This window comes from Enhydra lutris, unplaced genomic scaffold, assembly GCF_002288905.1.
Source record: "Enhydra lutris kenyoni isolate GAN:26980312 unplaced genomic scaffold, ASM228890v2 scaffoldscaffold28, whole genome shotgun sequence".
Classification (NCBI taxonomy): domain Eukaryota; kingdom Metazoa; phylum Chordata; class Mammalia; order Carnivora; family Mustelidae; genus Enhydra; species Enhydra lutris.
In genome coordinates this window covers 1,280,605-1,345,946 of record NW_019154112.1, presented here as the reverse complement: position 1 = coordinate 1,345,946, position 65,342 = coordinate 1,280,605, and the positions used below count along the sequence as shown (strand labels likewise).

General features: G+C 46.8%; 7 protein-coding genes across 15 annotated transcripts in view; 3 read left to right on the top strand and 4 right to left on the bottom strand.

Moving 5' to 3' along the window:
- The window catches only part of LOC111152234 (lymphotoxin beta), a 2,570-nt gene extending 1,281 nt beyond the window's left edge, over window positions 1-1,289 (top strand). The window contains exons 3-4 of one of the 2 annotated variants that reach the window (XM_022510663.1): window positions 175-246; window positions 646-1,289. In XM_022510663.1, the coding sequence (XP_022366371.1) occupies window positions 175-246; window positions 646-1,118 (545 nt within the window). In that variant the 3' untranslated portion in view covers window positions 1,119-1,289. The remainder of the gene's footprint in view (window positions 1-174; window positions 247-645) is intronic. The other variant, XM_022510664.1, reaches the window with a different exon arrangement.
- A 2,169-nt stretch (window positions 1,290-3,458) lies between these two features.
- LOC111152248 (tumor necrosis factor) lies at window positions 3,459-6,219 on the bottom strand. Of its 2 annotated transcripts, none has more exons than XM_022510692.1 (4): window positions 5,774-6,219; window positions 5,205-5,250; window positions 4,970-5,017; window positions 3,459-4,684 (listed from the first exon to the last, which is right to left on the bottom strand). In XM_022510692.1, the coding sequence occupies exons 1-4, from the start codon at window positions 5,957-5,959 to the stop codon at window positions 4,263-4,265; spliced, it is 702 nt and encodes a 233-aa protein (XP_022366400.1). In that variant the 5' UTR covers window positions 5,960-6,219; the 3' UTR covers window positions 3,459-4,262. The 2 variants fall into 2 exon arrangements, with proteins under 2 accessions (XP_022366400.1, XP_022366399.1); XM_022510691.1 differs by having other exon boundaries at window positions 5,205-5,253; window positions 5,774-6,120.
- Window positions 6,220-7,448: 1,229 nt separating this feature from the next.
- Window positions 7,449-9,580, bottom strand: LOC111152291 (lymphotoxin alpha). Of its 2 annotated transcripts, XM_022510767.1 has the most exons (4): window positions 9,449-9,580; window positions 8,928-9,032; window positions 8,735-8,840; window positions 7,449-8,492 (listed from the first exon to the last, which is right to left on the bottom strand). In XM_022510767.1, exons 2-4 carry the CDS (start codon window positions 9,021-9,023, stop codon window positions 8,080-8,082), a joined length of 615 nt encoding a protein of 204 aa, XP_022366475.1. In that variant the 5' UTR covers window positions 9,024-9,032; window positions 9,449-9,580; the 3' UTR covers window positions 7,449-8,079. The 2 variants fall into 2 exon arrangements, with proteins under 2 accessions (XP_022366475.1, XP_022366474.1); XM_022510766.1 differs by lacking the exon at window positions 9,449-9,580 and having other exon boundaries at window positions 8,928-9,315.
- A 12,259-nt stretch (window positions 9,581-21,839) lies between these two features.
- Window positions 21,840-30,756, bottom strand: LOC111152276 (NFKB inhibitor like 1). 2 transcript variants are annotated; one of them, XM_022510743.1, is made up of 5 exons: window positions 30,699-30,756; window positions 29,985-30,311; window positions 29,320-29,596; window positions 22,828-23,046; window positions 21,840-22,652 (listed from the first exon to the last, which is right to left on the bottom strand). In XM_022510743.1, the coding sequence occupies exons 2-5, from the start codon at window positions 30,039-30,041 to the stop codon at window positions 22,063-22,065; spliced, it is 1,143 nt and encodes a 380-aa protein (XP_022366451.1). In that variant the 5' UTR covers window positions 30,042-30,311; window positions 30,699-30,756; the 3' UTR covers window positions 21,840-22,062. The 2 variants fall into 2 exon arrangements, with proteins under 2 accessions (XP_022366451.1, XP_022366450.1); XM_022510742.1 differs by having other exon boundaries at window positions 30,204-30,740.
- LOC111152277 (ATPase H+ transporting V1 subunit G2) lies at window positions 29,338-33,201 on the top strand. Of its 4 annotated transcripts, none has more exons than XM_022510747.1 (3): window positions 29,338-29,533; window positions 31,451-31,551; window positions 32,062-33,201. In XM_022510747.1, the coding sequence occupies exons 2-3, from the start codon at window positions 31,492-31,494 to the stop codon at window positions 32,233-32,235; spliced, it is 234 nt and encodes a 77-aa protein (XP_022366455.1). In that variant the 5' UTR covers window positions 29,338-29,533; window positions 31,451-31,491; the 3' UTR covers window positions 32,236-33,201. The 4 variants fall into 4 exon arrangements, with proteins under 4 accessions (XP_022366455.1, XP_022366454.1, XP_022366453.1 ...); XM_022510746.1 differs by lacking the exon at window positions 29,338-29,533 and adding an exon at window positions 30,866-31,002; XM_022510745.1 differs by lacking the exon at window positions 29,338-29,533 and adding an exon at window positions 31,004-31,179 and having other exon boundaries at window positions 31,451-31,473; window positions 32,104-33,201.
- A 1,606-nt stretch (window positions 33,202-34,807) lies between these two features.
- Window positions 34,808-46,970, top strand: LOC111152256 (DExD-box helicase 39B). 2 transcript variants are annotated; one of them, XR_002640913.1, is made up of 10 exons: window positions 34,808-34,905; window positions 36,139-36,494; window positions 37,291-37,418; window positions 37,701-37,793; window positions 41,061-41,244; window positions 42,340-42,458; window positions 44,720-44,851; window positions 45,770-45,879; window positions 45,978-46,412; window positions 46,730-46,970. XR_002640913.1 is itself a non-coding variant. In XM_022510705.1 (10 exons), exons 1-10 carry the CDS (start codon window positions 36,284-36,286, stop codon window positions 46,744-46,746), a joined length of 1,287 nt encoding a protein of 428 aa, XP_022366413.1. In that variant the 5' UTR covers window positions 36,282-36,283; the 3' UTR covers window positions 46,747-46,970. The 2 variants fall into 2 exon arrangements, 1 of the variants encoding a protein (XP_022366413.1); XM_022510705.1 differs by lacking the exon at window positions 34,808-34,905 and having other exon boundaries at window positions 36,282-36,494; window positions 45,978-46,122; window positions 46,265-46,412.
- A 272-nt stretch (window positions 46,971-47,242) lies between these two features.
- On the bottom strand, window positions 47,243-48,157 carry LOC111152139 (mitochondrial coiled-coil domain 1). Its single transcript, XM_022510443.1, has 2 exons — window positions 47,965-48,157; window positions 47,243-47,462 (listed from the first exon to the last, which is right to left on the bottom strand). The coding sequence occupies exons 1-2, from the start codon at window positions 48,130-48,132 to the stop codon at window positions 47,277-47,279; spliced, it is 354 nt and encodes a 117-aa protein (XP_022366151.1). The 5' UTR covers window positions 48,133-48,157; the 3' UTR covers window positions 47,243-47,276.
- Between the last annotated feature and the right edge of the window lie 17,185 nt (window positions 48,158-65,342).

Sequence of the window (65,342 nt, the reverse complement as noted above, 5' to 3'; positions counted from 1 at the left end):
CCATCTCCTCTTCCCCTACTCCGGCCCTTCAGGGATGCCCAGCTCCCATCCAGCTGCATCCCTCGGTGAACTCATCCTTCCCAGAATCCCGTCCTGCTGCCCTTTCCTCTCGGGGGGTACCGTGCATGGAAGGCCGCCCTGGCCCGCAATCGTGGACTCTTTCCCCCCTTCCAGGGTCACAGGAGCTGCCAGAGGAAGAGGCAGAAACAGATTTCAGCTCCAGGCTCCCCGCCGCCCACCTCATAGGTAAGGATCTCACAGGTAGTCCAAGGATGCTAGCGCTGCTGCCCACAGTCCCTTTGCTCTGTCATTGCAGGGTTCGCTTTCCGACCTGCTTCACCACCTCTGGTCCCTAAAGCGCCCACCTTCCTCTCCTCCCGCATTCCATCTCCTTGCTTCCCTTCTGGAGCTGTCAAAACCCCTCCTAGATCTCTCCACTACCCCACCACCGGGCTCCACACCCCACACTCTGGTGCCCTCAGTCCCCTCCCCCAAATCACTGCAGAGGTGGCGCGCGCGCCCTCGCCCCGCCCCCGGGCTCGGATCCTGCTGGGGGTTAACAGCCCCGACTCTCCCACCTGCTCACCCTCCCAGAAGTCCCGGGCCGGGATCCTTCCTCCAGAATCCGCACCCGAGCGCCGACAGGCCCCGGTTTCTCCGCAGGCGCCTGGACGAAGGGGCAGGGGTTGGGCTGGGAGGCGAAGAAAGAAGAGGCGTTCCTGAGGAGCGGGACGCAGTTCTCCGGCGCCGAGGGGCTGGCTCTGCCGCAGGACGGCCTCTATTACCTCTACTGTCACGTCGGCTACCGGGGCCGGGCGCCCCCTGCCGGCGGGGGCCTGCTGGACCATTCAGTCACGCTGCGCAGCCGGCTGTTCCGGGCGGGGGGCGCCTACGGGCCGGGGACTCCCGAGCTGCTTCTCGAGGGCGCAGAGACCGTCACCCCGGTCCTGGACCCGACCCGGACGCGCGAGTACGGGCCCCTCTGGTACACGAGTGTGGGCTTCGGCGGCCTGGTGCAGCTCCGGAGGGGCGAGAGGGTGTACGTCAACATCAGTCACCCCGATATGGTGGACTACAGGAGGGGGAAGACCTTCTTTGGGGCGGTGATGGTGGGGTGAGGGCGGAGGAAACGACTGCCTGGTAGGGACTTGTGACTCAGCCCAGGTATTGGGGACCCAGACCCCAGGGACCCCGTGGCGGTGGGGAAAATGCAGGAGACTGTCCTGAAACTGATGGCAAACCTGAAGAAAATAAAGAATGTAAAGCTTTAGTGCTGCGGAGCACGGGTGCCCAGGTCTCTCATGTCTTGATTCAGGGTGGGTACTGCAAGGGGCGGTTACCTAGTCTTTTCTTCTGGTTGCTTGAAACAATTCATATCACTTCCTGTGGCTTCTGCCCTCTAAGAAGGCGATCGGCTGATTTCCCACCCACCTCCTGTCTCTGAATGAACTTGCCCAGCATTAGCCCAGTGGGAAGATGGAAGAAGGGGATCTCCTTAAGCCCCAAAGCATCTCCAAGCCTCCTTCTTCTCAGATCCCCGGAGCCCTCACCAGACTACACCTGTATTCCTTTCTTTGGGGTCCCTTCTGTCAGTGAGAGGGATCCTGACAAGGGAAGGCAGCCCTGTTTGGAGGAACCAGGCTGGGAAGAAGGAATAAAGCCCTGGGCGCCTAGCTTCTTCCCTGCTGCCTGCCTGGCTGCCTGAAGCCCACTTTAGCCACTACCCCACAGTCCACTGTCCTCCAAGGGAAAATACACAGCTCATTGGGTGTGAGGGAAGAGGTGGAAAGATAGGGCCTGGGACATCAGGGCGAAGCTGGGGGGAAGAAGAAGAAAGGAAATCTGGGGCCATTGGCCCTATCCAGGGTGAGATGGAAAGTCCTCACCCCTTGTTTACACCTCAGGTCTGCTTTCCATACGTCGGCAAGTGTGGGGGCCCCAGGGTGAGTAACAGCAGCCCCCTCACCCCAAGCACCCCATGACCGACTTTCAGCTCCGGGTTGAGGGAGGCAGAGAGGGACCCAAGGCCCTATCTAGGTCACCCCAGTGGGTCATCCCACCCCTGCGGCATACCACACAATTTTCCCCTCCCAGCAGCCTGTCAGGAAGGAAAGCCCAACTTCCGAACCCAGTGGGGACTCCCACTCTCTGGGTCTTCACTTCTGACTCCATATTTGCGTGTGACTCTGTGTCCAGAAGAACTTTCCTGAGGAGAGTTCTTTTTCTAGCCCATCTATCTCATGACCCTCCCCTCATTTTTCAACAAGAACATCTGGGAGAGCTGACATGTGAGTCCTTCACCCGCAGCCTATTCTGTTTTAAATTATCTTTTGTTTCTTCATTTCCACTCACTGAGGGACGGAAGCAGATAGAACAGCTGGTGGCTGGACAAAGAAGAAATTCAGAATTCTCAGGCTTACTCTGCCAAGTGCTATGCTGGGTGCTCTGATGTAGCTTAGGCCTTCTATTCTCTCATGGCCCTGTATGCAGGAGGTGTTCCTGTCTTCCTTGGGGAGATGAGGCTCAGTAACTGATTCAGGCTGTACAGTTAGGGCTTCTGGGGGATCTTGGGATCAGGCGATTTGGAGCCCGGATGCCTGAAGGTCTGGAAGTCCTTTGGCTGTGATTCAGGTGCCTGAGAATGTGGCCCTTCCCAGACTCTCTCTAGCAGGCTGCAACATCAGGAAATCTCACCTGAGCACTTGAGGTGCAGGACTTCCCCACTGGAATTCCCAGAGTCGGAAATTCCCATGCCCTGAGGGAGAGGTAATTAGGTTCAGGCTCCAGTTTCCTGGGGGAGGGGCTTATTTGCCCAGGCTTTGTTAAATGCAGGGCTCCTGAGCCCCAGTAGTCCCCTGGGTGGGGATGGTGTTCAGACATCTTTTTTTTTTTTTCTTTTGAACTTTTATTTGTATTTATTTTATGGGTTCAAGGATCTTTTTTTTTTTTTTAAAGATCTATTCATCTATTTGAGAGAGAGATTGCAAGCGCGCGTGCACGTGTGAGTGAGCAGAGGGAGGAGCAGAGAGAGAGGGAGAGAAGCAGACTCTCTGCTGAGAAGCGGGGCTCCATCCCACCAGCCTGAGATCAAGACCTGAGCCAAAATCAAGAGTTGGACACCCAACCCACTGAGCCACCCAGGTGCCTAGCTTCAGGGATCTTTTTTTTTTTTAATATTTTATTTATTTATTTGACAGAGATCACAAGTAGGCAGAGAGGTAGACAGAGAGAGAGAGATGGGGGGAAGCAGGCTCACTTCGGAGCAGAGAGCCCGATGTGGGGCTTGATCCCAGGACTCTGGGATCATGACCTGACCCAAAGGCAGAGGCTTTAACCCACTGAGCCACCCAGGCGCCCCCAGGTTCAGGGATCTTAAGGCTTGTAGAAAGAGGACTTCAGAGAGTGGCCTTCCACCCCCAAAGGAGAGGAAGATGCAGAATTAATTCGATGAGACCGTGTTTCTTTTCTAAGCACATTTTATTTCTCGCCACTGACCAGTAGGGCGGTTACAGACATCACTCCCCTGGGGAGCAGAGGTTCAGCGATGCAGTGACAGTCAGTCACCAAATCAGCATTATTTAGATAACTCGATCAGATAAATATTTTTGAAAAATGAAAGCAAGAGGAGGCATAGAGGCCAGGAGGCCGGGTGGGAACAGCCTAGAGTTCAGCTCCATTTTCACAGAAAACATGTCTGAGCCAAGGCAGCCCCTACATTTGGTCTCCCAGGACACCCCAGCCTCCCAATAAATACATTCATCAGTAAATAAATAAATAATAAATAAATAATAAATAATCACAAGTGCAAACATAAATAGAGAGAACTGGCCCCATTGTGGGAGGGGCTGGGCTTTCCTTCTCAGGAAGAATCTGGAGACATTTGAAGAAAGGGAGGCCTGAGGTCCATTCATGTCAGGTTCTAGGTGAGATCTTCTCAAGGAATGTTCTGAAGTGTTCTAGCCAAAACGAAAAGTTCCCTGACCCCCACATTCCAAGTGTTCCAGGTTGCATTCAGGGATCCAAACCTGCGATGTCCAGTGAGCGCTGGAAGCCCCAGTTTGCATTCTTGGTGGGGGCCAGTGCTCCGTTGTCTGGGTCACGCATCCCTGAATCTTAGGTTTCTAAGTGTTGTTGTTTAAAGTTCTAAGCTTGAGGCCCAGCTCTGAGCCCCTAATTCTCTTTCTAAGCCAGAAGGGGATGGGGGGTCAGGGGGAGTGGATAATAAAAGGTTTGAGGTGGGCAAGGATGGACGTCCTGCCCCCTCACAGGGCAATGATTCCAAAGTAGACCTGCCCGGATTCGGCAAAGTCAAGATAGTCAGGCAGGTTGATCTCAGCGCTGAGTCGATCCCCCTTCTCCAATTGGAAGACCCCTCCCAGGTAGATGGGCTCGTACCAGGGCTTGGCCTCAGTCCCCTCTGGGGTCTCCCTTTGGCAAGGGCTCTTGATGGCAGAGAGGAGGTTGACCTTGGTCTGGTAGGAGACAGCGAAGCGGCTGATGGTGTGGGTGAGGAGCACATTGGTGGAAGAACATCCTTGGCCCTTGAAGAGGACCTGGGAGTAGATGAGGTACAGCCCGTCTGATGGCACTATTAGCTGGTTGTCTGTCAGCTCCATACCATTGGCCAGGAGGGCATTGGCACGCCGGCTCAGCCATTGGAGTTGCCCCTCAGCTTCAGGGTTTGCTGGAGGGAAGGAGAGAAGGAGGGCGGGGTGACCCTGTCAGTTCCACTCTCCACATCCTGGCCCACAAGTTCTGCCCACCCCCCACATCCGGTTCCTGTCCCCTCTGTCTGTCTTCCCACATCCCATCTGGCCATGAGGTTCTGAGTATTCCTCTCAAGGCCAGTGAGTCCTTCTCATACCATCTCCAAGGTCTGTCTACCCTCAGCCTGGTTCAGCCCCCAAATCCTATCCCTCCACATCCTAGCTGCTTTACCGTTCCCCAGCCGAATCCTCCGAGCTCTTACCTACAACATGAGCTACGGGCTTGTCACTTGGAGTTCGAGAAGATGATTCTGAGGAGGAAAGAGGAAAGAAAAAGGTGAGACCCTTAAGCTTCCTGGAAAAGATCCCACTACTTTCACCTCCAAGCCTCCTCCCCTCAAACCGAAACCCTGAATTTCCCCCACTGTGGCTATCCCAGAACCAACCCCCACCCCCACCCAAGCCCAGAATCCGGAGAGGGGCTTTGGAGATACTTACTGACTGTCTGGGCCAGAGGTTTGATTAGTTGGAGGCCATCTGGGAGCTGCTGGGAAAAAGAAGGAGTTTTAGCATCAGAGCAAGTTACCCCAAATGAGAAACAGCTAGGCTGCTTCTGTAGCTCGTACTCTAGTTTCCTCTCACCATTCATCCATTCCCCAACACTTTCACTGAGTGTCTTCCACTAGCCGGACACACTCTTTCCTTATCTCTTTCCTCACATGTCTCCTTATCTCTCTCTCATATTGTCCACATCTTTCTGTCTCACCATCTTTATTCATATCACTTGTTCTGTTCCCATCTCTCTCCCCACACACCACATCTCTCCACACATCTCTCTTTACATATGTCTGCGGGCTCATTCATTCATTCAAGAAGCATTCAGTGAGCACCTTCTGTGGGTTCCCTCCCTCTCTCTCTTCCCCCATCTCTCTCCATGTCTCTTTCTGCCTCCACGTCTTTCTCCACATTTTCTCTCTCACTGGTCCCCATCAGCACACCTCTTTCCTCCACCCCGTCTCTCTCTCTCCCTGGGTGGGAGAATGAGAAGAGTCTGGTGAGGCACTCACCTCTTCCCTCTGGGGGCCGATCACTCCAAAGTGCAGCAGGCAGAAGAGTGTGGTGGCTCCTGCGACGAGGAGGAAGGAGAAGAGACTGAGGCACCAGCACCTTCGGGAGCCCTTGGGGGCCCCTGCCTTCTTGGGGAGTGCCTCCTCGCCCAGCTCCACGTCCCGGATCATGCTTTCAGTGCTCATGGCGTTCTTTCCAGAGGGGCTCAAGTCCAGCTGGGCGATGATAGAGCCCTGGGGCAGTGTGTATTAGAGGGAGAGAATCGCTCTGCGCTTGTTTGGGGGTGTGTCGTCTGAGAGGTTATTTCCAGGGGTTCTGGAGTTGCTTCTGTCTCTCCTGGCTGGTGCCCTGGTGTCCTCTCTGAGGGAGCTTCTGCTGGCTGGGTGTGCAAACAGCTGCATTTATATACCCGTGGGGCGAGAAGAGGGCGGGGAAAGGCTCTCATTCAACCAGCGGAAAACTTCCTTGGTGGAGAAACCCATGAGCTCATCTGGAGGAAGCGGTAGTGGGCCCTACACCTTCTGTCTCGGTTTCTTCTCCATTGTGGGGGCGGGGGTTTGGAAAGTTGGGGACACCCAGGCATCAAGGATACTTCCTATCCATCCCACTCGGATTCCGAGGGAGGCTTGCTGGACCAGTCACTGTGGTGTATGTAGGACCCTGGAGGCTGGACCCCAGTTTTCCTCTGCTGGGAACTGGACCCTCAGTTCCCATTCCCTCCATTTTTTGGGGGCTCAGGTCTGTGGCCTGTTTTCCTCTGATTTCCAGACTGGACTTAGGTAGGTGTAGAGCTAGACATGGGAAGGGGTTCAGAATGTCGACCCCTCGATGGGGAGAAAAATTGGGGGGGAAAGCTATGCTAGGTCCTGAGACATGGGTTGGGGTCCCTGGGGGGAAAAGGAGCTTGAGAGAAGGAAGCTTGAGGTGGGGGATGTGGATGGCGTATCTGAAAGGACTGGGGAGGGGTTGGTAATTGGCAGGGACATGCCTGGGACAGCCCCAGTGGGAGTGAAAGCAACCCTGGGAATTCACGAGCCCCATGAGAGCAGGCCTTCTCCTTTCATTCTGACAAGAGACTCAGCAGTGCTGGTTTCAGTCTTGGCTTCCAAGGGAATCTGAGGCCCTGAAGCCCCCATCCGTCAGAACCCTGTGTGTAACCATGTATCCCAAAGAACTCTAGCGCCCTCCGGATTTCTGGAGATAGCCCTAGCTCTCAGAGCCCCTCTGTGTAACCATGTCTCCTGAAACGTTTGCTGTACTCCCTCTCCCCCCAGTCTTGGGGGTCTCCCACTCTATTTTTCAGAGGGTACCCTTGTCCACCCCCATAGTCCTGAACACTTTTTGGTGTGGTCACTTCCCCCCAGAGGACTCCTGTAATCCCCATTCCTCAGAGCCTCAGAGTGGCCATATCTGCCAGTGGTCCCCTGACCTCCACTCCTCCAGACCTTGGACCCCCATTTTTCCTTTCTCTTCCCAGCTTATCCTTTGTTTTCCCTGCCATGGTCTGGCTGCCTCACTTCTGTGATTCCACCACATTTCCCCAGGGCTCCTAAGACCCCTTCATCTCCTTGTAGTCCACAGTTCCTGTCTCTTCTGAGGCCCCTGTTCTCCTTCCATTTTTTAGAGACCTGGGAAATTCTCCCCTTCCAGACAGACAAACATAGTCACACAGCATTTCAGAGAAAAGAGGTTTATTGGGCTTCACAGAAGGTGCAGATGTCTCTTCATGGGGTGTTTAGTCAATCAGTGACGATCTGAAGAGTCTTTTGATTCCTTCTAGAGTTCCCTGGTGTCTCAGGCCTGCTTGTCTTCTCTTTCACTGGATTATCCTTACACTGATGTTCTCTCGTTCTTCATCTCTTGAGCTTATTTCTCTCTCTGTCTCCTGGTGGCCCGCTATTATTCCCTTCCCTCTATCCTCCATAAATAAATAATTTAATTTTTTCCCTTCATAAATAATCCCTCCTCCCCTGCCTCCTGTCATCCTCCCTGCTTCTCCTGGTGTCTGCCCCCTCCATGTCCAGGGCTAGGTCCTCCTTCGACTGGCAGGACAGATGAAGAGCCCTGGGCAGGAATTTCTAGGCAGACTTGAAATCCTCAGCCTAGCGCTGGGGTTTGCTGAAGGGAGGTATGGTCCCTGGGGTGCCTAGAATTCCTTCTTTGGAAGCTCTAGGTAACACGAGCAGGGGAGACTTGAGGCTATTGGAAGGGTCAAAAGAGAGGCGCGGTGACCCTTGAAGTAGTTGGAATGGAGGTAAAATGGGGAGAAGGTCTTGAAACCAATTATTTTTCTTTCTGGATTTTTCTACAGAGCAAAGGCCCCAAAGAAGACACTACTAGGGCTGAGGAGTAGGTGGGAGACGCCATCTGTGTGAGTGGAGAGCTGATCTCCCTGGGTGAGCAGGAACACAGCTCCCTGGTACACAGAGCGCACCCAAGGTCCCTGTGGCCCTGGGCACACGGACTTCTGAGCGCTGAGGAGAGGCACGTGGAAAGGGTACTGGGAGGAGAAGAGCTGGACCTCATGGGCCAGGTAAAGAGGAGTGGGGGTGGCCTTGGGGAAGCAGCCTTCCCCAGAGAAGACCACCTGGGAGTAGACAAAGTAGAGGCCACTGGTGGGGACCAGGAGGGAATTGTTGCTCAAAGAGAAGCCATGGCGGAGGAAGGCACGATCTGTGTTGGCTCTCCAGCGCAGTGAGTTCTGGGTGCTGGGGTCTCCTAGGAAGAGCCAGAGGGGATGGAAGAGGTCAAGAACCTGGGAGTTAGCACTCTTAATTCCTGAGGAAGTAGGTGCTGGGGCAAGCTCCTGGGGGATGGCTGGGAGGACAGAGGGGAGTGGGATACCTCTGTTCTGAGGCATGGGGGACGTTTGGGGAGAGGTGCAGTAAATGCATGGTCGCTTGAAGGGGGTGTAGGAGAAGAGCTGGGGGGACATGTCCGGGGGGCCGGGTGATGTTTACCAATAAGATGAGCAGCAGGTTTGAGGGTGCCTGGCGCCAAGTGCTTCTGAGGGTTGTGGTAGGCAGTCCGGGCAGCTGAGGGTGAGATGCTGACACCAGGAAGCCCCTAGGGGACAAGAGGGTGGAGCATGGCTCTAGGGCCCAAAGTTTGGCGGCCCCCCCCCCTGCAGCCCCCATTCTCCTGCTGCCTCACCTGGGCCTCAGGCGGCAGGGCCAGCAGCAGCCCCAGAAGGAGGAGGAGGGGGGCGCTGCACACCCGCAGGAGGTAGAGTTGTCCAGGTGGTGTCATGGGGAGAACCTGCGGGGAGAGAGACAGTGAGCGGGGCGGGGCACGGGGCGGATGACGGGCCTCCTGCCAGCGGAGACAGCAGCGGGAGAGCCAGCGCCACGGCGAGAGAAGGGGACAAGATGCAGTCAGGAAAACCCCGGTGTGAGCAGGGGGGGCACAGAAAGAGAAACAGGCACGAGAAGGGAACAGAGAGGGAGCGTGGCAGAAACAGAGAACGTGTGACAGACACAGAAAAAAGACTGACTGATGAAGAGTCAGAGAGCGGGGGAACAAACCACACGGACCCCCCCACCCCCGTCCCTCCCGCCCCAGGCCCAGCCCCAGGCAGGAGGTACAGGAGTGCCCGGGCGCCCGAGGAGGGGCAGGGGTGCCCAGGGGAGTGCGCCGCCCAGGCAGCCCCAGGAGACCGGGCGGGAGAGTCTCACCTGCTATGCGGGGGCCCCTGGGCCTGGACGCCTGGGTCCCTTTATAGAGGAAGCGGCAGTGGCAGCGTGGCAGCGTGGCAGGCGGCGGGCGGGTTCTAGGCCCCGGGCTGGGCCTGGGGAAGCCCCCAGGGCTGAGAAGATGCTGCCGTTTCAGTCGAAGGCAGGAAAGGCTGAGGCCTAGGAGTGAACCACAGGCTGGGGGCTCAGACGACTGAGTTCTGGGAAAGGGAGCGGGGTCAGGGGAATCGTGGGCTGGGAGGGCCAGGGAGCGGGGTCAGCCTTAGGAGTTCCAGAGAAGGGACAGTCAGTTCGGGGAGGAGGGGGATGGGAGCAGCTGGGGCGTGGGCTGGAGGCCAGGTTCCCTGAAGAGCGATTATATATAACACCTCTGCACCCTTGGTTGATTACAGGCTACTCTCTGTGCCCATTTCCTCCTCTTCTACCCTCGTCCTTGTCCCAAATGGTTAAGTCGCACTCGCCCCAGTATGTGTATTTTCCCGGCCCTCTGGCAGGTTTTCTATCAAGAAGTTGCATTATATACCCCTTTGCCTGGGATATTTTGGTTTATGCTTGTTGTCCCGGTGAAAATGTTCACGGATCTCCCTTTTGCTCTCACAAAGTCCTGGTTTGGAAGATAAATGTCATGGTTCCTTTATTAAGAGATGTTGCCACAGATCAGATTTTTTATTTTTTTAAGATTTTATTTATTTATTTAATTGAGACAGAGAAAGAGAGAGAGAGTGGGGAAAGGCAGGAGAGGGAGAGGGAGAATTCCAAGCAGACTTCCTGCTGAGCAGGGAGCGTGATGTGATGGAGCACTCCATCCGGGGACCCTGGGATCATGACCTGAGCCGAAGGCAGTTGCTTCACCAGCTGAACCACCCAGGGACCCCAGATCAGATTTATATAACCCCAAACACACACTCTGGGCTGGAGGAATGTAGCAACTTCCGAAGTTCTCTACAGGGAAGGCTTTGGAATTCCACACAGGAGGAGCTTGAGGGTGGGTGACTAGGGTAGGGTGGGGATGACCGAAGGACTTTTCTGGAAGCTGTGTTTGCAGAGACAGGATACTGTTTAAGATTCCCCCCTTTTAACTTGGGTACAATAAGGCGCATGTCTCTTTTTTAAATTTATAGCCTGATGAGCTTTGCCATCTGATTATAGCCATAAAGCCACGATCCAGTTCAACATATTTGCAGGTCCCAGAAGTTTCCTTCATGCCCCTCTTCCAGCTGATACCCTCCAAAGATAACCAGTCACTTTCTGACCTCTATCACCATAGATTAGTTGTTCCTGCTTCTGAATGTCATAGAGATGAAGTCACACAGAATGTACTGTTTGGGTTTGACTTCTTTCACTCAACACGATGTTTGGATTCATCCATGTGGCTGCATTATCTGTATTTTTTTTTTTTTCTCATTAGGATATAATAGTCTATCGTGTGAATATACTCTAGCTTACTTACCCATTCTTCTGTTGATAGACGTTTGGTTTGTCTCTACTTTTTGGCCACTATGAAAGATGTTGATATGAACATTCTTAAAAATGAGCCAGTTTTCGCTTAATTTGTAAGTAAAAAAAAAAGCAAGGTTTCTAAAGATGATTTTGTCCATGTTTCAGAAGATTGAGAAAATTGGCTGTCTCAAATATCGTGGTTATTTTTATTGATGTTGGTATGCTTTCATTTTGAGAGTTTTGAATGGCTAAAGTCCCCCCCACCCCGCCCCTGTGACATTGGGGATATGGTTGTCCTCCTCTGGAACGATGTTTCTGAGTAGTCTTGGGGTCCTGTGGCACAGAAGTAACATTGAGGGTGTGTATGAGCCATTTCTCCTGCTTTCCTCCCCATTCTTGAGGCCCTTTGGCTTTCATGCCTTCCTAGTCCGATAAGACTATTGTTTCTTTTCATTCTCCTTCCACTTCTTTAGCTTTCTCTCTATTTCACAAACATTTATTGAGCACCTTATATAAGGCATTGAGGATATATATAAGAAAGAGAGTCCGCATGCACTCTGGGACCTCAAAAACCAACAAGAAAGACAGGAAAGTTAGCAGATAATTACAATAGAGTGTGACGGTGGGCTTATGGTTGTCCACAGAAAAACCATTGAACTTGGCTTGGGGGAGGGGTGCTAGGCATTAAGTGTTGAGAGAGAGCTTGAGCAGATCAGGAGCGGGTGGGAGAGAGAGAGAGAGTCTTAAGCAGGCTCCATGCCCAGGGCAGAGCCCAATGTGGGGCTTGACCTCAGGACCCTGAAATCATGACCTGAGTCAAAATCGAGAGTCAGGTGCTTAACCGACTGAGCCACCCAGGTAGCCCTTCACTAGCATTTTAGGATCACTTGATGTTCTACCAAGATGACCTTGAAAAACTTGTTTTGGATAAACTCAGTGGTCTTATTCTTGGGGCTTTCTCCTAGACTGCTACACACTGCAGGAGAGTCATGTCACCAGAAGGGGCCTTCTGCTCATCCTGGCCACCTAACCTGAGAGAGCCCTCAGGATTTCTCAATCTTTCTTTCTTGGTTCGATGTTCTACTCCTACAGTTGATGTTCTAAATCTCTGTGCCTCTTTCACCTCAATTTTACCTCTTTACTCTCAGTTGGTGAAGCTGTCATCTATTTCATTGAGCTTAAGGCCATATGAGCTGATCTCCTCACTTCCTTCTGTTTCCTTCACTTTATTTATACTTTGGGTACGAATAGAAGGAGTGGAGATGAGGCTTGTGTGGTAAGCTGAGAACACATTCTGAAGGATTTATTAATTTTTTAAAGATAAATTTTAAATTAATAAATTTTGTTATTTATTTATTAGAGAGAGAGAGAGAGGGCGAGCACAAGCAGGGGGAATGGCAGGCAGCAGGAGAGGGAGAAGCAGGCTCCCCACTGAGCAGGGAGCCCAATGTGGGCCTCGATTCCAGGACCCCAGGATCATGATCTGAGCACGCCATTCTGAAGGGTTTGAAACCAAGAAAAGAAGTTTGGATTTCATTCTAATTAAGATGGGGAGTCACCAAAATTTTTAAGTGAGAGAGGGACTCACGCAGATTGGTACATCAGAAAAATGAGTCCAGAAGCTGCAGGAAGAATGGATTGGGGTATGGGAGTTGAGGGGCTGGAGGGAAAAGCTGAAGGTGGAAACAAGTTAGGAAACTTATGCAATAACCTGGCAAGGAGATGATAAGAACTTACACTTAGACTGAGGCAGCAGCAGGAGGATGGAAAGGACGAGAGAGTTTCTAGGCAAAATCTACAGATGTGGGGTCTGAGCAGATGTGATGGAGGAAGAGTGGCCACAGATGCCCCCTTTAAATATCTTCTTCTAGTAGCACCTGGGTGGCTCAGTCAATTAAACATCCAACTCTTGGTTTTGGCTCAGGTCATGATCTCAGGGTTGTGATATTGAGTCCCAAGTCCTGCGTTGGGCTCTACGCTCAGTGGGGAGTCGCCTTGAGATTCTCTCTCTCCCACTCTCTCTGTTCCCCCCCCCCCAAGCTCTTGTGTGTGCTCTCTCTCTCTTTAATAAATGAATAAATCTTTTTTTAACATTTCATTTATTTATTTGAGAGAGAGAGAGAGAGAGAGATCATGAGCGGGGCGGGGGGAGGCAGGTAAGAAGGAGAAGCAGACTCCCCACCAAGCAGGGAGCCTGATGTGGGGCTTGATCCTGGGACTCTGGGAACATGACCTGAGCAGAAGGCAGATGTTTAACCAACTGAGCTACCCAGGTGCCCCTAAATAAATAAATCTTTAAAAAAATATTTTGGTCTATAGTTTGGTTTCCTCTTATTCTTTTAACCTACTGTCTCTTACATCACAGTTGGTTTCCCTTTTGGTCTCTGCTCCTTTCCTTTTCTCCATGTCTCTCTTTCTCCAGAGTTCCTTTTCCTTCCTGTTGTCTCTTTCTGCCTCTCTAATGATAGGAGCTGATGGACTAGGAGACCTCAGTTATATTAAAATATAAAACAGTGTTGCAATTAACGATGAGAAACTGAGAAAGGGAGAAACTTAGGTCAGAGAGGAAGACCGGGCATTGAGGGACAGAAAGGGGAAGGTGTGAAAGAGTGGTAGGGAGACATGAGAGGCAGAGAGGAAGGAGGGCAAGAACTGGGCTGAGGCTCAGTGTCACAGGCGTTTGTGATATGCTGAAGGACGCTCCTTGAGATGGGCCAATCTTGGTTTCAATCTCAGTTTCGGAGGTTGTGTGAAATTTGGTTTCTTTCTTGGAGAGGCCAGCAGTTGGTTTGGGGCTTTCCCTGGGTGGGAGGGGTGATGACTAGAGTCTTGTGCCCCAAACTCAGGGAAATACAGTCTCTACAGTGGGCTATGTAGAGAAACTAGTGAAATCTCAGGCCTCTAAATGACGTTGAAATGACATTAGCTTCAGACTTGAACTTAGCCTCAAAACCTATATTGGGATTTATTTTATTTTATTTTTTTAAAGATCGTATTTATTTATTTGACTGAGAGAGAGACAGCAAGAGCAGGAACACAAGCAGGGGGAGTGGGAGAGGGAAAGTAGGCTTTCTGCTGGGCAGGGAGCCTGATGTGACACTCAAGCCACCCAGGCACCCCTATATTGGGATTTAATACTAACTTTGACCCTAACTCAAATATAACCTGAACCTAAATTGCAGCTCAAACTACTCAATGGTAACCTCAAATCTAAACACATTCCAATAAATAAGTCTGAAAATAAACTTATCCTCTAAACTAACCCAATCTTGTTTCCTACAGCTAATTTTGAAATCAACTCATCTCCACACCCAACCCTATAGTTAAACCTGACTCAAAAGTCACGTCCAATCTAAGCCACAAAACTAAAGATGAGCTTTCTCCTGTTTTATTCCATTATTCATCCATCTCTTCATTTAAGGTGTTTTTTTTTTAACCCCCACTTAAGAAGTGCCTACTATGTGCTGGGCACTGTGCTAGGCAATAAGCAAATAGAGGCAAACAAAGCAGACATCCTAGTAAGGCAAGGCAGAAAGGAAATATACAGAAGTCAGTAAGTAGTGCTAGGAGGAAACAATACAGGGGACGTGAGGAGTGGCAGAGAACTGCTTTAGACACAGTGGTCAGGAAGTACTCTCTAAGTGGCATTTAAGCCAAGACCCAAATGACAAGTAAGAGTGACCAGGTGAAGGTTTAGGGGACAAGCATTCCAGGCAAAGGGAAGAGCTACTGCAAAGGGTGGAAGGTAGAAATGAGCTGGGGGTGTTGAGGGACAGAAAGGGAACTGATGTGGCTGGAACAGAGAGAGAGCAGGAGCGGGGTGGGCGATGAGGTCAGAGAGAGGAGGCAGGAGCAGATCACGCAGGACCATTCAAAGAGAAATAAAGCATCTGGCTTTTGTTCAACCATGGGAAGCCTTTGGAGGGTGTATATACGTATGTGTGTATGTGTGTGTATAAAGGCAGAGGGGAGGAGAAGTGGGTGGGGAGGAGGAAGAGGACAGAGAGGAGTGAGGCAGAGGTGACTGGATTTATGTTTTTAAAAGATCCTGTGTCTAGGGCACCTGGGTGGCTCAGTCAGTTAAGCATCTGTCTCCAGCTCAGGTCATGAGCCCAGGGTCCTGGGATCTAGTTCCACATCCAGCTCTCTGCTCAGTGGGGAGACTACTTCTTCTGTCTGCCGCTCCCCTGCTCATGCTTCTTTCTCTTGCTCGCTCTTTCTCCCAAATAAATAAATGAACTCTTAACAAAAAGGAAAAATAGATCTTGTCTAGACTGGGTTGTAGGAGGAAAGAATGAAAGCAGGGACATCAGTTAGGAGACAATGGCAGCGATAGGAGGAGAGAAGATGGTGGCAGCCATAAAGATGGAGAAAAGTAGACAAATGTGGGATATATTTCAGGGTAGAATTGTCAGGACTCTATGAGAGAGTGGATGGATTTTGGGGGGTGTTGGAAGATAGGAAGACTGGGAGGAATGTGGATTCTGATGAAGTAGGAGAACAAAAAGTTCAATTTTGAATATGTTAAGTCTAAATCCATTGGGCAGACATCCAAGTGGAGAAGACACTTGGCAGTTGGATAGAAGTCTGGCTTTCAAAGGCAAGGTCAGAGCTAGAGAGACAACACTGGGAGTCATCAGCATGAAGATGGCATTTAAAACCACAGAACTGGAAGACATGCTTTGTCTTGTGCTTCCCCCATGACCTTCTTCCAGGTATTTATGTTTTTTTCCATCATAATAAATACTATGTACCTTCCATTCTAAATTCCAGAGGGAGCAAACTCCTGTTTCCAGAAGCAAAACCCTCTAGGCTTTTTCTTCTCCTGAACTCTCACTGGGATCTAACCTCCCTGGATTAGACTCTTTACCCCACAGGACACTTCTACCAATCCATTTCACAATATGCTGTGGAACTCCGCATAGATTAAAATTCTCTGCCTCATTTTTCAAAGACTCTTCCTCTGGCATAGAACCTGGATTTGCCCTAATGTTTCTCGTTTTCTCTTTGGTGAAGTCTGCTCTTCCTTCTACCCAGTCAGAAAGGGCAGGGGGCAGAGGAGACACCACTATTCAGCACCACTGGTAACCTCCTTTTCTTCTCTTGAAGCCTGTGCCTTTTGCATTTGCCATGCTCTTCCTATCTGCTCAGCAGTCTTCTCTACCAACATTTTTATCACATTCTTAACAACTTTAATTCTAGCTCAGTTTTTCTCCATATCTCATCCCCACCAACATCTTTAGAGACTTTAAAACCACACAAAATGATCTCACGCAGTCCTCTCAGTGCTTCAACTTTCTCAGTTACAAAGCTTTACAGCCTCTTTCCCTGCTCCCATTTAGGCACCCATGAGCAAGGTCGTATCTCAGACCTCAGCATCACTTGAAAGGGCTACATCTTTGAGATCTTGAGCTCCAACTTTTCCCTCTCACAACCACCATTCACTTTTCACCCCCCCACTCTTTCCTCCCATCGTATTAGTTTCTCCATTCTCACCAAGACTTCCAACCCCTCTTCTTTCCTTGTTTTCCTTGTCCATCTGGTTTAACTTGCACTGCATGGTCAAACATTTCAGCTACTTTCACTAGCACTTTATTAGTTTTTATTATTATTATTATTTTTTAGACAGAGTGTGAGCAGGGGGAGGGGCAGAGGGAGAGAGAGAGTCTTAAGCAGGTTCCATGCCCAGGGCAGAGCCCAATGTGGGGCTTGACCTCAGGACCCTGAAATCATGACCTGAGTCAAAATTGAGAGTCAGGTGCTTAACCGACTGAGCCACCCACTAGCACTTTAGGATCACTTGGTGTTCTACCAAGATGACCTTGAAAAACTTGTTTTGGATAAACTCAATGGTCTTATTCTTGGGGCTTTCTCCTAGGCTGCCACACACTGCAGGAGAGTCATGTCACCAGAAGGGGTCTTCTGCTCATTCTGGCCATCTAACCTGAGAGAGCCCTCAGGGTTTCTCGATCTTCTTTTCTTGATTCGATGTTCTACTCCTGCAGGTGATATTCTAAATCTCTGTGCTTCTTACACCTCAATTTTACCTCTTTACTCTCAGTTGGTGAAGCTGTCATCTATTTCATTGAGCTTCATAAGGCCACCCAAGCTGATCTCTTCACTTCCTTCTTTTTCCTTCACTTTATTTACATGTCTTTTTTTTTAAAAAGAAACTTGAATACAACTTGTATTTTATTTATTTTTTATTTTTTTAAAGATTTTATTTATTTATTTGACAGACAGAGATCACAAGTAGGCAGAGAAGCAGGCAGAGAGAGGGGAGAGGCAGGCTCCCTGCTGAGCAGAGAGCCCAACACGGGACTCGATCCCAGGACTCTGGGATCATGACCTGAGCCAAAGGCAGAGGCTTTAACGCACTGAGCCACCCAGGCGCCCCTTATTTACTTAAAAATAATTTTTTAAAATTTATTTGAGAGACAGAGCAAGAGAGAGAGAGAGTGATCAGGCACAAGCAGGGGCAACAGCAGGAAGAGGAAGAAGCAGACTCTCCCCTGAGCAGAGAGCCCAAAATGGGACTCGATCCCAGGACCCCGAGATCATGACCCAAGCCGAAGGCAGATGCTTAACTGACTGAGCCACCCAGGCTCCCCCCCTTTTTTAAATTAAATGTAAATTTAAATTAATTTTAAAATATATTTTTTCATTTATTTGAGAGACAGAGCATGAGCTGGGGGAGGGGCAGAGGGAGAGGCAGACTTGGGGCTAAGTAGGGAGCCTGGCCCAGGGCTAGATCCCAGGACCCCAGGGTCATGACCTGATGCAAAGGCAGACGCTTAACCGACTGAGCCACCCAGACGCCCCATCTTTCTTTTCTTTTGACTCCAAGAAGGACTCTTCATCCTGTCCAAGGCTGATCCTTTTGCTCTATATTCCACTTCCTGTGTTTTTACTATATTTTCCACCCCACCCCTCATATTTTCAGGATCTTTCTCTCTTCGTGCACCCTGCTTTCATTTCACAAACGTGTTCAATTTTATTTCTTGAAAAAAATATTTCCCTGGACTCTGTTTTTCTCTGCCATTTCATCTCTCACCTTCCTTTTCTGTGTGATGTCTCGAGACTAGCCCCCTTGACTACCCACTTTTTTGGGAACTGGTAACATTTTTCTCATCTGTAAAATTCGTGGGTTGCCCTAGAGATGATTCTTAGTTATCTTCCATATTCACCATTCTATGACTTTGTACCCACCACCTCCCTTTCCTCACCTCCTACTCATTCCTCAACCTATGTAAAGTGATTTCTGCCCCTCTGGTAAGTGGAAACTGTTTTCTCAAAATTTGTAATTGTCTAGTTCCTGAACCCAAAGGATCTTTCAACCTTCCCCTACTCGACCTCTTTGAAACATTAGATGTGGCTCTGTCTCTGCTTGGCACACCCCTCCCTTGCCCTACTTCTCTGACCGCTTCCCCACCTCCCTCCTTTATTGATTCCTCTTGCTTAGACCATCTTCGGGGCTCTTCTGGTCATCTTCTCGCAAGGATCCTGTGCACTCCGAGGCTCAGTGTCCACTAGGAAGGGAATGATGCCCGAATCTACCCCTCCAGCTCACACTTTTCTCTTGGGCTCCTGACCTGCTTGCCGGAAATCTCCGTCTGACTGTTATGGCAGCACGTCAAACTCAGGAGGCCTTCCTTGAACACTTGATTACTCTAAGGAGGTGCACCCCCCCTTATGACCTGTAGTTGTTACTTATAGATTGTTTATCTCATTAGACTGCAAGTTCTATGAGGGCAGTGACTTTATATTTCATTTAAACCTTTTGTCTAGCAGACTGCTTTGCTCCTATCAAATATATTTTGTGCTTAATCAAAATGTATTGCTTCAGTGACTGAAATAGAATTCCTTATCTTTCCCTTCAGCTTGGTGTCTCCTTCTAGGCTTAGGGAATCATCTTTCTAATCCTCTAGGCTCAAAATTCAGAGCCATCTAAGGTTCCTCTTCTAAGATTCCTCCCACTGTCCTATTGGTTGTCTTGTGCTAATGACTTATCCTCTCAAAGTTTTTAAGATCTGTTTCCTCCTTTAATGCTATTTGGAAGTACTCGGACCTAAGTGAAAGTACACAAGTTTTGGAGTAAGATGCACTTAGTGTTAATCTGCTACTTTTTATCCATGCAGCCTTAAGCAAGTTCAGTATGTTTATGAGCCCTGGTTTCCTCCTTATTTATTTAAAAAAAGATTTTATTTATTTATTTGACACACACAGAGAGAAAACAAGTAGGCAGAGAGGCAGACAGAGAGAGTGGGTAGCAGGCTCCCTGCTGGGCAGAGAGCCCGATTCTATTCGGGGCTCAATCCCAGGACCCTGCGACCATGACCCGAGCCGAGCCGAAGGCAGAGGCTTAACCCTCTGAGCCACCCAGGCGCCCCTGGTTTCCTCTTTATAATGGAGATCTACCACCCATCTTCTGAACAGTTGTTGGCAGGATTACTCCTGTTAGGAAAGGGCTTGACATGGTAGGTGTTCATAGAACGAGTGATCGATTGTTGCTTTCTTCTTTACTCCTCATCTGTAACCCCTGCATCACTCTCCTGTTCTCTCCCTCTCTTCTGCACAGCTGCCACTAGCACTGAGACACACAGGAAGAGGTCCCAGACCCTTTACCTTGGCCTCCTGCGGGCCTCTCTTCAACACGTGCTTACTCACACCTGTGCTTTGTCTGTCTCAGGACATTCATCTTTTCCTCAATATACTGTTTTCTGACTCCTGGTCTCAGCTGAAGCCATTTTACTTGTCTACGGAGCCTGTCTCTTCATCTCTACCCATAGAAATTCTGCCCATTCATCAGCACCAGTCAAATGCCCTCTCCTGGCTCAGCGCCCTCCCCACCCCTTTTCTGTATCCACTATGTCTTACTCCTCAACATGTACTCAGCATCATGCCCTGAATGACAATTAGGTATAGACCTCACTTCCCCTGTTGGCAAACTTGCAGCAGTCCGGATTTCTCTTCGGGCTACTTGTTGCTCATTTGAACTACACTGAATAGAGTCCCTCCCAGATCCTTTTCCTAGCTTAACTCAAACTAGCCCCAAGCCCAATCCTCCAATTGACCCTTTTTGATCTCACTGGTCTTGTTCCCTAATCCTGTTTTTCTAAATGAACCCCAGCACGTCATCCTTCACCAAGAATTGATTCCTCGTTCCAGCTCTCGAGAGCAGATGCACACATTCACACCTCCCCAGTGTTTCACAGTAGGCACTGAGTCATCCCTTGGGGATCCCTGGGCCCCCCTCCCTGCCCCCACCACGGTGGACAGGATGCCTGCTGCCTGGCCCCGGGGGGTCAGAGGAAGCCAGGGCCTCTAGGGCTCAGTATTTTTATCAGCCTAGGAAACAAGAGACACAGAAGCGGAAACCCTGTGGTCAGAGAAAGTGAACAGCCCTCATCTCAGGGGAACCCCCAAGAGGGCTGGGGGCCAGACACCAGGGAGGGACGTTGAAAAAAAGGTGGTTTGGGGGCCAGGTATCAGGGCTTATCTTGATTTGGTTTTATGTAACTCTTGCAGAGTGGAAACGATGTGCTTCAAAACCAGAGAAAAATTTGCTGGATGGAGGAGCAAATTTGGACACCAAAGGTTTCTGTTGCTTATCTCTCAACCCCCAGCTTAGGGATCCTAACCCCAACTCCCCCCAACTCCAAACCTGGGCTCTTTGCATGCCACTTCCGAAATCTCTGGCCTGTGAGAGGAACCGGACGCCTGGGTTGCTCACAGCTCGCAGGCTCTTCTCTGAATCACAGCAGCTTCCTCTCACAGGATCTTTCTCACCAGCCCTTCCTCCTCCTGACCCTGAACAGATGCCTGGTCCCTGGGAGGCCTTCCATCTCCTGGCTGTCTTCTCCCAAGGTCTCAGGCCCACCCCATGTTCCCCTGCTTCCTCGGGCTTCCCTCCCTATGCTCTACCGCCCTCTGGGTGCTCTTGAGTACACCAGGGCTCCACACCTAAAACATTCGTTTCTGATTCTTAAGATTCTCTGTTGTAGACGCGTGTAGATTGCACACACCAGCGCATGCCTGTAACTCTTTTCTTTTCGTGGAGTTTGTGTCCTGGAGGATGGCAGTGGCATGTTCTGCAACTTCCTCTCCCCGTTGTGGGGAGCCTGAGTGGAGGTTGAGTATGGAACAGTGAAAGGGATGGTGCCAGATCCCCTCCCACTGCCCCTCAGGACCTTTTCCTCGACTTCAGCAAAAGGGGTGTATCTGGAAGGCCAAGTCTAGACTGCCCAGAGATAAAGCCTAGGTGTGGGAGAGGGGCAGAAGCTGGAGAGGACTGGGGCTCTGGAGGAGACCTAGGATTGAGGAGCTAGAGGGGAGACGGCCTTGGGTGTGGATCCCTGGTTACCCAAGAACAGACAATCCAGGTTACATAATTTGGCTCTTTCCACCTCCTTCCCCTGCTCCTAATTTTAGCAACCGAAATTCCACTCCCCCACAGGGCTCTTCCTCTGTCCATTCTACTTCTATCCCATCCTCCCACAACCTCCTCATGGCCCCCAGCTCCAGCTGCCCCCAACTCAGATCATTCAGTGACTCAGCAAAGGGAAAGCCCTGTGTTGGGGGAGGGGGTATTCAGTGGGGAGGAGGATGTGGTTCTGGCTGGGGAACTGGGGAGAGGAGGGAAACTGGTTTTGTTCCTTTTTTCGTCTCTGTTCATGTCTATTTCTCCAGTCACTGACAGTAGAGGAGCACAGTGCAGGGAGTGGTGACTGGTGGGCAAACTGGGTCTTCTCAGAGCTGCCTTTGTGGCTGGGCAAGCAGGGCCTTCTTGGCTCCAGCTGAGAGCCCACCTTGGTGTGTACGTGCGTGTTGCAGGTGTGTAGGAGCTGCGGGTTCTGACAGGCGGGGTGGGAAAGGAGATGTCATGTATGATGAAAACCACAGCAATGGAAAAAGGCAGAGGAGACACCAGGAGTGAGATGTGGAACCAGGTCTTATTAGGAAATGGAGGAGTCAAGGAGCAGTGGTGGTGGCCCATATCCTCCCCACTCCCACTCGTTACAAGTTTCGCTCCCACCACATATCCTTCGCTGCGTAGCATCAGCTTCTTCCTCGTCGTCCCCATACTTGACCTTCCCCTCACTACTGCCCTGCCTCTAAGGCTGCATTCCCTGCAGTTTCTCACTCTTTCTCTGGGGTCACTTGAGGGCCTCCGCATGGCGGTTCAGGGCTTGAGAAAGGGCCGTCACAGCCCCCATCACGCGGCCCAGCTCCCAGGTCTCAATCTGGCTTCGGAATCGCTGCAGGAAGCGGTCAGGGTGCCAGCGGACCTGCTGGACCCTCAAGTACCTTCTCAGGGCCCCCTGCTCCTCCAAGGGGGGGCCCCTGGCCACCAGGGCTGCGGCCATGGCCTCGGGGTCCCCTCCTCCAGGGCAAGGCCAGGGCACATCGCCAAAGCGCCAAAGGCTACCCCTCCCTGCTCCTCTTGGGTGTTCTGCCCTGGGCCCAGCCCTGGCTGGCTCTGGCCCTCGGTCCCCACGAGCCTCCTGTGCCCTCTTGGCTCGGCTCTCACGCAGTTCTTCCTCCTTGGCCCGGGCTCGCTCTCGGAAGAGCCGCTGCTCCTCCTCCTGCCGTTGCCAGCTGTGACTGGAGCCCTCAGCCCGTGGGGGTCGGCAGGCTCCCTCTGCCTCGCGCTGCTGCTGCTGGTGCTTCTGTGCATGCTCCCGGGCCAGGCGCTCTGACCAGGCTGAGAAGGACTCGGGCTCCTGGGTCTCATGGGAGGCATCATCTGTTTGGGAGGGCAGGATTGGGGTGGCTGGGAAATGCTGTTGAGGAGGTGACAGTCAAGAGGGGAAGGCAGTATAGAGGAAGGGGGTACAGGAGGCCAGCAGGAACATGCATGCGGCGGGTACAGAAAAGCAGTCAAGGGGAAGGGCAGCTGTGGATGGGAATGGATTCCTCACCTTCAAATCTCCCAATGACCTCTTGCCACTCATCCTCCAGCTCTCCCTGCAGCTTCTGCCTCCATTCCCGCTCCTTAGAGGCCTCGTCCTCCTCCTCTTCAGCAGAATCCCAGGGGGGTCCCCAGCCCAAAATTTGCCCAGGGGTCTCCCCATCCTTATTCTTTATTCCCATAGCAGAAGGGCAGCGACTCAGTAGTGGCAGGAAGAAGTCCGTGTAGGCTGTTGGTGGGAGAGCAGGGAGCAGAAATTAGCTGGGACTCCTATTCCTTGACACGGCTGCCATCTTGAATCCTGCTGGTCACTCACTCCCTTGGTCCTACAGCAATGGAAATGGTTGCCCACACAGAAGCCTCCTGGGTATTAGGAAATCACTGTCACTGACAAATATTTACTGATAGCTTACCACATGCGTGAGAAGCGTGGTAGTTTAAAATATTCTGATCCGAGTCCCTACAAACTATTTTAGTGTCCTAGGAGTTCTACTGTGTTAAATGACATTTTCCAGCCTGCCTCCAGACACCCTGGGCAATGTCAAAAACCTCTAACTATGTATTTCATTTTTGGTTTGAAAATATTGTCACTTTACAACTCTTACTGTGTGTTTCTGACCCAAAGCTATACTTCAGACTGGTAAAATAACTGAAAATTTTACTCTGCACCATTATAAATATATAAATAAAGAACAGGAACCATTTCAGATCACTTTTCAATAAACTGAGTAAAATAAATGTTTTCAGGGAGGGGAATTTCACTCAGCCAACCTCATACAGCGCATTCTGGGAGAGGGGTGGGGAGGTAGAGGGTCTACACCAGCAACAAGTTTAAGCCACAGATATGTTCTCCGCAGCAAAGCAAGCTCTTTCCAAATTGACTACTGATCTAGGGCAGGAGAAAGGGGCTGAGATAGAGGGTCCCACCCAGGTGCTGGCTGACAGGAGGGTAGTGGTAAAAAGAAGGACTGATGTTCCTGAACTCTCCTCTTTCCTGAGCCCTGACCTCACTGCATCCACTCTAGCATCAGCTGAAGGCCATGCTGCCCACTTTACGGCCAGCCTGGCACTCTACCCCTGGCCCAGCCCACCCCCTATGGCCACCAAGCAACTCTTTCACTCCTGGGACAGAGGAAGGTGAGTGAGGCACCCTCCCTTCCTGTGGACCTACTTTCTCTCCTTAGGGCAGGAGGAAATGGGCAGCCAGTCCTTAAATCTTTACTTTGTGGTGCTGCCAAGTACTGGCCACCTGGCAAAGGGATGGGACAAGGGAAGGGTTATCCTGTCACTGCCAGGAAGGTAGGAAGGTAGGATAACACAATGGGCCCACCTTGGCTGGGCAAGGCCCATCGCCCCCCACCATCATCTCTTGGTACACTTGCGTGCTGCCCAGCTTAAACCCCATCAGGATGAGAGGAGGAGGGGCCACTTCTCTTTACCACTGATGTGACCTGTCACCAGCCCTCTCCACCTGTCCCACCCAGCAAATACCTAGTCCTGTCTTTCAACTGCTTACTCCCCACTACAGTTCACAGCAGGTACGAGGATAGGTGCGTGTTCAGGCTTGCACAGGTTTTTAAATTCATGGGTTTTAAGGACTATAAAACATGGTAAGTAAAATATGGTACAGAATATTCAATAACCCCTAAAAATGTTCGTGTGTGGAAAAAGCTGGCTATGAAACTATACATAGGATTCAACCACAACTGTGTAAAAGAAGAGACCAAATCCTATGGTTGAAAGGAAAAAAAAAAAACAGACTAGAAAAAAATATGTAAAAACCTTAGTCTCTGGGTGGTAAGACTATGGATGGCTGTCCTCCAATCTTATTTGGTTAATATTTTATTTAAAAATTTTAAAAAGATTTTATTATTTACTTGGCAGAGAGAGACAGCAAGAGAGGGAACACGAGCAGGGGGAGTGGGACAGGGAGAAGCAGGCTTCCCACTGAACAGGGAGCCTGATGTGGGGCTCCCTCCCAGGACCCTGGGATCATGACCTGAGCCGAGGGCAGATGTTTGACTAAGCCACCCAGGCACCCCTGGTTAATGTTTCAATATGAAAGGGATATAACTAATGAGAAAATTTTCTTTTTAAAGAACGAAGAATACATTTAATCACTGTTAACAGTTTGCTATGGTCCCTTCCGGTCCTGTCTGGGTACAAATGCATACACAGGATGACTTTTTTTCAGAGATATGTCATCATGCTATATGTTTTGTTTGGCAACTTGCTTTTTTCACCTCCCATCTCATTCGTACTTTTCCACAGGAGCGTACACAGTCTACCTCATTCTTTTTTATGACCATGTAGTGTTCCGCTATGTGTATGAAACAAACATCTCCCCACGCCCAGTCAATAGACTTTGTTTCCAAAAATGTTCGGCCTCCTACATTTGTCTTTGTAGACTCCTTACAGTATTTCTGTGGGGTAGATTATCAGAAGTGGAATTTCTGAGTCAAAGGACATGAGCGATTTTACCAAACTGCTCTCAAATTTGTGCCAACATATACTCCTACAGAGAATATAAGAATGCCTGTGTTGTCCTTTACCAAGATTATCATCAACCAACCCTTTTAATTTTGCTCATCTGATATATGAAAAAAATGACCTTATTAATGAAATTTACTGTACTTTATATGTTCTTTGGCTTTTTCTTTCTTTTTTTAAAAGATTTTATTTTTAAGTAATCTCTATTCACGACCCTGAGATAAGAGTCACAGGCTCTGGTGACTGAGCCAGCCAGGCGCCCCTGGCTCTTTACTTCATTTGTGAATGACCTGTTCATATTCTCTGCCTACTTTTCTCCTAGATATTATATATGTAGACAAGAGAATTCTTTATATATTATAGATATCACCCCCTGTGTCAAGTATTTGTAAATAATTTCTCCCATCTTTGAAAGGTTTTTATGTAGTTAAATCCATATCAATATTTTCTTTTATAGCCTTTGGCTTTACTGCATCCTTAGAAAGGCTTTCTCCCCCCTAAGATTATAAAAATATCCTCTTGTGGTTTTTTTCTACTATCTTCTTATTTATCTAAAAAAATGTAGGGGCGCCTGGGTGGCTCAGTTGGTTAAGCATCTGCCTTATGCTTGGATCGTGGTCCTGAGGTCAAGCCCTGTACAGAGCTCCCTGCTCAGTGGGGAGCCTGCTTCTCCCTCTGCCAACTGCTCCCCCTGCTTGTGCTCTATCTTTTTCAGATAAATAAATAAAGTCTTTAAAAAATGTAGAAAGTATAGTACAATAAGCACTCCTATTTCTCCCACAAGGTATGTTACTGTTCTGTAATTTTTGCAACATTATTTTGTCTTCAAGAAATAAACTACCATAGATAAAACTAAAGATTTCTCTGATGCTGCCTTCTAAATTTTATTCCCCTCCCCAGAGGAAACTCCTCCCATGAATTTGGTACAAACCCTTCCTGTCACACTTAGATCTTTAAGCAGCTGTACTTTTGAGTCAGTAGGACTGTTCCTCAGATGGGCCAAATACTTCAAGGTTGTTTATTAAATAGCTTGCTGCCCTCTGGTGATTTGAAATGTCACCTTTATCATCAATTTAGCAGTACAGATCGACTTCCCAGTGCTCTTTAATTAGTATGGTATACTTTTATATTAGGAAAAATATGTATGAAAAAGAATCTGAAGTAAACATGTACTTTGCCTTAGTGACAGAAGCACTGCTCTTCCCCTCTCCATTTTGAGACGTGATTTCTACCTTAAAGGGATGTTCACACTAACTGGCACAACACATTTTTGAAAGACACCAATACTGGAAGCTTATATTGAGTGATGATTGACTGAGGCATGGAGGAAGAAAAGGTAAGGGGGGGGTGGTCAAAGAGGGCTTCAAGGAGGAGGCGGGGCTTATGTTGGGCTGGGAAGGGAGGATAACTTAGCAAAGTAAAAATCAGGTGGATGGGAAGGCAACAGGTAAGAGACAGGCAGTCTTGTGAAAAACACGTTTGGGGTCACTGAAGACAGAGCTACGTAGCTGGAGCTGCAGGTTTGTGGTTGTGCTATGGTAGGAAAGGCTGGAAAGGCAAATGGAACATAAACCAGACAGCTCAGCTATCTGCAAAACAGGGCCACAGCTTACTCCTACTGTGCAGCTCCAAGTGAGTAACGGGTGGTAGAGGTCTGGTACTGTGCTGGCGCAGAGCAGAAGTGCACTCAATGTGACATTAAAAAAAAAAACAAACCAGGCTGCCTTTGGACTTTCTTCTTTTTGCAAAGACTGTGAGAAAATGACCTATCGTTTCTTAGTGTTCACTAGTTCTTGTTGTGTGTAGAGAATGGTTATTGTCTGACTAAGGTATGTTTATACGAGGGTCTTTGACACCTAAGACCACTTCCCCAGGAGGTGACGGGTCCCAAAAGGAAGTTACCGAAAGCCATTCATTGGCATCTCATTGGTTATGACCACATAGCCCAGTCAGTCCAGCAGGAACTGCCTCACCCCTTGCACCTAACTTGGAAAAGGGGGGAAAACCTCCTTTTCCTCAGGGGATCCTGGGTCATTTCATCTGTTCAAAGAACGAATTTGCATTTTAAGACCTAACAGTCTCTAAAGAAGCTCCAACTGAATGAGATGGGCCACTCTACCGAAGAGCCATAAGGCCACCTGGTGGCAGGGCTGTCAGGGAACAGAATAAGTAAGGCCTGAGAAGATACCAGGGCTTGGTTGGGAACTGAGGGCAGGCCCCCCTTAGGAAGACAACGTGTTGGCTAGGATATTTCAGGAAGTTCCTGAACCTTCAAGACCCTAATTTCCACATCTGTAATTGGATAATAGTATCGATCTCATATGCTTCTTAGATGTCAATAAAATGAAGGAAGATCCTACTATGAGAGAGATTTTTATTCCTCAAAAAGCCATAATTGGGTAGTATAAGAATAAAAATAACAATACTTTTCATCTGGTGGGTGCCAAACCTGTACCAAGTGCTTGCCTCATTTACTTGTCACAACTTCCATTTAGAGAGGCAAGTTAAAAAATTTAAAAAAATAATAATTAAAAAAAGGGATTAAAATTGGGCTCATGGAAGTTAAGCTACATGTCCCTGGTACACAGCCTGTAGGTGGTAGAGTCTGAACTTGGAGGAGGTCTGAAATCTGCCACAGGGTTCTCTGCTCTCTTGCCATGTTTAATGTCAGCTGTCAAATTAGATGCCTACATTTTGCAAACCTCCTCATTTTAAGTTTTTGGTTTTTAAAAAATCTGAATATGCCAGCCTATCTTACTATATTAAAGGGAATTAAAGGTTTTTTTTTTTTTTTTCCTATATGGGGAAAGTTTTGGGGGTAAGAGGGGTTTCTGCTGGGGAGCTAGAAGATGGTAATAGTAGCAATCAAACTGGGTTGTTCATCCCAACCTAGGGATTTTCCTCTACTGTTCTTACTTTAGAAGGAAAATCTCTAGCAGGGGAAAATTGCCAGAGGGTTTTATTTTCCTAAGGGTTGCTACCTCTACAAAGCTGTGTCCATTGTCAATAGGTCCCCATCTGAAACCCTCAGTGTCAAAGGTTTTTCAGAACTCAGATGTTTTTGGGATTTGGTAGATCTGATCTGAAAGTACATACACTGTATATTCAGTAGCTGGGGAGGGCCTGGGCTGCTCCAATAATCAAACACATGAATGTTTCTGTGGAGAAATGTATGAACATTGACATCTGTAGGATGAAAATGACTCACAGATAGTCTCGCTTTAGTTCAGGTTAGTTTTTCTCACCAAACGAGTCTGGTGAAAAATGTTTGGGTCTTAGTGTTTTTGAGTTGCAGAGAGGACGGTGAAGGGAGTACAGATCTGTTGATAACAGGAACACTACTGACCAACATCTACTGTGTGCTAATCACATGCCAGGTGCTCTAATTACGTATTGCGTCATCAAAATATATGATACAGCATGGGTGTTTTGAACATGGGCGCTATCACTGTGTAATTCTATAATGTATCACACAGGGTAAGACAGTTGTTAAGAGCACAGATGATTTAGCTAGGCTGCCTGGATTCTAATTCCTCTGAGAAACAGGGAATAATATTAGTACTTATTGTTATGAGGATTAACTGGGCTGTTTTGTGAGAAGTGCTGGGACATAGTGAGAACTGTTGTTATTTTATTCTGCACGAGGGCAAACTAAGCCTCAGGGAAGTTTAGTAAATAGCCCAAGAATACACGGCTGTTAAGTGTGGCACGGGGATTTGAACCCAGGCAATGGAACTGCAGAACCTAACCTCTATCTTACTTTTTGCACTGCAGGCAAACAACCAGTCAAGAGACAAAGGAGCTATAATCTTTTAAGCTGTGAAATTTGAAGCTGCTGTTTTGAGAATGTTGGGTTCTTCAGACAATGGTAGCTCAGTAATATAAAGTCACAAATGCCAACGGGGTCAACTACCATCCCAGGCACAACTAGCTTATTTTTCAGCTGCTGGCCTTCATCTCATTTGCGGTCAGTCAGTGGCTCACGACCTTGTTCCCCACCAGGAAAACTCACCATCAGGGCCCTGGCGGGCAGCAGCGTGCAGCGCCGTGTCCCCGTGGCGGTCCTGGTGGGCAGGGTCAGCCCCAAGCCGAAGCAGCAGGCACAGGGCGGGGGCATCGTGGCGGGCACAGGCCCGGTGCAGTGGTGGGGGTTGCCCAGCGTCTACATCGAGGCCTGGGTGTCGCTGGAGGAGGGCCTGGGCCCGGACCAGCCGTCCTGCAGACAAGTAACGACGAAAGCGACGTTCTCGGCGTTGGCGGCGGGTAGTGGAGGCCATGGAAGTCTTGGGCTGAGGAAGAAGGAAAAAAAGGCAGCTGTCAGGGCCCCAGCGTGGCCTGGTCCCTCCCCCGCCGCCCCTAACATCCCCTCTTGTTCCTCCCTTCGGCCCCCCTTCTTCCTACATCTTCAGCAAGAGATGAGGTCTCTCCTAACTCTCATCCCTCAGCCAGATGCTAGGTTTGAAAAAAAATTTGAAGGGGGCTTGGGTCACAGATTTTTTAACGTAAAATTTGAGAAAAGGGTAATTGCTTTGAGGTTCATTAGCCCAGATAATTTTTAATAGGAGACTTTGAAAAAGACAAATAAAGAATGATGGGGAAAATATTTATCAACAGAAATCTGAATTTAAAAGTCACAGATAATTTCAAATAATAATCTAGAAATGGAATATGATGTACCCGGCAGACAGATGTGGAGGCTTCTCCCTCTGGGACCTGGGGGGAGGGGTTACTCATCAGACCTGACCCCCCGCCCCCCTAAGTACCCCCAGAGCTGTAGGCCCGAGGCCTGTGTTTAAAACGCTGCGAGGAAGGGAGGCGGGAAGGGCGGGGACACTCTAGGCTGGCGGAAATGGCGCAAGCCGAGACGCATGTAAAGGGCGGAAATGAACTCGTTACCGGATGTCGTCTCTCTCTCCGAGGGGCGAGGTGTGTGTGTTTCCTCAGTCTGGTCTCGGGTGGGGAACTTGGGAACTTAGGATAAAGGGTCCGCCTGAAACCGGAAGACTGGACGACAAATGAGGAAAAGGAGACCAGCATGGGAGAGTAAAAAGGCCGATTCCCCCAACTGGGAAGAGAGAGGAGATGGTTCAGAGGTAGAAGATGATAAGAGAGAGAAAACAGGGGAGAGAAGAAGGATTAAAAGTCATAGTGAAAATGGAAAACCACGACGAGGCCAAGAATAGGGCTAGATAAAAAAAGACACGTGTAAAGACATAAAGAAACAACCGTAGGAGAAGGCAAACGAAATGGATGCAGAAATTTAGACTTGGGAAAGATAAAAGGAGATGGAAATGGGAGAGAGTGAAAAAAAGAGGGGAAGAGAAGTAGGAAGAATTCAGGGAAACCCACCATCCTCTTCTCCCAATACGTGACACATGTTGACTTCCTTACCTTCTCAGTACATTTTCAGTCCCTCTGCGTCTCCTCACTCCTCTCTGGTCCTGTCCCCATTCCTGGACTTTCTGACCGGGAAAACCCTGCACCTGCTGCGATGGTGCCAGACAGCTTTGGGCCTGGTCTCTGCTGCTCCCAGGTGGTCCTTCTGGGTACTGCCAGTATAGACCTGGGAGAAGAGGCCAGCCATCAATGGAGGATCAGTTTGTGGGAGACACCGGTGCGGAAGGCTGAGCAGAAAAGGGGGGCACTAAGACCCAGGGGTAGTGGAGGACTGCAGCAAGGAGCTGGTGGAAGAGAAGTAGGCGGTGTATGTGTGTGTGTGTTGGGGGTGGGGTGGAGGAGCCATCTGGTACTTTAGTAGCATCCAAAACATCATCAGCCATAACGACAGAAATGGCCAGTCAGTCCCAGGGTATCCAGCAGCTCCTGCAAGCCGAGAAGCGGGCGGCTGAGAAGGTGGCAGATGCCAGAAAGAGTGAGTCTCCTCCACTCTCCCTTAGGAGTCTGGAAAGAAAACTGGGGGGGGGGGGACAATAAACCTTCCAGTCCCTGGGAAAATCCAAGGTTGGTGGGGAGGAAGCTGGGGCTGGGATGGCTGATTAGGAGGAAAGAAATGGGTGGGTGTTAGAATCTAGCACCTGGTTGGCTGAGAGAAGGCAGAAAAACTTTCTGGAAAGGAATGACCACTACTATCTCGTTTTGTGAGGGGGTCTACCCCCACCCTCTGTCCTTTCTTCTGCTTCCAGGGAAGGCCCGGCGTCTGAAGCAGGCGAAGGAGGAGGCACAGATGGAGGTGGAGCAGTACCGTAGAGAGCGGGAGCAGGAATTTCAGAGCAAGCAGCAGGCGGTGAGTTGTGGGACAGTTGAGAAGGGACCCCAGGGTGCAAGTTGGTGGGTGTATCTGATAAGGTGTGGACAGGGTGACTGTACAAGAAAATAAGGTGGTAAAGGGCTGAAGGGGACCCTTAGCAGGGGCCATGTTATTGATAAAGAAGTGTGATAACGAAGAGAATCTGAGACATTTGAAAGACTTGTACAGCTTTTGGGGGGAATTGCCACCATCTGTGTGGAGTATAATGTCATTTGGGGTGAAAGGCAGAGTTTTATGGTCACATATAGTGAGGTGGTGGGGGTTTTACAGTCTGTTTTAGGATGAAGTTGCATGCCAAGTCTCAAAGGAAGGAGAATTGTGTTGCTTTCTTTGGTGTCTGGCTATTTCCATGGGATGGGGGTGGTTTTGACAAGGGCTTTTCTTCCTGGCCTTGCTCCAGGATCTTCCTCTCCACCTGCCTGGACCCTTCTTTCTCTGTTTCTGCTTTTGCCTTTCTCTCTTCTATCCCTTTCCCAATCCCCCCAGGCCATGGGCTCCCAGGGGAACCTGTCGGCTGAGGTGGAACAGGCTACAAGACGCCAGGTGCAGGGCATGCAGAGCTCTCAGCAGAGAAACCAAGAACGCGTCTTGGCCCAACTTCTTGGCATGGTTTGCGACGTCAGGCCCCAGGTCCACCCCAACTACCGGATTGCTGTCTAGGATCCACTGTAGGGCCTGACTCTTCCTTTCCATTTCCCTTTCTCAAAGAAATGCCCCAATCAAAATTACTTCCCACCATCTTCGCTGCTTCTTTCCCACTTTCTCTCCATTCCCTGGAAATTCTAGGGGCAAGATCCAATAATTCTGTGAAATTTAGAAGTTATCCTGTTCAGATCTGAATCTCCTTATTGTTCTTTAACCTTCACTGGGACCTTGTAAACTCCCAAGTCACCCTCACCCAACTCCTCTTAAAATTTGTAGTGTGGAGAAGTCCGGATGTGGAAAACACTTTGGTTTCAGAGCCTGGGACACTGAGGTCCCTTTCCCAACCCTGCCACTTGCTGGGACAGGACAAGCTACTTAACCTGTAGTCCAGTGTCCTCCTCTACAGGACTGAAATAACGATGACGACGACGATGACGGCAACGATGTTACCTACCTTATAGGGTTGCTGCAATGATTAGGGATCACTCTGTTAAATCCTCGCATGGTTTTTGGCATATAGTAGCTGTGATTCAATAAATGGCTGCTTTATGGCATTATTACTACTCCCTGCCCACCTGCCAAAACCTAAACACAGCTGTTTCCTCATATTTGTCAATGGCTTTCTAATTCTACTTCTTCATTCTGTGAACCTAATAATTCTCTGAAGAATTAGTTCTTCCTGCCTCTTTTCCCCCAGAGCTTTATGATCCCTGAAAAGTAACGAAAACCTCATTTGGCCTCTCTACTGTGATTCCAGGAAGATGTTGAATTTCTTTGTCTTTTTGTCTCTGAGTTATGTTATATCTTTATTGGATTTCCCCTTTTCCGATTTCCCCAAAGACCCATCAGATGCTCACTGCTTCCTAAGACCTAAAGTGATGCTATGTTCCCTTGTATGCATGGCTTTCCTTTCTGCATCCTCAATATCCTTCCCTTTGTAACAATGAAAAAGTGTCAATAAAAGAACTCTGGGCAAATCAACTGGTGTGTGGAAGCAGCTTCCTTTTGCTTCAGCATTTCTTATCTTTAGTCACTCTCTTGTTCCTTATTTACATATTCCCCAAATGCCCAAAAGGGCTGTTCTTTGAAACTTGTTGGAAAAACAAAAGGTACTAGTGTGTTATTATTTCTCTAAAGTGAGGAACATACATGGTTACTTGTCCGGAACCTGGGAACTATAGATGGCAGGTATAGAGAAAAGCTGGTGTAGGAACAAGCACTCTTTGTCCCTTATCTTGCTTTCTTTTTCTTTCTTTCCTTTTTAAAAGAAAGATTATTTATTTATTTGAGAGCGAGCAGAGCGAGAGAGAACGTTCATGGCAGGCAGGGTCAGAGGGAGAGAGAGAAGCTTGAGCAGGGAGCCTGATGCAGGACTGGAGCCCACAACCCTGGGATCATGAACTGAGCCAAAAGCAGACGCTTACCAGGCTGCGCTACCTAGGTGCCCCAAAACTTGGAATACTTAGGGTCGGAAAAACTGCCCAGAAGGGCACCATCCTTGAATCACTGTTATTTCTCTTGGCCACAGAAAGCACTGCCTGCTTCACCAAACGAAAGATTTGAACCGATGAGGTAATCCACAGTGTAATTATTAACTAGACTCAAGCAGGGAGGCAGGATACAATAGAAATAAAATGTATTTGTATCCTGGCTCTGTCACCTCACTAGCTTTGTTACTTTGGACATGTTGCTTTATTTGTTTGCTTGTTATAAAATGGGAATAAGGATACCTATTCCTTAGTGTTAAACAATTAACTGTGATAACAGGTAAAGAGCCAAACGTTTGTTGTCATTTTTGACATCACATCTGACTTCTGAGGCATTATCAAAGACTGGGATATTAAAGGTTTCATTCAGGAAAAAATTCAACCTGAACAATGGGGCTGCTGGAAGCGGGGCTAAGGACATTCTGGTCGAGTTAACAATATTTGTGGGATGTTGTGTAACCCTCAAGCCCTGCCATTTATCTTTAACACTTGAGGCAGAATCTGGACCCCCCCCACCCCCCCGTGCCCCACTCAGTGGTTTCAGGACACCTTCCCGACTCGAATTTCCTTCCCATTCGCTTCAGGGTCCTTGGGGCATCAACTACGTGGACCAACATTATTTTGGGCAAATGCCGCTCACCGTCTCCTCCCCTGAGAAAAAGGGTAGGGTGAGGACCCATAAGCGCGCTTCAGGTTCCTTCCTACCCCTCAGCTGGGGGCCCACTAGCTATAGCGCAGATGCACCCGGGTCACCTTGACTACCCGGCCAAGGACCCCGTGGGAACTCTCAGTCCGCGCCATCCTGTTCCACCGAGCGGGGCGCCCATGGAGAGGTGCCTAGAGAGAAGACCTGCCCGGCAAGAACCTAAGGGAAGGGACGTGGAGTAGACGAGGATAAGAGAAAAAAGGTAACAGCGGGAGATGCTAGTTTCCTTAATGTCTTTTGTTACTTGCAGTAGCGGAGGAATTAGAAGAGGCTTTAAAAAAAGAAAAATCCACACAGGCATTTTCTAAAGGCAACCCCACCGCGCGCGGAACGATTGACTTTGGAAAAGAGCGTCTTCCGGTCTCTTGCGCCTGCGCGCTTGCAGGCGAGAAGGCGGGAGGCCCGGGGATGAGGGAAGCCGAGAACCGGAAGTGAAGGCAGATTCCCTCTTTCGTCGCTGTTGCCGCCGCCATATGCGCTCGCCTTGCTCAGGTAAGTTTTGGCCTTCAGTATCATCCGCCTCCATCTGCGTTTCTTTGCGGTCATTCTGTCCAATGGACTCCTGATACCCGTTCCACAGGCTATGGTCTGGTCCCTGGGGCCTAGCTGGGTCATTATTTCTACTGCCTGCATTCCTTTTCAGAGCTCTAAGAGTGTCGGGGGCGGGGGAAGAGGTAGGGATGCTAGGGGGCCCAATCCAAGATGGTGGCCCCAGCGCCATTGTGTTTCTTTTGCTCCCTGCTCCTTTGCTGCGCTCCTTGTTTATCGGAGGCCCTGGCGATGGTGAGAGGCGGCGCTAGGTGTTCTCTGGTTCCGGGCATTTGTGGAGGGCGGGTCTCTTTTCACATTCTCTTCTCTCTGGGTCCACTTGATGGCCCAAGGTGGGAATAGGAGGAGAAGCCGGTTTCTGGGCCTAGTTGGACTTTTCTCATCTGGACTTACGAACTTTTGTTTGGAACATGTTCCGCATGTTTATGCACGGTGTCATTGTGTGATTATTGGAAGGGAGTCTCACGTGAGGAGTAACGCAAGGGTGATGTGAGACTCCTTGCTCCGGTTTCTGTTAAAGCTGGAGCAAGCGTCTCTCTCAAATAGTTCTTCCTTCTCATTGTATGGGGAAGAGATGAATACTTTTCTGGCTGAGCCATTTCTCTTACACCCCCCCCCATCCCCGTCAATCACACAGGGATTTCTTATGCACCAGAAGGAGGTCACTGAGGAGTGGGAGGTAGATGGCAGCCACATGATGTTTTTATTTTGAGAAGTGAGCGCTTTCTGCAATGATGACCTTAATCTATCACCCTTGACTGATGGCTGCTTTGTTAGGGAGATTATAGGGAAAGCGCAGAGTTTCTTTGAGGATCTTTAAGGACTTCTCCTTATCGTGTTCTCTCCATTCTCTATTCCCGTCTCATACTTTGCTTTTCATTTTCTGTTTTCTTCATTACTGTTACAGATCAGGAATTCATATGCTGGTTCTCACCTTCCTACTTCCTGGTTTATGCTACTCTGATCCTTATCTTTTTGGGAATTTGTGTCTTAACTACATCACTTGGGGCCACTGTGTTATGTTTGTTCTTGCTTTTATGTTTTGTGGCCCTCTTAGTTTTTTTTCCCAGGTAAAGGTGTCATAGTTTAGGGAAAGTGGGAAGAGTGTGGGGATGGGAAAGAGGTGGTGAAGTCTTTGTTTGTGACTAATAAGTCTTTCATCTGTTTTTTCCCTAGCTCTTCTATCACAAACTAGGGTTTTTTTTTTTTTTTTTTTTTTTTTTAAACTGTTGCTCAAGCCCCCACTTTCCTTCCTTGTTTTCACTTACTCTGCGTGAATCCATCCAGAGACCCCTCCCCTTCTCCCCCTGCCGGCCCAGTTATGGCAGAGAACGATGTGGACAATGAGCTCTTGGACTATGAAGAAGATGAGGTGGAGACAGCAGCTGGGGGAGATGGGGCTGAGGCCCCTGCCAAGAAGGATGTGAAGGGCTCCTATGTCTCCATCCACAGCTCTGGCTTTCGTGACTTCCTGCTGAAGCCAGAGTTGCTCCGGGCCATTGTCGACTGTGGCTTTGAGCATCCATCAGAAGGTAAATTTTCTTCCGGTATAGAGTATTCATTAGGCTCCCTAAGGATACAAGAAACAGGTGTGTTAAACAGTCCCTCAGGTGATACATACTTTAGGCTAGATCAGGAAATAAAGGGTCAACAATTATTTTAGCAGTAGGAAAGATTTATATAGATTGTCTTTTTATGTATGATACTTGAAAAGCAACTTAAGGGGTCTGCCATTTGTTCTTGCGACTGGTTTATTCTTCTTGTTTACTTGTTTTTTTTTTTTTTTAATTTTATCATTTTGGTTTCTAATTTTGAATGTCCAGAGAGGAGCTGGTTGGACCTTTAGTCCCTCTCTGTTGGGCCAGGCCAACTCTGGTCTCTGGAAACCTTGATGGCTTGATCTAAAGCGGTGGCTTCTGGGTCAGCTGCTAAGCCCTTCTGAGTTGCTGGGTTACGTGGCCTAAGGCGTGGCAAGCTGAGTAGGAGAAATGGCCTGGGGCAGGCACTCATGTCCTAGATTTTTACAGGTTAAGGAGGATAGGGACAGAGTCAGGAGCACTAAAAGTGAGCTGTTGGTAGGTGCAAGACGGTTTTTAGCGGGGTGGAGGAGGGGGCACTGGAGTTGGAGGCTAAAGCAAGAACGAACTAGGAAGGCCTGCTTTTGGGATGAATTTGATTGAGGGAGAAGAGAGGTAGAAAGGGTCTGGAAATTGATAACCATTTAAGAAGTTGAATGGTGAGAAATAGGCTTGGCGTGGTGAAAAAAAAGTGGTGGAGTTATCTGGAGACTGAAGTCTAATTTATTTTTTTTTTCTCCCCTACTTGTAGTCCAGCATGAGTGCATCCCTCAGGCCATTCTGGGAATGGATGTCCTGTGCCAGGCCAAGTCAGGCATGGGGAAGACAGCGGTGTTTGTGCTGGCCACACTGCAGCAGCTGGAGCCAGTTACTGGACAGGTATACTTGGGGAGAGTGCTGTGGAGGACATTTTGGTTAGAAATATTTGAGAAGGGTGTTTTGTCTTAGCCCTTTGATGCATTCAGAGTTTGTTGCTAAGATGATTTCTGTCACCTTTGATGGCCGTAGGGGATATTACATAGTAATGATGGGGTTAGTGGTTTAGATCTCAGAACTGAAGTCATTTATGATCTGTCAGATGTGCTTTTGTGATGGTTTGCTTCCCCAGAGGGCATAGTAAAGGGATATATTGTTTGTCTCCATCTACTCACCCGGCCCCAGGTGTCTGTGCTGGTGATGTGTCACACTCGGGAGTTGGCATTTCAGATCAGCAAGGAGTATGAGCGCTTCTCTAAATACATGCCCAATGTCAAGGTAAGCTAGGGTAAAGAGACCTGGGAGGGTGAGGTGTGGGGCTTTGAAGGCATTGAAGACTTGGAGACTAACAGTCTTCATGTCCACAGTTTGTTAAATTACCTTTATGTGAAAGTCATGTACAGGTAATAATAGCTGGTAGGTTTCTGCAGACTTTGGTGTGCAAGAGATTTACGTTATAGGGCTCACTTTTGAATACGCATTGTAATTTTAAGATGTTAGCTATGTTCTAATCTTGGAGAAGTTCTAGTTTGCTTTGGTTTTTAGCAAGAGAAGGCTGGAAATGCCAAAATATCTCTACTGTTGTGTGTGAATTTTGAGGATTCTTTAAAATGGCAGAAAATTGAAAGATGTTTGGGGGCCACAACAGAATAGAGTTGGGTTTTCCATATATAATCTTGGTTTTCATAGTGTGGTTCCCAAGCCCATAGTTCGGATGAAAATGCAGATTATGTGGGTACCACCCCAGACCTACTGGGTATGAATATGCATTCTAACAAGATCTCCGAGTAATTGGAGTTTGAGAAGCACTGATGTGTATAACTTCCTACTGTCCGCTAGGATGTGGTGAACAATGATTTTGTTTGGATTATTGGGATTTTCTCCTGTTAATCATTACTTCATGTGTTGAGTTCCTAGCCCTAACCTAAAAATAGTCATTTTTTTTTTTTTTTAAAGAGATTTAGTTTATTTATTTGAGAGAGCGAGCACGCATGAGCCAATGGTGGGCTGAGGGAGAGGCAGACTCCCCTCTGAGCAGAGAGCCCCACATAGGGCTCAATCCCAGGACCCCAGGATCATGACCTGAGTGGAGGTCAGATGCTTAACTGACGGAGCTAAACTAGTCTTAAACTAAATAAAAAGTAGTAGTAAAAGCCAAAGTAGCAATAATATCTGTGTGGGCTAAACATGCTGGAGTAATGTAGAAGGCTTCGTAATGAAAAGACTCGTGTTCTCCTATCTCTAATCTCACTTTACAGAAGGTATTGGTTAGTTAACGTTTTTTTTTCTTTTTCCCTAATGGTTCTGTGACACCAAGTATTAGTCGCTCTTCTCTCATTTTATCAAATTCCAGGTGTTTTTGATTTTTTTCATGAAAGAGTAGTTGGTTTACGTTATTCTTTTGTTACACGAAAATTAATTTTAATTCCTTAAAAATAATTTAAATGCCGTACGTGTGTGTGTTATGCTTATTTCGGTTTTTACATTGTCTGATTGTTGTTCTTCCACCAGGTGGTCTTGTTACTGCTTGATTCTAAAAAGTTGAAAACCAGAGAAGTTTCCATTGTTACTATTGTTGAAACATTTATTGCTGGGCTCATTAGTGAGCAAGGATTGCACTTCCTTCTCCATAGGCCTAGCTTACTAGTTTATGCGGCTTAAAAGAAATTTTTTTTTTTTTTTAAGATTTTACTTACTTATTTGACAGGCAGATCACAAGTAGGCAGAGAGGCAGGCAGACAGAGAGGGGAGGAAGCAGGCTCCCTGCTGAGCAGAGCGCCTGACTCGGGACTTGATCCCAGGACCCTGGGATCATGACCTGAGCCGAAGGCAGAGGCTTTAACCCACTGAGCCACCCAGGAGCCCCTAAAAGAATTTTTTTAAGTTTATTTATTTATTTATTTTTTTAGTAATCTGTACACCCAGGGTGGGGCTCAAACTCAAAACCCAGAGATGAAGAGTTGGATGCTCTTCAACTTAGCCACCTGAGTGCCCCAAAAGAGAATATTCTTTGTGTTAAGACTGAATACAAATTGTCATGACGTTTTCTTACTTTTGTTTAAAATTGTGCTAAAGTGGGCACCTGGGTGGCTCAGTGGTTTAAGCCTCTGCCGTTGGCTCAGGTCATGATCCCAGGGTCCTGGGATCAAGCCCAGCATCAGGAGCTCTCTTCAGCAGGGATCCTGTTTCCCCGCCCCCTCTCTCTGCCTGCCTCTCTGCCTACTTGTGATCTCTGTCTAATAAATAAATAAAATCTTTAAAAAATAAAAAAATTGTGCTAAAGTGACTTGAGGTTGGGCTAGTTCTACAGAATAGCCTATGTGTGGATTTGTCTGGTTACTCCCTTAATGGTGTTAAGTTATTTTCTTTCTAATTTCCTTTAACTGAAATACATATTTGAAAGCTTAACTAATTGAAGTTAAATGTTTTTGGCAAGTTGTTTTGAGTTGATATGCTTTGTATATCCTGTTGCAAACTTGGTTGTCCTGTAATAAGTGATTTTAGTTTTTTTGTGACAGTCTTATCCTGTGATTAATTTTTCTTTCTTTGAAACTAGAAAGCAGTTTCTGGTGTTATTTGGTATTGTACTAAGGCTCAGATCCACAACAAATATTCCCCTTATGTTTTTATTTTTATTTTTAAAGATTTTATTTATTTATTTGGCAGGCAAAGATCACAATTAGGCAGAGAGGCAGGCAGAGAGAGAGGAAGGGAAGCAGGCTCTCTGCTGAGCAGAGAGCCAGCCCGATGTGGGGCTCGATCCCAGGACCCCGGGATCATGACCTGAGCCGAAGGCAGAGGCTTTAACCCACTGAGCCACCCAGGCACCCTCCCCTTATGTTTTTAATGTGGAATAATATGTTGAATCAGTAATTTCATAAGGTTTATGCAAAAAGGCATTTCAAAATCTGAGTTCAGAGGCTCCGGGGTGTTCGGCCAGTTGAGCATCAGACTCTTGATCTTGGTTCAGGTTTTGATTCCTAGGTTGTGAGTTCACACCCTACATTGGGCTGTACACTGGGTATGGAGTCTACTTTAAAAAAAGAGAAAGAAAAAGAAAAATCTGAGTTTAGTTAGGAAAAAACTTGATATTCCATCATGAGTGTTTTGTGATACCTTGCTCTGGTGATTTCTTGTTACCCTTTTTTTTTTTTTAAGTTTGTTCATAATTTACACCCAGTGTGGGGCTCAGACTCAACCCTGAGATCAAGAGTCAACATGCTTTACCAGCCAGATGCTTTTGCTATCCTCATTCTTAGAATGAAGTCTGGCCACAGAATCAGGGGAAGGAAGATTATTAGATTAAGTCAGAAGAAAATGCTAGTCCTGACTGCTCTGATTAGCCACATAACTTCGGGCAAGTCACTTTTGTTTCTTAGCTTCAGTGTTTGGGCATCATAATAAAAATTTTAGATTGGGTGATGTTTAATATTCCTTGTAGCTTTGAAATGTTCTAAGAATTCATTTAGATTAAAAGGATGGGAACTGTGGGGAGATTGGACTCTTTCTTTGCTTGTGAGACAGTTTTCTCCTGGGTTAACACAGGTCGCGGTGTTTTTTGGTGGTCTGTCTATCAAGAAGGATGAAGAGGTGCTGAAGAAGAACTGCCCGCATATTGTTGTGGGGACCCCTGGCCGCATCCTCGCCCTGGCTCGAAATAAGAGCCTCAATCTCAAACACATTAAACACTTTATCTTGGATGAATGTGATAAGATGCTTGAACAGCTCGGTGAGTGGCAACGGTGGGTGGGGCTAGTGATCTGGGAGTTGCCCTTCAGAGCCAGATGATGTTTATTTGCTACAGGAGCACTTCAGTGCCAGGACGACTCTTAATCTATCACCCATGACTGATGGCTCTGGCTCCCCTCTTGGTTTTTGTTAGGCTTTTTAAGCAATCTTGGTGATCAAGGGGAAGTGTGTTTTGTCCTTCTCTTCTGTGATGGAGGTTTCTTTTTTTTCAAGAGGAGTGACTGCTGATCTTAGACATTAGTCACACCACTGTTCTTTCCTTTTTAGCTTCTCATTGGGGATGTTTGGGGAGATAATAAACTGAAAGAGGAAAACTGTTTACTTTCTCGCATCCCCTGCACAGCATATATCGGAATTTATAGCTGAATAGATCTTTAGACCTAAGATTAATGTGGAGAGTTTATGGGATTTTCTGTAATCCAGTATGCCACAAGAAAGGCAAATCACCTGTAAGAACCCACATTTAATACATGAGACAGTGGGCATGGACATAGCCCCAGGGGTGAGTCATTCCAGATCATCTTTGGCTGTTACAGATGGTGACCGATAAGGTGGGCTTCAGATAGAGGGATCTCACTTGCCTGGCTGGATAGAAAGTACGATCCAGAGGAAGCATGGAATGGACTCTGACAGCTAGAATGTAATTAGGTGTGCAGTATTTGTGAAAAGTTGGGCAAGGGGAGAAAGGGAGAAGGGCCTTGTAAAGCATTTTTCAAGGGTTTTAGGCCTGTGAGCCTCTGCAGTGGGCTTCATCTCCATGTCATAATTGTGAGATTCAGGGTTTGTTTCATTATCTTTTTGACTGGTTAAAACAACCATTAAAAAAACCATTGCCTGGTTAAAACAAAGCTGGAATCTGATCCCAAGTCTTTATTTCAAATTCCACTGTGTTATTGCAGTGGATGTGATTTTATGGTGGTTCAAGTGAATAGAGTACCTGAGACCAGTCTTTCTGTGAAATGAATCTTGCTTACCCTTTTCCAGCAGTCTTCACCTCACTGGGGAGGCGGTCTCTGGTCTTTGTCTATGACATAATGCTTCTTTTCTCCTATGATTTTTTTCCTTTCTCTTGTAGACATGCGTCGGGATGTCCAGGAAATTTTTCGCATGACCCCCCATGAGAAGCAGGTCATGATGTTCAGTGCTACCTTGAGCAAAGAGATCCGTCCTGTCTGCCGCAAGTTCATGCAAGACGTAAATACCCTTCTACCTTCTCTCCCTCCACTCCCTGCCCACTGCCTCCTCCCCTTCCGCGCCCTCTTCCTCCAGACTCCCTGTCCTTCAAGTGCCAAGAAGGGGGCACGTGCCCATCTGGGAGTGATGACTCCTTGAAGAGACACACAGAGGCAGAGACAGCTAGTGTTAGGGTCTGCGCGGGCGCCAGGGAAACTCCGGAAGACTTGGTCGGGTTAACTTGAGAGCGGGTAGTGTTCGACCTTTTTTTTTTTTCATCACAGCATTTTTGAACCTCTTTCTTTTTGGGGGAGGGCAGAATTTTCTGCCCTACCACCCACCCGTCGTCTCCTACATAGCCCTTTACAGCCACGCACCCTCAGAGTGGCATCGAGCAGACAGTTGGAGCCTTCTGCTTCCCAAAACTCATAACCTCCCGGTGGCAGGAGAGCAAGAGAGGGACAGACAGATTGCAGGGCATGTCCAGAAGAAGAGCAAACAGCACAAATGAATCCGCTCCCTCCCCACCTCCAGGGGTGGGGGCCTTTGGCACCTCAGTCCCCGATCCCTTACTCCTTCCCGTCCACACCTCCTCGCACCCATCCGGAGTCTCGGTTGATGTGAGCCAGCAGCAGAGAAGCACCGTGGAGCGGCGGGGGAAATGCGGACGGCACCCAGCGGTGGATGGCGGCAGCGGAGGCCGCGGGAAAACCTGACCAGGAAGCTGAGGACCAAACCAGCCTCTTTTTCCGTTCCCGGTTTTTTTCCTGAATCCAAGGCGTGCCGTGCTCCCCGTTTCCCCCCATATGTGTTGGGGGGAGGGGTGTCCTGAAAGGGGGGGTAGATTTTTTTTTTCTTTTTTAAAACAATTTTTTAATGCTCAGAGGAGAGGGATATGGGAAAGGTAAAGTGAGGAGCTCCACTTGAATGTGACCAGGTGGGTGTCAGGATTTGGGACTAGATGGGGCCTGTTGTATACACAGTGCAGTGTATTCTTTCCCCATCCTGTACTGCTTCTTCCCATGGGGTGTTAACTGTCTTTAGCTATACTTGGGGCTAGGATTAGATTTGAAGGAGGCCATGGAACTTTTTGAAAAGCCTGCCTGTACTGGCCTGCTTTCTGGGATTGGGCTTCTGGTTTTCTCCTGTGCCACACTTCCTTTCCTAAAATCTTGGACCCTGGGTGTTCATGTTAATTATGTCCCCAGGTTAGTGAAGAGTGCTAGGAAACTTGGACTCAGGAGTTGAGTCTTGTGTCAATTTATATTTTTTTTATGTTGTCTTCCTCCCCTTCAAGGGTTTTGTGTGTGTGTGTGTGTGTGTGTGCGCCTGTGTGTACACGCGCATGTGTATGCGCGCAGATGAATATGTGTCTGCTGCTCTGAATTTGTTTCTTAACACCATTTAATGGTACCATCCCTGTAATACTCTAGTTGGTTTGACTCTTAGTTCAAAGACCAGTGCCATCTAAACTATTCCCATGTAGTCTGAGGGCAAGTTGTTACTCAACTTGAGTAACCTTTGCTTTTCTTTGATGGCATTTTTGAGACCATCTATTGTAGCATTCTGATCTGAAGATAGCCGCCCTCCTGATGTGGATCTGATTTCCTTAGTTTTGTTTTTTTAAAGATTTATTTGAGAGAAAGCACAAGCGGGTGGAGGGGCAGAGGGGGAGGGAGAAACAGACTCCCCGTTGAGGAGGGAGCGTAATGAGAGGCTTGATCCAAGGATTCTCAGCTCATGACCTGAGTTGAAGGCAGATGCTTAATCCACTGAGCCACGCAGGCGCCTCCTTATTCTCTTAGTTAAGAGAATGCTCTAATGAAGCAATCTTGGTCTTCCCCTGTATTTTTACAACCATCTCTGAGTTAACTCTGACCTCGAGTCACTCTGTCCCACCAGTACCCAGGCGTTTCGATCACATTCTCCCTTTGGGGATCATCTCCCATTTTCTTTCCTCTGGCACCTCCCTTTGAGGTAATGGCATCTTGCCAATGGGTGGTCCCACTGCTCCTTTTCCTTTCTGGAAAGTTCCCTTCCCATGCCTGGTTAAGGTTAGGCAGTCTTAAAACTCATGTCTGATAGGAAGGAAATTAGAGCTAATGTGGAAGAGACCACATTAAAAGGGGTATTTTTGGGGGTATGGTGGGATTTTCAGTTTTCTCTTCTCCCCATCCCCCCATGGGGTGTATTGGAGATCAAGTTCCTCCACCCCCCCAGGTTTAACCCCCCCACTCTGCCCTCCTCCCGTTCCCCACCCCTACTCCCCCCTCCCCCCCCAGCCAATGGAGATCTTCGTGGATGATGAGACGAAGCTGACGCTGCATGGGTTGCAGCAGTACTACGTGAAACTGAAGGACAACGAGAAGAACCGGAAGCTCTTTGACCTTCTCGATGTCCTTGAGTTCAATCAGGTCAGTTGTTCAAGGTCCAGTAGGTGGATGAACACGTCTCCAGCTGTAGCAGAAACCTGGTTAAGTACCCATTTATTGAGGATGTGACGTGATGTGAGCATGAACAGTAGAGAAATTGGCTTTAAATGAAATTCTTTTAAATGAGATTTTTTTTTTTAAGATTTTATTTATTTGACAGAGATCACAAGTAGGCAGAGAGGCAGGTGGGGAGGGGGAGCAGGCTCTCTGCTGAGCAGAGAGCCCAATGCGGTGCTTGATCCCAGGACCCTGAGATCATCACCTGAGCCCAAGGCAGAGGCTTAACCCACTGAGCCACCCAGGCGCCCCTTAAATGAGAATTTAAACAAGGTGAGAGCTGCCTTTCTGTTCCATGGCTGTCACAGCCAGGTGTTTTGTAAAGAAAAAGCTCAATAAAGAAAATTCTTAGAAAATTCTTGGGATTTCATAAGCTTATAAAAATTCCAAAATATTTTGGGTTTGTTAGGTTTTTAAATTTGTTTCTTCTCATGCTGTTTACTGAGAAGAAATGCCCCATCACTTAACCTGTTTTGTGGATTTATTAGTACCAAAAACTTACTGAAATTAAGGTAGATTGCTTATATTTTTTCTAATGAGTAGGAAATACTGGTCATGATCTTTCCAGACTTTAGTTTTATTTTTGATCACTTTCTTATTTTTACCATTAGCTACATTCTACCTGGTAGTTTTGGTTACTACTCTCTCTAACTTCTCTGCAGTATGTCTGCTCAGGAAAAATCAGCTGAGTAAGAAAGGCTTAAGTTACATTTAGAACAGAGGAGGAATATGTGATGGGGATTAGGAGGAATTTCTTTAGAAGAGTGGAGTTACTGAAAACTCTTCTTGTACATAATCTCTCACGGATCCCACATAGACCCACATCCCCTGTCACACACCCAGGTGGTGATCTTTGTGAAGTCTGTGCAGCGTTGCATTGCCCTGGCCCAGCTTCTAGTGGAGCAGAACTTCCCAGCCATTGCCATCCACCGAGGGATGCCCCAGGAGGAGAGGTGAGTCAGAGATGGAAAGATGTTTTGTGTCCTTGGGAAGGAAAAGAGACAATTGAGAGAAGGGACTCAACATTTTTCTAATTTCCTTTCTCACAAAGGCTTTCTCGGTATCAGCAGTTTAAAGATTTTCAACGACGAATTCTTGTGGCTACCAACCTATTTGGCCGAGGCATGGATATTGAGCGGGTGAACATTGCCTTCAATTATGACATGCCTGAGGATTCTGACACCTACCTGCATAGGGTAAGCTCCACTCCCATGTGGGCATCCCAGTGTCCCATCTTGCTCCCTGATTTTCTGTCTTCATACCTAATTGTCTCACCCGTCCTTTTGCGAATCTTCCTACTTGGGAGTCGTCCCAGTGCTACCCTCTGTCTCCTTCCAGGTGGCCCGAGCAGGTCGGTTTGGCACTAAGGGCTTGGCCATCACGTTTGTGTCAGATGAAAATGATGCCAAGATCCTCAATGATGTGCAGGATCGATTTGAAGTCAATATTAGTGAGCTGCCCGATGAGATAGACATTTCCTCTTACAGTGAGTATGGGTCTCATGGAACTGGCTCCTCAACTCTTGAGAGTCTCCTTTTTCCCTGGTGTGTGTGTCTGAAATCTCATTAGGTACCTAAAGTCTCTGGTGCATAATGGACACTTGGCAAGTTATATCCCCCTGATCTTGATGCCCCTGTTGGGATGTTTAGTTGACCTGTAGGTCTCTTTCTCTTGACAGACTATTTATCTTTCCTCACTCCCATCCTATCCTCTGCATCCACAAACTACAGACCTCTGCATGCATGGGGGCGGGTCCCTGCCTTGTCCATGTCTTGTCCTAATTGTGCCATGTTTTCTCTGCAGTTGAACAGACGCGGTAGAGGACTCACCAACCTATTTGGAATGTGACAGTCTGTCCCTGTTCAGGAGATGACAGCGGGCATGGGGTGAAGGAGACACTACTGCCACCTACCCCTGATAACCCCCACCCCCACCCCATGGCTTCCCCCTTTTGCATCACCACCACTCCTAAACCCCTGTTTCCGGAATTGTCTGAATTTTTTTTAACAAAACTAAAAAACACATGCGTCTGTGGTGTCTGTAAGTGTTCCATCCCTTTATTGGATTTGGGGTGAGGTTGGACCATGGTTCAGTGTATATTCCTATAAGGACTGTGTGCCCTGCTGTGGGGCCCAGGTCAGATGACAAGGGGTCAGAGGGGAGGGAGATGTGACTAAGAATGCAGAGGCCATGGCTCCTTGCTACTTCCCAATTGCTGCCCTTTGTGGAGGTGTCTTCCATTTTTCTTAGTGGCTTGGGAGGGGCTGGGATGTTTCTGACCCAAAGGCCCAGTGTGGGTGGTATGTAGTGTTTCCAGTGTTAGAAAGTAAAGTAGGAACTGGTAGGAAGCTTAGGCGTCTCCTAGGCTCTCTCGGTGTCTCCTCATCTGTTCCTTCAGCTTCTGGATCTTGAGCACCAGGGCCTGGGCTTCCCAGGCCCCTTCTTGCCCTTCCAGTAGGGCCTGGTACAGCTCCAGCTGCTGCTCCAGCAATTCCTCAGCTTGAGCCAGCTCAGCTGTGGGGCCGGGCCGGGGACCCTGAGTTGGGGGGGCAGAGGGGAGGAAGCATCAGCCAGGGCACAGGGTTGAGGCTTGGGGCAGTCTGCCTCACCTTTGAACCCTGTTACATTAACATGGTCATCTGCTGTGAAGCCAAGGAAGCTTCTGTCTTAGGCATAAGCCTGGGGGTGGGGGCAGTTTGCTGCTCAGGGGTTATAAAAGGACTCCGTGTACAAGGAAGGATACAGAGGAGAGGACTGGCTGTCCCTACCCCCACTAAGAAATAATTAACTGTTAGGGGAAATTCCTGTTCAAGGACTTAATGGACTCTATAAGAAGGGAGGGCTGTGGGGAAAGGGAGCCCTGAGGTCTAGAGGGGTTGGGGGTGGGGAGGGTGCTGGGGATCTGGAAGTTGGAACTAGGCCAGAAGCTCTGGGAGTGGGGGTGGTATCTACTTGGAGCAGGCCCCTGACACAAGATGAAAGGGAATCCTCCCCCCTCTTTCCCCCTACCATCTGCCCCCACACCTGCTGCCACTTACCCTTGGGGATGACCTTATCTTCCCACTGCATGTGGAGCTGGTTTGCTCTTCTGTGCTTGCCTTGGGGCTCTGGGAGCAGCACCTCCAGGAGCCCTGGGGGGCTAGGGGCCAGGAAGGCAGGAGGAGGCGACGGCAGCAACATGAGAGCCAGGGCAGAGGGAGTACCATGGCCGGTGTAGCAGGGAACTTTCTGAACTGCTTACCACTGGGAACTGGCTTCTTCCCTCTAGGCCTTGGCCTCGCTTCAGTGACTGGCCCTGCCCAATGCCCTGCCCCTACCTTTACCTCCCTCCCAACCTGGCCCCAGATAGTCTTCCTCGTGAAAAATTTCCTGCCTGTTGAGGCAGAACTTGCTTTATTTATTTATTTTAAAAATGTTATTTATTGGGGGAGAGCACAAGCAGTGGGGAGAGGGATTCTCTCCACTGAGCAGGAAGCAGGGCATGGAGGTCCTTCCCAGGATCCTGGGATCAAATTATGACCTGAGCTGAAGGCTGATGCTTAACCAACAGAGGCACCCAGGCGCCCAAGGCAGAACTTGGCTTTAGAACACTGGTGCCCTTCCTACTGAGTCTTAGTGTCTGCTTTTTTTCCGCACTAGGTCTTTAATCATTTCAGTTCTGCAAGGTACAAGTTAACATTGCTGGTGTGCAGGAAACTGGCTCAGGAGGGTTACCTTCAGGGTAAAAGTCCGCTGCTGGTTGGTGGAAAAGTCGGGAGGATTCATGCCCTGGCCCACCTGACTTGAAAGCTCATAGCCATTGACCTGGCTCAAGTATTGATTACACCTTTATTCCCATTTTTTCCTTCTTGCTGGCCCAGAATGACATTCATTTTTGTCTGCATTACATGTTGTAGGGGTTTAGACACTTAACCGACAGCCACCCAGGTGCCGTGACTTCACTTTAAATCTGTAGTAGAACAAAAGCTCTGGTCACACACCATGCATGTGTGATGTGAGCCTTGTGTTCTGGTGTTGGCCTTCTTGCAGTATATCCTGAAATGTCCTGTGGCTGGAGGGCACTGCTACATCCCTATGGACAAAAGTGGTTCAGAAGGGAGTGGATGGTCCCAATTTTGATCATCTGGGAAAAAGGTAGACCCTCAGAGAAAAGTTATCTCAGAAAACAAAATGACTGGAGAGTAGACATTTGCTAACCAGCTCACTATCTTTGCGACATCACGCTGAATTTGGAGGGAAGATGACCTCTCCCATAGCATGGGGATCCAGGAACCGGGGAGGGTGATCTTCCCGGAGGTCAGTGGCTCTCAAACTTAGAGGTGGGGTTGCTGAAGTACCTTTAGATGAGGCCAAACACCCCGCATTCCCCATAGCTGATGTGTTCTCACTTTTCAATGGAAAAAGAACCAAGAACTTCAGCAGGATTCTGGGGGAAGAGCAGCTTCCTCATGTTTCTTAGTGACAGGGTATGCATGATTCATATTTGACTTGCAGTATATGCATGGCTTAAAGTCTTAATTATTGGAACACAAGAGGCCCAAATTAATGTTATGGCTATGGGAAACTATCCAGTATAAGGTTAAACAGACTACAAGCAACTGATATTGAAGCTAAACTCACCACATTAATAAATAAAAAGCAAGGTTTGTAGCCATTAAGAAATACAGCAAATGAAACTAAGAAAATCTAAATGATGCACTAATAAAGTATCCTTCCTGAACACTAGGCATTTCTACCATCTGCATTTCTATTTTAGGTTATGAACTCCAAAATGGACTAACCTAATAATTCACAGTGGGTAGTTCTAAACCCTAAGTTAAAATAGAGTCTATGGATTGGGGTTTTGTTCATCTGTGAGAACTGGTATAAAGGAAAGGCTGCTATTTGAATCAGTTCAAATCTATTGAATGAGTTTTAGATCTCTTAATCCTGGAAATGAAGGAATGAGGATAAATACATATAAGCCAGATTACTTAATTTAATGTTACTGTATGTTTTTGTTACTCTTGAGCATCTCATGTCTTTTTTTTTTTTTTTTTTTTAAGATTTTTAAAATTCATTTGAATGAGAGAGTATGAGGTGGGGGGAAGGGCAAGGGGAAAGGGAGAAGCTGACTCCTGGATGTGGGGCTCATCCCAGGACCTTGAGATCATGACCTGGGTAGAAGACACACTTAACTGACTGAGCCACCCAGGTGTCCCTCTCAGTGTCTTAATAGAGTTACCCCCCACCCGCCCTTTTAAGAAAAGGCTTTATGTCTAATAGACACTTAATCAAATGAGAGTTGGGCCTGGCTTCTGCAGGTGAAGTCTGTTTTCAGCCAGGGACAAGCAGAGGATTATGGGGAACATCTCCCATAAGGTGAAAGGGCTGCAGAGCTTCCTGAGGTCAATGTGCTGATACTGCATCCTACCCAGTGGATTGGCAGGACTGAGGTGACTGACATAAATTACTGGACCCTTCATATGACACTCCTGTGGAGATGGGTACTTAGGAATATTGAAGTCCACTGAACTTGCTGGGCAATTTTTGTTCTTGTCATAGGTGACCTTCACAGTAACCTTTCAAGACAGCTTTCTCATTTCACCTTTTTTTTTTTTTTTAAGATTTTATTTATTTATTTGACAGAGATCACAAGTAGGCAGAGAGGCAGGCAGAGAGAGAGGGAGAGAGGAGGAAGCAGGCTCCCCACCAAGCAGAGAGCCCGATGTGGGGCTTGATCCCAGGACCCTGGCTGGGATCATGACCTGAGCTGAAGGCAGAGGCTTTAACCCACTGAGCCACCCAGGTGCCCCTCACCTTTTTTATTCATGTGGATGTCCACTTGTTCTAGCACAATTTGTTGAAAGACTACCTTTTCTCCATTATATGGCCTTTGCTTCCATCTAAAAAATCAACTGACTCTATTTATGTGGGTCTATTTCTGGGTTCTCTATTCTGTTCCATTAATGCACTTGTTTTCTCGCCAGTACCTTATACACTTTCTTCTTCTTCTCCTCCTCCTCCTCCTCCTCCTCCTCCTCCTCCTCCTCTTTCTTCTTCTTTTTTAATTTAAGAGAGACACAAAGATAGTGACATAGAGCATAAGTGAACACAAGCTGCTAGGGAGAGAAAAGCAGGCTCCCCACTGAGCAGGGAGCAAGGGCTCAATCCCGGGACCCTTGGATCATGGCCTGAGCCAGAGGCAGACACTTAACTGACTGAGCCACCCAGGCTCCATACACTGTCTTGATTACTATAGCTTTATAGTAAGTCTTGAAGTCAGGTAGTATCAATCCTCTAACTCTGGGTTCTTATGGTAGACTGGTTATTCTTGGTCTTTTGCCTCTCCATATAAACTTTAGAATCACCTTGTCAATATCTACAAAATAACTTGCTGATATTTTTAATGAGATTGAGTTGAATTTAAAGATCAAATTGGGAAGAACTGACATCTTGACAATATCAAGTCTTCCTATTCATGGATATGGAATATCTTTTCATTTATATAGTTCTTTGATTTCTTTCTTTTTAAATTTTTAATTTAAATTTAATTGATTAACATAAAATGTATTATCAGTTTCAGAGGTAGAGGTCTTACATAATATCCAGTGCTCATAATATCAAGTGCCCTCCTTAATGTCCATCCATCCACCCCTCCCCTCCAACAATCCTCTGTTTGTTTCCTATGCTTATGAGTCTGTTATGGTTTGTCTCCTTCTCTGATTTCATCTTGTTTTGTTTTTTTCCTCTCTTCCCCTATGATCCTCTGTTTTGTTTCTTAAATTCCACATGTGAATGAAATCATATGGTAATCATCTTTCTCTGGTTGACTTATTTTGCTTAGCACAATACCCTCTAGTTTCATCCATGTCATTGCAAATGGCAAGGTTTCATTGTTTTGAAGGCTTCTTCTTTATCCATTCATCTGTTGATAGACAACTGGGCTCTTTCCATGGTTTGGCTATTGTGGACATTGCTGCCATAAACGTTGGGGTGCAGGTGCCCTCCGGATACTACATTTGTATCTTTGGGGTAGATATCTAGTAGTACAATTGATGGGTTGTAGGGTTGCTCTACTTTACCTTTTTAAAAAAAGATTATTTATTTATTTATTTGACAGAGATCACTAGTAGGCAGAGAGGCAGTCAGAGAGAGGGGGAGCAGGTTCCCTGCTGAGCAGAGAGCCTGATGTAGGACTTGATCCCAGGACCCTGAGATCATGACCTGAGTTGAAGGCAGAGGCTCAACCATCTGAGTCACCCAGGCGCCCCTACTTTTAACTTTTTGAGGAACCTCCATTCTGTTTTCCAGAGTGGCTGCACCAGCTCTCATTCCTACCATCAGTGTAAGAGGGTTCTCCTTTCTCCACATCCTTGCCAACATCTCTCATTTCCTGACTTGCTAATTTTAGCCATTCTGACCAGCATGAGGTGGTATCTCACTGTCTTTTTGATTTGTATTTCCCTGATTCTGAGTGATGTTGAGCATTTTTTCATGTGTCCGTTGCCCATTTGTTTATCTTCTTTGGAGAAATGCCTGTTCATGTCTTCTGCCCATTTCTTATTTGGATTTTTTGTTCTTTGGGTGTTGAGTTTGATAAGTTCCTTATAGACCTTGGATACTAGTCCTTTATCTTATAAGACACTTGCAAATATCTTCTCCCAATTTGTCAGTTGTCTTTTGGTTTTACTGACTATTTCCTTTGCTGTGCAAAAGCTTTTGATCTTGATGAAGTCCCAATAGTTTATTTTTGCCTTTGTTTCCCTTGCCTTTGGAGATGTGTCTAGCAAGAAGTTGCTGTGGCTGAGGTCAAAGAGGTTGCTGCCTGTCTTCTCATCTAGGATTTTGATGGAGTTCTGTCTCAAATTTAGGTCTTTCATCCATTTTGTGTCTATTTTGTGTATGGTGTAAGGAAACAGTCCAGTTTCATTCTTCTGCATGTGGCTGTTCAATTTTCCCAACACCACTTGGGGAAGAGACTATCTTTTTTTCTATTGGATATTCTTTACTGCTTTGTTGAAGATTAGTTGACGATAGAGTTGAGGGTCCATTTCTGGATTCTCAGTTCTGTTCCATTGATCTATGTGTCTGTTTTTGTGCCAGTACCATACTGTCTTGATGATTACAGCTTTGTAATAGAGCTTGAAGTCCGAAATTGTGGTGCCACCAGTTTTGGTTTTCTTTTTCAACATTCCTTTGGCTATTTGAGGTCTCTTCTGGTTCCATACTGATTTGGGGAGTATTTGTTCCAACTCTGAAAAAAGTGGATGGTATTTTGATAGGGATTGCATTGAAGGTATGGATTCCTCTAAGTAACATAGACATTTAACAATATTTTTTCTTCCAATCCATGAGCATGGAATGTTTTTCCATTTCTTTGTGTCTTCCTCAATTTCTTTCATGAGTGTTTATAATTTTCCGAGTACAGATCCTTTGCTTCTTTGGTTAGATTGATTTCTTTCATCAGAGTTTTGTCAACTTTTACTTGTTCATTGCTAGTATACAGAATGTCCCTGACTTATGATGGTTTGACTTGCAATTTTTTTATTTTAACACATTCAGTAGAAAGCATAATTCAGATATTGAATTTTGATCTTTTCCCAGGCTAGTGATGTAGTACAATACTCTCTTGTAATTCTGGGCAGCAACAGTGAGCTGCAGCTCTCAGTCAGGTGTGTAATTGTGATGGTAAACAACCAATATACTTACAGCCATTCTATACCCATACAACTACCATTTTTCACTTCCAGTATAGTATTCAAGAAGTTACATATTTTATTTAACACTTTTTAAAAAGTTTTTATTTATGTAAGTAATCTCTACACCCAATGGGGCTCAAACTCCCAACCCTGAGATCAAGAATCATATGCTCTTCTGACTGAGCCAGCCAAGCACTCCTCAACACTTTATTATAAAATTGTCTCTGTGTAAGATAATTTTGCCCAAGTGTAGGCTAATGTAAGTGTTCTGAGTATGTTTAAGGTAGGCTGGACTTGGCTATTGTGTTTGGTAGGTTAGGTGTGTTAAATGAATTTTTGGTCAAAACGACAATGAGATACCACCTCACGCTGGTCAGAATGGCTAAAATTAACAAGTCAGGAAATGAGAGATGTTGGCAAGGATGTGGAGAAAGGGGAACCCTCTTACACTGCTGGTAGGAATGAGAGCTGGTGCAGCCACTCTGGAAAACAGCATGGAGATTCCTCAAAAAGTCAAAAGTAGAGCTACCCTACAACCCAGCAATTGTACTACTAGATATCTACCGCAAAGATACAAATGTAGTGATCTGGAGGGGCATCTGCACCCCAATGTTTATGGCAGCAATGTCGACAATAGCCAAACCATGGAAAGAGCCCAGATGTCTATCAACAGATGAATGGATGTAGAAGCCATCAAAACAATGAAATCTTGCCATTTGCAATGACATGGATGGAACTAGAGGGTATTGTGCTAAGCGAAATAAGCCAACCAGAGAAAGACAATAATCACATGATTTCACTCTTATGTGGAATTTAACAAACAAAACAGAGGATCATAAGGTAAGAGAGGAAAAAAAATATGATGAAATCAGAGAAGGAGACAAACCATAAGAGACTCATAATCATAGGAAACAGGGTTTCTGGAGGGCAGAAAGGTGGAGGTAGAGGATAACTGGGAGATGGACACTAAAAAGAAGACTTAAAAGAAGGCAAAAAATGCATTTTTGACTTAACAGTATTTTCAAATTATGATTGACTTACTGAGACATAACCCTATTGTAAGCTGAGGAAAATCACTTTTCCTCTATAGAGAAAAGTGATTGACTTATATATTAACCTCCTATCCTACAACCTTGCTATAATCATTTTTTCTTAGTTTGTTGTTGATTTTTTGGATTTTCTACATGGACAATCATGCCATCTGTCAACAAACCCAGATTTATTTCTCCCTTCCCAATCTGTATACCATTCCCCCCCCCTTTTTTTCTGTTTTATTGCATTAGCTAGGACTTCTAGTAGAATGTTGAAAAGTGGTGAGAGAGGACATCCTTGCCTTGATCCTGATCTTAGTAAGAAAACTTTTAGTTTCTCCCTATAAAGTATGATGTTAGATTTAGGTTTTTTTTTTTTTTTTTTGTAGATGTTTTTTATCAAGTTGAAGTTCTCTATTCCTCATTGACTAAGAGGTTTTTTGTTTTTGTTATTTTTTAAAATCATGAATGGGTGTCAGATTTTGTCAGATACTTTCTCTGCATCTATTGATATGATCATGTGGTTTTTCCTTTTCAGCATGTTGATATAATGGGTTATGTTAATTGATTTTATTTTATTTTTTTTTTAAAGATTTTATTTATTTATTTGAGAGAGAGACAGTGAGAGAGGGCATGAGCAAGGAGAAGGTCAGAGGGAGAAGCAGACTCCCCATGGAGCTGGGAGCCCGATGCGGGACTGGATCCCGGGACTCCGGGATCATGACCTGAGCTGAAGGCAGTCGTCCAACCAACTGAGCCACCCAGGCGTCCCTGTTAATTGATTTTAAATTGTTGGACTAGCCTTGTGTACCTGGGATAAATCCCACTTAGTTGCAGTATATTGTTCTTTTTATACATTGTCGATTTGATTTGCTAATATTTCGTTGAGGATTTTTCTGTGTATATTCACGATAGATAAGGATCTGTAGTTTTCTTTTAAAGATTTTATTTATTTATTTATTTGTTAGAGAGAGAGAGAGAGCGAGCACAGGCAGACAGAGTGGTAGGCAGAGGCAGAGGGAGAAGCAGGCTCCCTGCCGAGCAAGGAGCCGGATGTAGGACTCGATCCCAGGACGCTGGGATCATGACCTGAGCTGAAGGCAGTCGCTTAACCAACTGAGCCACCCAGGTGTCCCAAGTATCTGTAGTTTTCTTTCTTGTAATATTTTTGTTTGGTTTTGGTGCTAGGGTAATACTGGCCTCATAAAATGAGTTAGAAGTGTTCTTCTGCACCTATCTTATGGAAAAGATTGTGGAGAATTGCTATCACTTCTTACCTAAATATTTGGTAGAATGCACCATTCTACCAAATGAACTTATCTGGGCCTGGTGCTTTCTGTTTTGCAATGCAACATTATTCTGGGAGTATCTAATAACCCAGGGCACCTTAATGCATTAAGTTCTGCCTCCTTAGTATCCTATAATCTGTTGAGTCTCTTAGTTTTTACCTATTTTCATGACCTTGAGAGTTTTGAAGACTACTGGACACATAATTTGTAGAATGTCACTCGTTGTGGATTTGTCTAATGTTTTCTCATGACTAGATTGGGAATAGATTTTAAGGAAGAATACCATAGAGGTAGAGTAATCTTCTCATCACATAATATCAGGAGGGTGCATGATTATCAACATGAACTTTAACACTCAATTAAGGTTATTTCTGCCATATTTCTCTACTATAAAGTAGTAACTTTGCAATTAGTAGTAGTTTTTTCTTTTCCATATTCTATTCTTTGGAAGTGAGTCACCAAGTCCAGCCCACATTCAAGGGAAGGACACTCAAGCTCCACCTCCTGGAAAGGGAATTCTCTTCATATTACTTGGAATTATTCTGTAAGGAAGATTTGTTGGTTCCTTCTCTCTCTATTTTCAAATTTATCAATCATTTACATATTTCTGTATGAACTCAATATTTAAAAAATATTTTGGGTTATAATCCAATACTATGATTATTTTGCTGTTCATATTGTTGCAGCCCTGTTCGTAGGGAGCTTTTTCAGTTTGACTCCTGTGTCCCTTTGATATGCCCCTCTTTGGGGGGAGGTACCTTTCCTTTCTGACATTGCAAGATATTCCAGGATTATCCTGTTTTTTTTTTTTTTTTTTCCCCTGTCTTGGCCTAGAATTAGCTTTTTTTCTAAGGAACCCTGGTTCCTTTCATTGGAGAATGACATTTAGAGGCCGAGATCTGGGAACTGGGTGCTCATTTCACTTTTCTAAAGAGGACACAGAGGTTCCAAGAGCTGCTTAAGCTCACACAGGCAAGTAAGTGCAGCCTTTAGTACCCAAGGTATGATGGCTGGTTCTCCATATATGTCTTTATTTGCTAAAGCTTCTGTATTTTCAATCTGTAGGGCTTAAGCATTAACAATTTAATTCCCTAATATTTGGAGACTTTACTAAAAGAAAAAAAAATCATGTTTAATGAACAAGTTTCATTTACAAAGTTGACCAGAATAGGCCAGAGGAAAAAGAGAGCAGAGAGGGGAATCACTTATACTTTTCCTTCATGTGGAATAGTTCTCTGTCCCTGCTGCTCTTTCCATGTCCCCGGGCCTGGGAGAAAGACAACTTTCCCGGAGTATGAGAGAAAAATTATATGGAAACATCTTCCTTCATCACTTCCTCCACCCCTTCAGTTTCTGCTCTGGCTGTTCCCATTCTCCCTCCCTGACTCCTGGCCCTTGAGCCTTTCTTTCCTTCAACCTCAGCAAGAGCCCAGCTTCTCACCTAGAGCGAAGTCCTCAGTGGGAAAGGAGCCATTCCTACCCTTGGAGGGCAGAAGAGGAGAGAGAGACGTCAGAGCCTGAGGCTATGATGGAAGAAACAGCAGATATGAAGGAGGTTGGAGCAAGAAGGACTTTTGAATGAGAGTGAGATATGAGTGATCAGAGGGCTGCTGAGGACATTCCCAGAATCTCCATTTAGGAGGGAAGTGATGGGCCTGGGGTACCAGGGCAGACAGCATGGGCTGGGGCTGGATGAGATTCACACCCACACTTATCTCTGTCCTAATACTACCTCACCCAGGTCACACTAAGGGGTCCTTCCAACCCCGGTGCTCCATAGGCAGGTATATCTCGGCTCCTCTCCATGGAGGATCTCTATAGCTGCCCAGCCCTAGTGTGTTCCTCCCCAAGTTGACTCCCCCTGAGTCCACAATCAGCTCTTTCCCTTTCTGCAGCTGGGTCAGCATGTTGGGAGGTGAGGAGTCAATTCTCAGCTTTTCAGTGTGATTGTCCTCAAGATCCTCCTCGTCAGTCCTCACAAGACTGGGAGGACCCTGAATGTAGGAGAGAGACAGCAGACAGAGGAATGGGCTTCCCACCCCTCTGTCCACCCTCCTCTCTCAGTCTTCCTTCACACGCCAGTGCTTTCTTCCTCTCCTAGCTCCAGGATTTCTACAAGCCAGAGTAGGAAAATGACAGAACTCTCTGTTTAGATGTCTGTCTGTCTACAAGTGTGCACACCTCCATTCCCACTATAGTTTTAGTGCCTGCCCAGTGCAAAGCCTGGGTATGTACAAAGCTTGATTCAGAATTGTTCTCGCTTCAAATACCTCCATGTCTCAGTTTTTCTCCTACTTCAAGTCTGCTCAAAAGTTACTTCATTGAGGCCAATGCTGATCACCCTATCTATCTTACCCTGTACTGATTTTCCTTGCTTTTGCTTTTTTTTCCCTTTTAATTCCAGTATGGTTAACATACAGTGTTATATTAGTTTCTGGTGTACAATTTAGTGATTCAACAATTCTATACATTACTCAGTGCTCATGATGCTAAGTGTACTCCTTAACCTCCATCGCCTATTTGACCCATCCCCCCACCCCACCCAGTAACTATCAGTTTGTTCTCAATAGTTAAGAGTCTGTTTCTTGGCTTCTCTCTCTCTTTTTTCCCTTTGCTCATTTGTTTTGTTTCTTAAATCCCACATATGAATGAAATCATATGGTTGTTTTTCCCTTTGCTTAGCATATACACTCTAGCTCCATCCCTGTTACTGTAAATGGCAAGTTTTCATTCCTTTTTATGGCTGAGTATTCCATTGTATAATATAATAAATATATTCCACAGCACATCTTTATCCATTCATCTATTGATAGACTCTTGGGCTGCTTCCATAATTTGGCTATTGTAAATAATGCGGCAATAAACAGAGTGGTGCACATATCCCTTTGAATCAGTGTTTTTATATCCTTTGGGTAAATACTGAGTAGTGTGATTACTGGATCATAAGGTAGGTCCATTTTTAGTTTTTTTTGAGGAACTTCCATACTGTTTTCCACAGTGGCTACACCAGCTTGCATTCCTATCAACAGTGCACAAGGGTTTCTTTTTCTCCACATTTTCACCAACTACTTGTTGTTTCTTGTGTTTTTGATTTTAGCCATTCTGATAGGTGTGAGATGATATCTCATTGTGGTTTTGATGTACATTTTCCTGAGGATGAGTGATATTGAGTATCTTTCATATGTCTGTTGTCCATTTGTAGGTCTTCTTTGGAGAAATGTCTGTTCATGTTTTCCGCTCATTTTTTAATTGGCTTGTTTTTTGGGTGTTGAATTGAATAAGTTCTTTATATATTTTGGGCTAACCTTTATTAGATATGTCATTTGCAAATGTCTTCTCTCATTTGGCAGGTTGCCTTTTAGTTTTGTTGATTATTTCCTTTGCTGTGCAGCTTTGTGTTTTGATCAAGTCCCTGTAGTTTATTTTTGCTTTTGTTTCCCTTGCTTCAGGACACATAACTAGAAAAATATTGTTATGGCCAATGTCTGAGGAATTATTGCCTATGCTGTCTTCTAGGATTTTTATGGTTTCATGTCTCACATTGAGGTCTTTAATCCATTTTGAGTTTATTTTTGTGTATGATGTAAGAAAGTGGTCCAATTTCATTCTTTTGCATGTAACAAAAGAGAAAAAAACTAGTCAGTTTTCCCAACACCATTTGCTGAAGAGGCTGTCTTTACCCAATGTATATTCTTACCCTCTTTGTCAAAGATTAATTGACTCTATAATTTTGGGTTTCTTTCTGGGCTCTCAATCTTGTTCCATTGATCTATGTGTCTATTTTTGTGCCAGTACCATAATGTTTTTTAATATTGTTTTGGGTACTACAGCTTTGTAATATAACTTAAAATCTGGAATTGTGATACCTCCAGCTTCATTTTTCTTTTTTAAGATGCTTTGGCTCTTCAGGGTCCTTTGTGGTTCCATACACATTTTAAGATTGTTCTAGCTCTGTGAAAAATACTATTGGTATTTTGATAAAGATTGAATTAAATCTGTAGATTGCTTTGGGTAGAATGCACTTTAAAACAATATTTGTTCTTCCAATCCATGAACAGGAGTGTCTTTCCATTTGTTTGTGTCATCCTCAGTTTCTTTCATCAGTGTTTTATATTTCTTAGAATACAGGTCTTTCACTTCCTTGCTTAAGTTTATTCCTAGGTGTTTGATTAGTTTTGGTGCAGCTGTAAATGGGATTGTTTTCTCTATTTGTCTTTCTGTTGCTTCATTATTAGTGTATAGAAATGTGACATATTTTTGTATTACCACCCTACTTAATGATGCCACTTGTCCCCATCATCTTGCATTGATTGTCAACTTTGCATTATTTTTCCCCTACATCTCCAATCACTATCTAACACACTGTGAAGAGTTCTTTTTCACAGATGGCCTCAACAATATTTTCCACCCCTCATGCTCTTTTGCAGTGTGACCTCACCGTCTGTCTAGAGGTGGGGCCAAATTCCCCTCTTCTTAAAGATTTATTTATTTATCTATTTATTTGACAGAGAGAGAGAGAGAGATCACAAGTAGGCAGAGAGACAGTCAGAGAGAGATGGAAGCAGGCTTCCGCTGTGCAGAGAGCCCGATGTGGGGCTCAATCCCAGGACCCTGAGACCATGACCTGAGCTGAAGGCAGAGGCTTAACCCACTGAACCACCCAGGCGCACCTTCCCTCTTCTTTAATCAGTGACTAGTTTTGATGACTGGTACATGAGAGGGTGACACTGCTTGACTTTAGAGGTCCTGACATAAGATACTTTGTGATTATTTTTTAATATTTTATTTCTTTATTTGAAAGGGTAGGGATGGGGCATAGGGAGAGACTCTTAAGCAGACTGCCCTGTGTGCAGAGCCTGAGGTGAGGCTCAATCTCACAACCCTGAAATCATGACCTGAGCCAAAATCAAGAGTCTGTCTCTTAACCAACTGAGCCAACCAGGTGCCCAGATGCCTCATGATTTCTGACTTGGCTGCTTGAAACTCTCCCTCCTGGAATCCAGGTGCTGAGCTGGGAGCAATCAAGACATGTGGAGAAGCAGGTGGAACCTAGATCATCAGAAGAGAACCTAGATCATCCAGTAGCCTTAGAAATCTCCCAGCCCTTGACAGTACTGCCTGAAGCCTCATGAGAGAAACCTCTTTTTTCTTTTTTTAAGGTTTTATTTATTTGAGAGAGAGAGCGAGCATGAGGGGGGTAAGGGGCAGTGGGAGAAGCAGACTTCCCACAGAGCAGGGAGCTCATGCAGGGCTCGATCCCAGGACTCCAGGATCATGACCTGGAAGGCAGTTGCTTCACCGACTGAGCCCCTCAGGCATCCCATGAGAGAATCCTCTTGAATATTCTGGACCAGCTGGGCCTCCAGGTGACTACGGCCCTGGCTGTGTCACATGAAGCTGAAGAGCTGCCTGCTGAGCCCAGTCAACGCATACACTGAGAGCGAATAAAATATTGTTTTATTTTGGAGCTGTTACCCAGCAATAGGTAACAGGAACACACACTATATGATATCATAATAACACTATTATTGTGTTTTTATTTATTGTCCGTCTTTCCTGTCAGACTGGCGGCATCAGGAGAGCAGGTGTTTTGTCTGTTTTGATTAAATGATTATCAGGCCTAGAATCATGCCTGGCAGAGGCGTTCACTAAATACTTGTGAATAAATGAATACATACTGTGGCCAGATTCCTTAAAGTGGGTCTGAGACTGAAAGAGCTTAGTGGTATTTTGTTTGGGAGGTTGTCTCAGCCTGCTTGGGTGTTCATCACAAAACACCACAGGTTGGGTGGCTTAAACAACATACTCTTTGGGGTCTCTTTTACAAGGACTCTAGTCCCACTCATGAGGCCTCTACTCTCATGATCTAATCACCTCCCAAAGGCCCCAACTTCTAATACCATCACACTGGGGACTGGATTTCAACATATGAATCTGGGGGGGCACATTCTATCTACAGTATCACTGGAGTATTGGGTCAGAGGTCAGGGTAGAAATGCGATTTGGGACTGGGGATGCTGCATGAGCCTTTAAGTTCAGGGGTTGGGAGTAGCAGAGAGCAGGGCCCAAGGGGTCCAGTCTAAGGGTGCTTGGGGCACCAGAGAGGAAAGATGCAGGACCTCAGGCTCCCTGGCAGTGAATTATGGAGGGTGTAGGGACCATTACTGGGAAATGGGTGGTCAGTACCCTGGGTCCTATTGCTGGGGTCCTTGTAGCCTACGGCGGTGTCCAGCCCACACTGCATGTTCAGCACACGGTCCTCAGGGGCTCCTCAGCTTGTCAAAGAGGAGGCGGGGACAGCTGAAGGTGTGACAACTGGCTGACTCTGGTCTGGGCTCAGCCATGGTCATGAGGTACTAACTCAGGGAGTGGGACCCTGAAATCCCAGGGCTGGTCGCTCCAGGCCTGGCACTACATCTGCCTTTCACTCTACTACCCAGTCCAGTACCCAGAGAACCCTCTCCAAACACAAACAGGTGTTCCTTAGGCTAGCCCTTCCCATGCCACTCTTCTCCCTGACTCCTTCTTCCCTCCTTGGAACCTGTTGCACTATGGTGTCCTTATTTACACCCCAGCCTCACTTCCCCAGGAGCATCCTCCCCTTTCTAGACCCAGTACACTGCGGGCTTCCACCCCTCATCCTTCATGCCATGTCTGGAGACTTACTGAACGGAGGCCAGCCCCAGAGGCAGCAGCAGAAATAAGTGATAGGGACTTAGGAGTCCTAGCTCCTATCTTTGGAGATAAGGCACTCAGTGTCTTTGTGGGGTTCACCCCAGACCTGGGAGCCAGCTGTTATTGCCTGGAGATCTTGCTGTATCTTAAGGGCAGAATCAAAATATATATATTATTTTGGATTTTGGGAAACATTTTGCACCCCAACCTGACATGGACAGGGGCAACGTCTTGTGTTCAAAGCCTCGCTCTGGTGCTGGGAGCAGAGGGGAGACTCTGGGAGGTCCTGGCTGAGCAAGAGAAAGGCGAGTTTTCCAACTTCATCTCTGTGACCACACGGGGGCGCCGCTGCGCTGCTCCTGAATTCTGACTGAGCAGCCTGGGAGGGCCTGGGCTGTAAGCCGCTCAGAGGAGGCGGACCTGAAGGCTGGCATCAGCTGGGGTGTGAAGAAGCTTCTGAGCAGCCCTGGACTCCACAGGTGTCAAGGTCAGGGACAGGACAAGGATTGAAGGAGAGGAGAGCTCAGGTGAGCCATCTATGAGGTTTCTGCCTCTCCACTCTGACCTCTCTCTCCAGCTCCTTGATGATAACACCCAGGAAAACTGAAAAGAAATATTTTATTTTCCTGTGTCTTTCTAGTACTTCCTCTTCTTCTTCTTCTTCTTCTTTTATTTTTAAGTAATCTCTACACCTACCATGGGGCTCGAACTCACAAACCCAAAATCAAGAGTCACATGCTCTATCAACTGAGCCAGCTGGATGCCCCTTCTTCTTCTTTTTTTTTAAGTAGGATCCATGCCCAATGTGGAGCCCAGCACAGGGTTTGAACTCACGATCCTGAGATTAAGACCTAAGCCCAGGTCAAGAGCTGGATGCTCAACTGACTGAGCCACCCAGGCGCCCCTCCAGTACCCCTCCTTGATGTCAACAATAACATTTGTATAAATTTTTCTCAGGAAGGATACACGAGGAGTTGGTAATGTGCATCTCTGGCAGGGAACCTGGTTCCTGGGATCTTGAGAGGGAGGAAAATTTCCTACGGCAAGCCCTTTGGAATGTATTGAATGGTCTCTTTAAGATATTTTACATCAAAAAAATCCCTCTCATCTGCATGACCTCTGCCGGTTAATGCCCAGTTTACACAGCTGTGTCTATGGGATGCGCCCAGATCCAGGCTCTCCGTTGCCTTGTTCCTCCAGCATGCCCAGTGTGTCCACACCTCAGAGCTTTCAGAGCTGTTCCAGGCCAGGAAACCTGTCTCCCAGGCAGCACGTCCTTCCCTGGCCTTCTCTTCTACCGTCCTCTTTGAGAGGCCCTCCCTGTACCACCTACTGCTTGTGGAACCTCCCACCCCCCTCTCACCCCTGCCTTGCCCTGCCTTTGGTCACTGACACACATTTAAAAAAAAATATTATTTATGTGAGAGATAGAGAGAGAGAGAGAGAAAGTGAGCATGAGTGGGGGCAGAGAGAGAGGTACAAGCAGACTCACCACTGAATGGGGAGCTGGACACAGGGCTCGATCCCAGGATCCTGATCTCATGACCTGAGCCAAAGGCAGATGCTTAACCGACTGACACACATTTTAAAGTATATTTAACTGCTTATTGTCTGTCTCTTCTTGAGAATATAAGCTTTATGAAGACAAGGATAGAGATTTTGATTGTTCACAGATGTATTTCCCTTGTCTTGAATGTGTCCGGTTGTTGATTTTAAAACATTTGTTGAGTGAATGAACTAGTGAATGCACGTTCAGACTGACACACTCACAGACACACACTGTCACATACCAACACACCTTCACACACATAACACGGAACTCCAGCCAGTCTCAAGGGTTAACACACACCTTATGTGCTGACCTAAGGTCCTAGATCTCTTAAGAACTAATTTACTTTCTTTGAGATTTGCAGACCACTGGGCTTGAGGAGTGAAGGACCAGAACTTTCCCAGGCCGCAGAGGCCAGCAAGTGTGTTGGAAGCCGCCTCGGCTTTCTGATTAGCCTAGCAGTTCTTTTAGCAAAATGTTTTCCTTTCCTTAGGTCACCCAGATGATTTTATTGACCTCCCTTGCAGAGAGAACAGAGTCCCTGGGTACATCATGAGACAAGAACCAGCCCCCACCCCCCATGACCTCCTTGCACTGAGACCTTTTGTAGCCAAGACACCATCGAGTCCGCACGTGATCAAGAAATGTTGCAGGCCACTGCACTCTGCTGATTAACCACTCTAACCCCCTTTGAAAACCCCTGGGCCAGGCAGAATCCTCAGAGTTGGCTTTTGGACAAGAGTCCTTCTCCTTAGGTGGCCGGCCTCCTGAATAAAGCTCAAATTCCGGGCTAGGAGCAGCTGAACTTGGGTTTGGTAACATACATACACATAAAACATACCGACAGCGCATTCTTACACATATGCACATGAAGCCCAATTTTCATTCAACATGATGCTGTGAACATGTCCCATGTTATGTATTATTTTAAAGTTTCTCCAAATTATTGTGAAAAATTTTGACAATACCCAAAGTTTGAAAGAATAGTACCTAGCACCCTCGATTTAGTCAATTTAATATTTTCCTTATATATGTAATAAATTATATTTTTATAATTTTTGCAGAAATTTTTGAAAATTACTTGCTGACCTCATGACCCTTATTCCTAAATACTTCAGTTCTCACCTCTTGGAACATTTTTTTCCACACAATACTGTTCTCCTGAAGGGAGTAAATGTAATTCCCTGATAT

What these genes read in the sequence shown, in the direction of transcription:
- LOC111152277 (XM_022510744.1), top strand. Translation starts at nt 31,014, where the DNA reads ATGTGTGTGTGTGTTGGGGGTGGGGTGGAGGAGCCATCTGGTACTTTA. An exon ending in GGTGGCAGATGCCAGAAAGA is followed by an intron (nt 31,180 to 31,450) that starts GTGAGTCTCCTC and finishes TTCTGCTTCCAG; the next exon opens with GGAAGGCCCGGCGTCTGAAG. An exon ending in TTCAGAGCAAGCAGCAGGCG is followed by an intron (nt 31,552 to 32,061) that starts GTGAGTTGTGGG and finishes CAATCCCCCCAG; the next exon opens with GCCATGGGCTCCCAGGGGAA.
- LOC111152248 (XM_022510691.1), bottom strand. Translation starts at nt 5,959, where the DNA reads ATGAGCACTGAAAGCATGATCCGGGACGTGGAGCTGGGCGAGGAGGCA. An exon ending in TCGGCCCCCAGAGGGAAGAG is followed by an intron (nt 5,254 to 5,773) that starts GTGAGTGCCTCA and finishes TCTTTTTCCCAG; the next exon opens with CAGCTCCCAGATGGCCTCCA. An exon ending in GCCCGTAGCTCATGTTGTAG is followed by an intron (nt 4,685 to 4,969) that starts GTAAGAGCTCGG and finishes CCTTCCCTCCAG; the next exon opens with CAAACCCTGAAGCTGAGGGG.
- LOC111152276 (XM_022510742.1), bottom strand. Translation starts at nt 30,344, where the DNA reads ATGCTGGTCTCCTTTTCCTCATTTGTCGTCCAGTCTTCCGGTTTCAGG. An exon ending in TGCCCGCCAGGGCCCTGATG is followed by an intron (nt 23,047 to 29,319) that starts GTGAGTTTTCCT and finishes TCCCACCAACAG; the next exon opens with CCTACACGGACTTCTTCCTG. An exon ending in GGTCATTGGGAGATTTGAAG is followed by an intron (nt 22,653 to 22,827) that starts GTGAGGAATCCA and finishes CCTCCCAAACAG; the next exon opens with ATGATGCCTCCCATGAGACC.
- LOC111152139 (XM_022510443.1), bottom strand. Translation starts at nt 48,132, where the DNA reads ATGGTACTCCCTCTGCCCTGGCTCTCATGTTGCTGCCGTCGCCTCCTC. An exon ending in AGATAAGGTCATCCCCAAGG is followed by an intron (nt 47,463 to 47,964) that starts GTAAGTGGCAGC and finishes CCCCCAACTCAG; the next exon opens with GGTCCCCGGCCCGGCCCCAC.
- LOC111152291 (XM_022510767.1), bottom strand. Translation starts at nt 9,023, where the DNA reads ATGACACCACCTGGACAACTCTACCTCCTGCGGGTGTGCAGCGCCCCC. An exon ending in CCCTGCCGCCTGAGGCCCAG is followed by an intron (nt 8,841 to 8,927) that starts GTGAGGCAGCAG and finishes CTTGTCCCCTAG; the next exon opens with GGGCTTCCTGGTGTCAGCAT. An exon ending in ACCTGCTGCTCATCTTATTG is followed by an intron (nt 8,493 to 8,734) that starts GTAAACATCACC and finishes GGCTCTTCCTAG; the next exon opens with GAGACCCCAGCACCCAGAAC.
- LOC111152256 (XM_022510705.1), top strand. Translation starts at nt 36,284, where the DNA reads ATGGCAGAGAACGATGTGGACAATGAGCTCTTGGACTATGAAGAAGAT. An exon ending in ATGTCCTTGAGTTCAATCAG is followed by an intron (nt 44,852 to 45,769) that starts GTCAGTTGTTCA and finishes TCACACACCCAG; the next exon opens with GTGGTGATCTTTGTGAAGTC. An exon ending in GGGATGCCCCAGGAGGAGAG is followed by an intron (nt 45,880 to 45,977) that starts GTGAGTCAGAGA and finishes TTTCTCACAAAG; the next exon opens with GCTTTCTCGGTATCAGCAGT.